At 42.3% G+C, this 68,877-nt stretch overlaps 5 protein-coding genes across 6 annotated transcripts; 2 read left to right on the top strand and 3 right to left on the bottom strand.

Moving 5' to 3' along the window:
* Positions 1-2,362: 2,362 nt before the first annotated feature.
* LOC111973763 (prostaglandin E2 receptor EP4 subtype-like) lies at positions 2,363-5,674 on the bottom strand. Its single transcript, XM_024001161.2, has 2 exons — positions 4,669-5,674; positions 2,363-4,133 (listed from the first exon to the last, which is right to left on the bottom strand). The coding sequence occupies exons 1-2, from the start codon at positions 5,446-5,448 to the stop codon at positions 3,564-3,566; spliced, it is 1,350 nt and encodes a 449-aa protein (XP_023856929.1). The 5' UTR covers positions 5,449-5,674; the 3' UTR covers positions 2,363-3,563.
* A 10,763-nt stretch (positions 5,675-16,437) lies between these two features.
* On the bottom strand, positions 16,438-22,328 carry LOC111974708 (small ribosomal subunit protein mS27). The gene is made up of 11 exons (XM_024002652.2): positions 22,230-22,328; positions 21,824-21,901; positions 21,337-21,407; positions 21,061-21,119; positions 20,570-20,684; positions 19,741-19,819; positions 19,470-19,585; positions 18,860-18,962; positions 18,471-18,613; positions 17,586-17,750; positions 16,438-17,007 (listed from the first exon to the last, which is right to left on the bottom strand). The coding sequence occupies exons 1-11, from the start codon at positions 22,303-22,305 to the stop codon at positions 16,759-16,761; spliced, it is 1,254 nt and encodes a 417-aa protein (XP_023858420.1). The 5' UTR covers positions 22,306-22,328; the 3' UTR covers positions 16,438-16,758.
* A 6,656-nt stretch (positions 22,329-28,984) lies between these two features.
* Positions 28,985-39,277, bottom strand: LOC111973736 (zinc finger protein 366-like). Its single transcript, XM_024001120.3, has 7 exons — positions 39,109-39,277; positions 36,099-37,142; positions 35,512-35,679; positions 34,580-34,730; positions 33,528-33,719; positions 31,484-31,658; positions 28,985-31,348 (listed from the first exon to the last, which is right to left on the bottom strand). The coding sequence occupies exons 2-7, from the start codon at positions 37,136-37,138 to the stop codon at positions 30,477-30,479; spliced, it is 2,598 nt and encodes an 865-aa protein (XP_023856888.1). The 5' UTR covers positions 37,139-37,142; positions 39,109-39,277; the 3' UTR covers positions 28,985-30,476.
* A 3,367-nt stretch (positions 39,278-42,644) lies between these two features.
* Positions 42,645-44,165, top strand: LOC111974767 (isotocin-neurophysin IT 2). Of its 2 annotated transcripts, none has more exons than XM_024002753.2 (4): positions 42,645-42,709; positions 42,927-43,051; positions 43,304-43,508; positions 43,649-44,165. In XM_024002753.2, the coding sequence occupies exons 2-4, from the start codon at positions 42,932-42,934 to the stop codon at positions 43,792-43,794; spliced, it is 471 nt and encodes a 156-aa protein (XP_023858521.1). In that variant the 5' UTR covers positions 42,645-42,709; positions 42,927-42,931; the 3' UTR covers positions 43,795-44,165. The 2 variants fall into 2 exon arrangements, with proteins under 2 accessions (XP_023858521.1, XP_023858522.1); XM_024002754.2 differs by having other exon boundaries at positions 42,647-42,709; positions 42,930-43,051.
* A 3,304-nt stretch (positions 44,166-47,469) lies between these two features.
* On the top strand, positions 47,470-50,209 carry LOC111974992 (fatty acid-binding protein, liver-type-like). The gene is made up of 4 exons (XM_024003119.2): positions 47,470-47,584; positions 48,787-48,959; positions 49,320-49,412; positions 50,113-50,209. The coding sequence occupies exons 1-4, from the start codon at positions 47,518-47,520 to the stop codon at positions 50,161-50,163; spliced, it is 384 nt and encodes a 127-aa protein (XP_023858887.1). The 5' UTR covers positions 47,470-47,517; the 3' UTR covers positions 50,164-50,209.
* Positions 50,210-68,877: the final 18,668 nt, after the last annotated feature.

Below are 68,877 nucleotides of genomic sequence, written 5' to 3' on the forward strand. Positions count from 1 at the left end.
TGGTGTGTGTGGTGTGTGTGTGTGTGTGTGGTGTGTGTGTGTGTGTGTGTGTGTGTGTGTGTGTGTGTGTGTGTGTGTGTGTGTGTGTGTGTGTGTGTGTGTGTGTGTGTGTGTATTAAACTACATGTCATCTAAGAACAAGCGGAAATCATTTATGTAAGCACAGGAGGGTTTTCACACTCAAATTTGTGACAGAGTTCAGAGGTCATATTATGACACCTATAAGCACACAGATGCTACTGAAAGGTACAGGCCACTACTTTCCAAGTTTACACAAGCGTCATTGGGTAAACAAACCCTAACGAACTTGGGTCCAAGGCTGTTAACGATGAGTTCAGGTTCAAACACGCAAAATAATCCCAGATCTTCTTTTGGTAACAGTATGTGTGTGTGCGCACAGACACACACGCGCACGTAACTGCACACGCGCACGCATACACACACACACATATATTGTGATGAGCATAAAGTAGACTTCCCAGGAATAATTCTAGCTGAGCCAGCTTCAATCATAAAACGACCAATATACATGGTCCTATTTGACGCTATTAAGATTGAACAAGCAATTCAGTGGCTAAAGCAAATACACAGAGAATGGGATATCAACACAGAGAGTGTGAGAGCAACCAACCTCAACATGAGAAACCTCAACAGCGGGGTGGAGAAAGAAGATAATCTGTGAAACTGTAATTTATCAAAACACGTTGCATGGAGAACTTCCAAAATATTATGGCCTTGTTCACTGTACTAATTGTCTTGCATTTGACCCATGTCTGATTGCACTTTTACCAAACATGTTTAAGCATCTTCCTTTCATAAGATAAATAGCCACTAGATGCTTAATGGACAAAAATAGGCATATAAGTTGACGAGCAAGTTCATAAACTATTAGGTTTCGGGGTTAGGTTTGAGCTAGTGGCCCACTTCCATCCATTCTACTGTATCATGGCCAGTAACGTCCCAAAGACGCAGTTCTGTGCTGTTACAGTAACATTACAGTAACATTACAGTAACACATAGAAATGTGAAACTGCTTTAAGTCAACACAACTCATGTCAACATGAATTCTCTGTCCTGTGTCTCTGGGGGCTGACACTGGCTGTTCAACATTAGGGCACTGTTCACCTACAGATGAACAGGACAACAGACCACGTAATGATTATTATAGCAATATACATGGCAGAGATCAGAAACTATGGGATGGTAGAGAATATAAGCCTTTAGTGACGTGCAGAAGGCCTCTTTTGCAGGTGGTGGGTAGAAAAAACAAAAACAAATGTACTGTCGAGAGATGAAGACCAGGCAATGGTTGAAACCTTGTCAATATGACACATTTGTCTAGGGTAGGCTACAATGGCATTATTGATTGTAGGCATATGAATTCTGTAAATATTGAGTATTTCACTAATTTAGGCCCTTGTTCAGTGCTACAGCCACAGCTATAAAGTGTTCGCAGACCAGGGAAGGAGAAGAAGATTTGAGCAGCTGCAGTCTAGGAATTAGTCAACCTTCAGTTAAGCCTCACACAAACATCGGATTCAGAATACAAGCTTAATTAATGGGGTTCAGAACAGTATTAAAAGCAGCACCTTCCCATGAAACACTTTGACCCTCGTTGTTATGTAAAAGAAACCACAGTAAATAGAAAAGTCTTAGCCGCTCAAAATGATCTGCATAGAATCTGAAAATGAAGCAGATCAGATATGATTAAAACAAAAGGGGTGGCAGGTAGCCTAGTGGTTAGAGCGTTGGACTTATAACCGAAAGGTTGCAAGATCGAATTCCCGAGCTGACAAGGTAAAAATCTGCCTTTCTTCCCCTGAACAAGGCAGTGTTCCTAGGCCGCCATTGAAAATAAGAATTTGTTCTTAACTGACTTGCCTAGTAAAATAAAATAAAACTATGTACTAAATATTTGGCCTTACAAGATGGGAATGCACTTAGCTCCATACAAGAACAATATTAAGCAGTAGAGATGCACCCAAGGGAAGAGAGTGAACGTACAGTAGTACCATTGAATGGAATACACACATTGAGGCCAACAGTGAGAATAAACAAATTAGACATGGCACTTACCTTCAATGTCATTTGTTTTGGCATCGCCTTACATTATGGTAAACACCTCACATTGTTAACCCAAGAAACCAAAGGGCCCAAATGGACGTCGTCTGTTAAGAATTCAAGAAAACAAAGGAATGGACACACACACACACACACACACACACACACACACACACACACACACACACACACACACACTGACCTAAGTGCATGTTGTTTTGCACATGCACACATTCACGGTCTCATTGGTGGTCCAAAGGAAATGGAGTCATGCACTTATCTTTGAAGCCAAAATGTGGGTCTCAATAACTGTTAATCCATTTTATTCCTTTTCAGAACGTATTGCTTACATGAATATTCTATAGGGTGGATATAACGCAAGCACAGTGAATTTATAATGAAAAACCTCTGTAATTTTAAGCCTTTTACAGATATACCGGAACATCATATTTTAGAACTGATATTCCATATTTATGTTACACTGATGTAACATTTCATGACATGATTAAATAACTTGCATCTTCTCACAGAGAAGAAATTGCATAGGTCACAAAATTATGACAATGACAATATTGCGGTGGGTCACTGAGAATCTGTGTTTGGCTAACTATCCTGCATGTTGGCACAACTCATTCCATGACAAAGGCGTTCTAAAAAACATTCTAATTGGATAATTTGTCATACTTCTCACCTGAAGGACAAACACATGGATAATGTTTTTTACACACATATCACTGCCCTATAAACTGTCTAAATCTATTCTGTGATGCAAAACAGTCTAAATGTATCTCTCTAAACAGCAAAGCTTCTAAAGACAAAGGTATTTGTGAGAACGGATTTTTCCTTGGTCCTGGCAATCACGGCACGTTATTTCAGGCCCCATGCTACATTCAATCTAAATAACGCTTCTGTACATTGGAATATTTTTGGTTTACTGACAACCTGGGCTCTAAATACAAAGTTTACTCAATGATTGAAAGAAGCTAGTGATTAAACTCTTGAGCTACAGTGTACAGTCATGGGCCTTTAGGCCATGGAGACAACCTTGCTCCCTGACCAGTGCAAGAAGACTGGAAAAGAAACAAACATTTGATGTTTCTGGTCAAGGTAGCTTGACATCAAAGCAGAGCCGACACCCTCTCTCTCTCTCTCAGTTGTGTCTCTATTGTTTTGACTTCTCCCTCCCTCTACCTAGCTTCCCAAAAGCGTCTCAACGTTGTTTAAATGTGCAATACCTCATCTTGAGAGAATGTCAAATGAGTCGGCCTGGGTCCCAGTTTATTTCTGCTTTTACTAACACATCCACCAACCAAATAAGTCCCTTAGGAGAGCAGAAGCTGTCTACCTCAGAGAAGGCATCTTGGACAGTCTGAAGACAGTCCCTTCAATGTAAGTGTGGCATCCCTCTGACTCACAGAAACCTCACAATAATATGAGGACTGAGGAGTACTAGAGTATCTGTTGAGAAAGTAACTGCTTCTGGGAATCCAAATAAACAAGACTTATATGCATTTCTCCTGTACTGTCTCATTGCTTAGCGACACATGAAGAGCCTGGTCTTTCACACATGACTGAGTGGTCTTTCCTGCCACACCAGAAAGGTCCCTGGTTAGATGTGTCGCTTCTCTGCTCCCGTCCTCTGTATTGCTCTGCCCTGATGAATAAGAACTTCGGGGGTCTTGGACAGAGGAAGTGCGGAACCCAAACTGCTCTCCTGTGTGATGACAGCTTCCTGTGTACGTCTCACTTCCTTCGGGCAGGTAGAGAACGGTCTGAGAGGTGCTGGACACCTCCCTCAGCTCGCGGGACACCAGTGAGGGTGACTCTCGAGAGGAGATGATGGAGGGGCGCTGGTGGCAGTTCTGTCTCTGCTGCCGCCGTGCTCCTATCTGACAGAACAGACACTTGATCTGCTCAATGAGCTTGAGGAGCATGGCCTTGCGGAGGAGGATGTAGATCCAGGGGTCCAGGATGGGGTTGAAAGAAGCGAAGCGGATCGCCCGCAGATCTGGGTTCTTTTCCAGTCTCAGCTCCACCGGAGTCTTATACAGCTGGTTCAGAAACACCTGCACCTGCAAGGGAGAGGTAATTAATGGAATTGAATCACTTTATTATGCCCAGCTGAATTGAATTGACCTTGATATTTATGTTTTATACAGCTTGCTGACACCTGCAAGATAAATGTAATTGAATCTAATTGAAGTGTGTTGTGTGTGTGTGTGTGTGTGTGTGTGTGTGTGTGTGTGTGTGTGTGTGTGTGTGTGTGTGTGCGTGCGTGCGTGCGTGCGTGCGTGCGCGTGATGTATTGCCAAATTGCTCAACAAATCATGGCTAACCATTTTATGGATCTAGCTGTCTGAAGGCACACCTGTCCTTATGGAGACTGATGTGAGCAGTATACAAAGCAGAATATGCAATATAGGCCTACACTACTATGCAAATCAGCTATGAGTAAACTATTATAATGTTAGAATTAGACTTACAGGCAGTGTGCATAAAATATCAAATCGTGTGTACATGTGTATCTTGTGCGTAAATAATTAAAATAGTCTTTGTGCGATTGGGAAAATGTGTAAAATGGTTCACAAAGTGAGAAGAGAAACTTACAACTAGTGGAATGGAGCATACGAGCACCACAGCTGAGGTGCATATGAGTACAATCACCATCTGGATCTCCGCGCCGGCCAGATTCCCGAAGTTGCGTCTCCTTCTTGGGTCTGTGTTTCGCCCTGGGTCTGTCCCCAACGACATCCTCCGAACGAACTGCCGGTGCATCCGGATCAAAGCCCCGCACACCAGAACGTTACAGATCACCGTGGCCAGAATTAGAATCGAACTGGATCCCGCGTACATGTACGAAAAGGTGGCATCAGTACTCACGTTGCTCCGCCACTCTATGAAGCACCAGGTTTGTGGGTACTGCTTTTTGACTTGTCCCAGACCCATACTAGGCAGAGCGCAGAAAAGCGCATTGGAGACGTAGATAGCCAGAAGAGTCAACCCCGCCAGTCTCTGATCCACATAGTCGTTGTAGAAATACGCATGGTTTATCGCCAAGTATCTCTCTACGGACATTGCGCATATGATGCTGAGACCCGCTAAAGAGAAGAAGAGGAGGATGAATCCGAAATACTGGCAGAGTGGGTCCCCGCCTGGCCAAGATCCTTTCACATAAGTGGCGATGGTGACTGGACTGGCCAGGAGGGTCCCCAAAAGGTCCGTAACCGCCAGACCACAAACCAGCGTGTAGAACGTGGTCTCCTTCTGCTCTTTCCTGGACTTGCAGAGCACCACGATGGCGATGACATTTCCCACCACTCCGAAAATAAACATGATGGAAGGTATTGTCGGGACCATGGTCCTCCCGGTCACAGTATTGTTACTCATTGTAGTATGTCCAGATTATATATATATTTAAAAAAAATACTTCATTCACATTATAAGCTATCCTTCATTTTTTACAAGTAAAGACTACTGTAGATGCTTTAGGCATATTATCTACATAAATTAAACTTATCAAACATGATTGAAATATTCATGCTGAATGTGAGCTGAACCGATCTACTCACAACAGAAGTTAGAACGCCTTTAAAACGGTTGTTTAAGAGTTCAGTTGATTTTGCTGAAGTATCTGTAAGGGACAGTTCGAAAATTACTGGGGGGGTTGGGGGGTGTCCAAACTAGAGGAGGGTTGTCTTAACTTTATTTTTGCTTTGGGGAGGGCTGTGTAGTTTGTTGGGGGGCACATGGGAGGGTTGTACGTTTTTTTTCCTGGTTTACATTCACTATTTTTCAGGTTTTACTATATAATTTCTTCCATCCAAGCCAAATATCTTCATCTGCTTGCATGCGCCTCCCCTGTCAAGGTGTTTTGGAACTTCCCTTATGCACTATGCTTTTCCACTTGCTAACTATACCACAGGTCAATATAGTCTACCAGTCTAACTGTCTATCCTGCCCTCTATCCACCATTCATAGTAACAATAGTGGTAGGGGGATCGTTTGTCCAGATCTGCAATAGGGTTACTAGCAATCATACCACACATAAAATCATTCAAAGCTGCACCAATTTTCTATATAAATCAACAATAACAAGGAGTAATAGCTGATAGGCAGTGAAGAGGCCAGGTGAGTACAAAAAGCTCCCCTATTGATCTTGTTTAGGGACAATACAATTATCTAGACTAGCCTAGATAATAATTGCATTTTGGTTTTTAAGTGAGTACAAAATTATATGTTAGGCTGTAAACTGCAGTGAACGTTGTATTTTAATAACTGTGCAAAAAAATTGCAGAATGTAAAGTACAACATAGAACAAATTGCAGTGAACGTTTTAAAGAGAGAGAAAGCACAGTGCAATGCTGTGGCGAACTTTGACGGATGATAATGAATCAATATGTTCTTGCACTGATGCATTGCGAACACAGGACAGGCAGAGTGATGAGCACATTGAAAAATACCATCCTAACATTAAGAGTCCTGCCCCCCAGCCCGGCCCCCTTCTTTTGCGCTCGGTCGGGACCACCGTTTGGACTGGTCTAAATTGCTAGTTAGGGCATGGGGTGGGGACATTCCAATTAGTTGGTTGTGGGGCTGTTGGAAACGAATCTGATGGTTGTCTATTGTATTTAATTTGAGCTTTAGAAGTAGTTTTAACCTCTACTGGATCGGTGTCCCCCCAAGGGACGGTTGAGCTAACAGTGCGCTAATGGGATTAGCATGTCGTTTTAAGTAACAAGAACATTTCCCAGGACATATACATATCTGATATGGGCGTAAAGCTTAAATTCTTGTTAATTTCACATTTCCACAAACTTCAAAGTGTTTACATTCAAATGGTGCCAAAAAAATGCATATCCTTGCTTCAGGTCCTGAGCTACGTGCAGTTAGATTTGGGTATGTCATTTTAGGCGAAAATTGAAAAAAAGGGTCAGATCCTTAGTGGTGATAATACATCAAATGAATCGGAATAATAGTTTGTTGCATTTCACCAATTGCCTACTTTTAAATGCGCTCACCTCGGCAAATAACTTTTGATTCGATTTGTTGAATTAGATTTTATATTTATTTCAATGTTTATTTAATTTATTATTAATAGCAGTGCTTGACTTAGACTGCGATAGGTTCCGGTACTCATTTTGGGTGTCCTACTATTTATATTTAGGTGCAGCAACTCCACAATACTTTTGAGCTAATATTGTATAAGAGAAACAGGAGCTCAAGCAGTAGAACATTTGAGGTGCTGGTAGTCAGCTCCGGTAAGCTCCTGCCCGTGTCAAGCACTGATTAATAGCCTTAATCCAGCATGTAGCTTACCTACATTTCAGACTTTAGGTTACAGAATATTCAGAAACAAATAAGAAGCTTGGTAGTTTGCAGTTACAGAATAGTCAGAAACAAATAAGAAGCTTGGTAGTTTGCAGTTACAGAATAGTCAGAAACAAATAAGAAGCTTGGTATTTGCAGTTGTCAAGATGTCAAGTGTTCTAAGCCCAGACTCTAGGAGTGAATCATTTCTGTAGAAAGGGGAATAATGGTCTCTGAATGGAGGTGAACCAGACTTCTGACAATGCTTTTCCCTAAGAAAGTCAGAGATAAACAATCTACACAGTGGAGACCTCCGGGGTACATATTGTATCAGAATTACCTGTATAAATTGCTTCAAAAAGGAAACCCTGATACATTGTAATCTTTGTTTGACAAGTGGTTCTGAAAGGTCATGAAATTACCTTTCAAATGCTATGTAATTTAACCAACTTTGAAAGCAGCAGTTACAACTATTGTTTGACATTAGAATGCTGGAAGCTTAGCTATAGAATTCCTGAGACACCTTTGTTTTTGCATTGTAACTTTGTTGATAGTGGTACCACATTTCACACATACAGCTAGAACAGGCTTTTAAAAAGATTTGTAGATACAGGGCCATCACAGGATTCACGTATTAACTGCACAGAAGCCTTTTCCCAATATGGCCGCCAAACAACTCAATGGGGTCTTATTGGATCAATTTTGCATGACCATATCTTATATTAAATATTATTGTAGTATGCCTAATAATATCTTTAAATGTTGATAGTGATGTAGAATACACAACCAAATGAGCAAGGTGTGCCAGATATGTAACGATGACAAATTATTCACAGAATTGTGGTAAGAATGTGCACAAAAAGCTTGATATACAGTGCATTCGGAGTGTTTTCAGACCCCTTAACTTTTTCCACATTTTGTTACGTTACAGCCTTATTCTCAAATTAATTAAATCGTTTTTTCCCCTCAACAATCTACACACAATACCCAATAATGACAAAGCAAAAACAGGTTGTAATTTCTTTGTGAAAATTGATGAAAAATTCAAAACTGAAATATAACATTTAACATAAGTATTCAGACCCTTTACTCAGCACTTTGTTAAAGCACCTTTGGCAGCGTTGCCTAGATCCTTTAGGTGGCTTATGACAAACTCCAAGCGGGCTGTTATGTGCCTTTTACTAAGGAGTGACTTCCGTCTGGCCACTCTACCATAAAGGCCTGATTGGTGGAGGGCTGCAGAGATGGTTGTCCTTCTGGGAGGTCCCCCCTTCTCCACATAGGAACTCTGGGGCACTGTCAGAGTGACCATCAGGTTGTTGGTCACCTCCCTGACCAAGGCCCTTCTCCCCCGATTGCTTAGTTTGGCCGGGCTACCAGCTCTAGGAAGAGTCTTGGTGGTTCCAAACTTCTTCCAATTTAAGAATGATGGAGGCCACTGTGTTCTTGGGGACCTTCAATGCTGCTTACATTTTTTGGTACCCTTCCCCAGATTTGTTCCTCTACACAATTCTGTCTTGGAATTCTACAGATAATTACTTTGACCTCATGGCTTGGTTTTTGTTCTGGCATGCACTGTCAACCATGCTTTGCCATTATGGGGTATTGTGTGTAGATTGATGAGTAAAATAATTTATTTAGCAAAATTCCGAATGCACTAGAGACAGACAGACAGACAGACAGACAGACAGACAGACAGACAGACAGACAGACAGACAGACAGACAGACAGACAGACAGACAGACAGACAGACAGACAGACAACCAGTTACATTACAACCATAAGTTACATTGTGATATAGTCAAGTTTTTTTAATGAAGATTTTTTAAAAAGATGAGAAAAAATTTATAATTTCACAGTGTGTTATAGTTCAACAGTATAACCATGAAAAATGTAAAAGGTCCAGCAATACTGTAAGTTACTGTAAGGAGACTTGAAAATGGTTAATCTTCACCAGGATTTGTTTGTCGAAAGTCAGATAACCTCCAGTATGGAAATGTCTAACATTATTAAGTCTACTGCAGTGTTTGATTGATGACGGTTAAAAGCAGGGCTAACAAATGACAGAGTAATACCCCCAAATGTATTCTCAGATAATTATTCCCCAAGGACAGTTTACATCGACTTGACCTTGACTTTAAGGACGAGTAGGATAATTAGAGCGGGAAAAAAACATGTGGCATGCACTGTGCACACCACCAGCTTCAGCTTAGCTCAGGGTGACGTTCATCCCTCACAACACCGCGCATGTCAATACCTTTACAGCTACCTACAGTAGAGAACCAGAATACAATGATTCCTTTCTCTGTATGAGTAGGTACATGCAGATTTGTTTGGGAGAGAAGCGCGCGAGAGAGACAACATTTGTTATCTCCATTCTAGACTAAATACTGTTGGATGCTCTCTAGGACTATTTACCAAATAAACTAAACGTTTTAGGTGAGCATAAAATCCATGTCTAAGGGTTAAAAATTATGGTATTAGGCAACAGACTGCACTGTGCCGCATAAACGCCTCAGGGCTATTATGTGAAGGTAGTTAAGTTTATATAGTAAAGGCATGAGGCTTGGTTCAGTGTATTGATGTATAATCGTTCTATGGGAATCCCCAGCCATCTTTGTCTACACAGCCCAAACTCCAGACAGACAGACACGGAGATGAGGTGGAGGGTGTTGTCCTGGGTTGTACTCTCTACAACGGCTTTGTTTTCAATCCTAGTTGAGGAAGGCTTTGTGTATGTCTGTTCTACAGTTTGGTAAACTTGTAGATAACATCCGTAGAAGGTTTTGTGCGATGGCTCACGCAACATAACAAAGCTGGACACAGGGAGAATGAGAAGTAAACTGTTTGGGTTGGCACCACTGGGAGTTTGATAAATTATGCCAATGAGAAAGCAAAGGCCTCTGTTATCCCACCCACCAGACTGTTTACCTTTGTAAAACTATAGGTTACATCCACACGTCTGTCACATGCAATCTCATTCCATGATAGTGGCATAATAATGCCTCGTCCAGAGCTCTGCGCGTCAAGTTCCTTTTATTGAAGGGATGTTGCAGCCATTTCACTATTCACCTGGGTCTAAATTCTACCTTGAGATATTCCCAGGCAACAGGTAAATCATGCACTGACGTCAATGGGAGATTTACATAATCATTGAGTTTCACATGGGGATCACAACCTCTCCCTCAATGTGAGCAAGACAAATGAGCTGATCGTGCACTACAGGAAAAGGAGGGGCGAGCACGCCCCCATTGACATCGATGGGGCTGTAGTGGAGCGGGTCGGGAGCTTCAAGTTCCTTGGTGTCCACATCAATAAGGACCTAGTGGTCCAAACACACCAAGACAGTCATGAAGAGGGCACGACAATGCCTATTCCCTTCAGGAGGCTGAAAAGAGTTATACAGCTGCACCATCGAGAACATCCTAACGGGTTGCATCAAATCAAATCAAACTTTATTTGTCACATGCACCGAATACAACAAGTGTAGACCTTACCGTGAAAGGCTTACTTACAAGCCCTTAACCAACAGTGCAGTTCAAGAAGAGTTAAGAAAATATTGACCAAATAAACTAAAGTAAAAAATAAATAAAGTAACACAATAACGAGCCTATATACAGGGGGTACTGGTACCGAGTCAGTGTGCAGTGGTACAGGTTAGTTGAGGTCATTTGTACATGTATGAAGTGACTATGCATAGATAATAAACAGCGAGTTGCAGCAGTGTACAAAACAAATGGAGGGGGGGGGGTCAATGTAAATAGTCCATTTGATTAATATTCAGCGGTCCAATGGCTTGGGGGTAGAAGCTGTTAAGGAGCCTTTTGGTCCTAGACTTGGCGCTCCGGTACCGCTTGCAGTGCGTTAGCAGAGAAAACAGTCTATGACTTGGGTGACTGGAGTCTCTGACAATTTTATGGGCTTCCCTCTGACACCGCCTATTATATAGGTCCTGGATGTCAGGAAGCTTGGCACCAGTGATGTACTGGGCCGTACGCACTACCCTCTGTAGCGCCTTACGGTCAGATGCCGAGCAGTTGCCATCCCCGCTTGGTATGGTAACTGCTCGGCATCTGACCGCAAGGCGCTACAGAAGGTAGTGCCATCCAGGACCTCTATTCCATCACACTCTTTACATATGCTGGTGCTTTTCTCTGTTTAATATCTATGCATAGTCACTAACCCTACCTACATGTACATATTATCTCAATTACCTCAACTAACCCATACCCTCGCACGTTGACTTGGTACCGGTACCCCCCTGTATATAGCCTCATTATTGTTATTTTATGTTACTAGTTTTCCTTTGCAAATTTTTCTTACTTTTTAATATTCTGCATTGTTGGTTAAGGGCTCGTAAGTAAGCATTTCACGGTAAGCTCTACACCTGTGATGTATCTGGCGTATGTGACAAATACCATTTGATTTGAAGCTAGGATTCGGCCCCCTAGTTTATATTGTGCGGACTGAGTGTTCCTTCTGAGGATCATTAAACGTGTAAACAAGTGCATGTGGCGTTAGCAATTTTTAACATGGATAGTGCCTCAGGACAGCCTTCTGGAACATTTAGGTCTCACTTTAACATGTTGAGATGTTCCAGAACACTCACTGGAACAGGGTGGAAATAGGTGCTTATGGTATCAACCTGAGGATGACCATTAAGTTTGTGGTTGGGTGTTTTAGGAAACAATGTACAAAATCCAGAATTTTGTCTGTAAAGTGCTTTGTTCAATATGTTTTAGTTTAAAACTGACAATACTGTGAGATGGGCTAATTGTTGGGGTTTCATATTGTGAATAAACATTTTTGTACTTGGTACAGTGTATATAACATGGTCCTCCAAGTGATACTGCTGAGTAATCCAGGCAGGCCATTGCCTGTACCATGAGTCATAATGCGATTGTTAGGTTGAAAAGATACAGAACGCATGTATATTGTCAAACATACAGTACCAGTCAAAAGTTTGGACACACCTACTCATTCCAGGGTTTTTCTTTATTTGTACTATTTTCTACATTGTAGAATAACAGTGAAGACATCAAAACTATTAAATAACACATATGGAATCATGTAGTAACCAAAAAACAAATCAAAATATATCTTATATTTGAGATTCTTCAAAGCACCCAGGCTTTGCCTTGATGACAGCTTTGTACACTCTTGGCATTCTCTCAACCAGCTTCATAAGGTAGTCACCTGGAATGCATTTCAATTAACAGGTGAGCCTTGTTAAAAGTTAATTTGTGGAATTTCTTTCCTTCTGAATGCGTTTGAGCCAATCTGTTGTGTTGTGACAAGGTAAGGGTGGTATACAGAAGATAGCCCTATTTGGTAAAAGACCAAGTCCATATTGGTCTGATGAGTTCAAATTTTAGGTTTTTGGTTTCAACCGCCATGTCTTTGTGAGACACAGAGTAGGTGAACGGACGCTTAATGGGACTATCATTTGTTTTCCAACATCACAATGACCCAAAACACACCTCCAAGCTGTGTAAGGGCTATTTGACCAAGGAGAGTGATGGAGTGCTGCATCAGATGACCTGGCCTCCAAAATCACCCAACCTCAACTCAGTTGAGATGGTTTGGGATGAGTTGGACTGCAGAGTGAAAGAAAAGCACCTCTTTCAAGACTGTTGGAAAAACATTCCTCATGAAGCTGGTTGAGAGAATGCCAAGAGTGTGCAAAGCGGTCATCAAGGCAAAGGCTGGCTACATTTGAAGAATCTAAAACATAAACATATTTTGATTTGTTTAACACTTTTTTGGTTACTACGTGATTCCATATGTGTTATTTCATAGTTTTGATGTCCTCACTATAATCTCCAATGTAGAAAATAGTAAAAAATAAAAGAAAACCCATTGAATTAGTAGGTGTGTCCAAACTTTTAACTGGTACTGTAACATAAAACCATTTCCTCTAGTTTAATAGACCCATTAATCAAGTTAAGTATGCCTTTTCAGTATGGTCCCTTCACTACACCCAGCTCTTCCCTTTCAAGACCATATCTCACTGCTCATTATGTCCAATTTGTCTATAATACATTTTTATTATTTTAATTCATCTTAACTATATTTGTTCATTCCACTCTTTGTCAGGTTGAGTGCTTTGATTGCACTGTACTTCCTCAATTGTAAAAAGGTTCATTTGTTCACATACTGCTACCGTATGCCTACCTCACTCCAAATGTTGCAGTGGGATCTGGTGACAGCTATTTCACTCCTACCGGCTTGCCAAGACCAGAAGTACGTCATTACCACATCAGGAGGGCAGTAGGATCACTGTGTCATGTTAAGTCTCATTCCCCAGAGAGTCTGAGGGCAGCGGGGTGCTACCTAGTAACCCATACTTACTGTAGGGTCACTCAGACAGTATCTGCAGCAAAGCTCTCTCTCTTCACAGCATTGTTTGTGTATCCAGTCGTTAAAGCTGAAACTACACAGGTTTAGCAGCAGTAGGCTATTCAGTTTGATTTGAATGGACTTCACAGGTATGTGTTATGTTCAAGTCATGTCTGGAGGCTAAAGGAACTTCTGTCAGGTCCTACTTAACCCACACAGAACAAGTCAGAAGATACTGTAGGTCTTCCACCATCATCTGAACATTGCCTCAGTGTTCTCTCCATGTCAGCGTTTTGTTCAGAGATGGTGTTTTAGGTGGCTGGGCTCTCAGGAAGAGAACTCCTCACAGGTAGACGGGAGATTCTTGTCCTGGACAGTGCTTCTCTCTAAAATGACCTCAATTGTGACTGAGCATTGCACTCACACCTTCTTCTTTCCCTGGTCTGAAATAAAATATGCAACAACAGCAAGTTGTCCTTTGGGTTTGCATGTTTCTCACCTAAAACTATTGGCAAAGAGCAAAATGTTATTTTCACACACAGCACTTGTTGCAAGGGGCATGTAGACTACTGTTTTTGGAAGAAGGGGAATAGGGAGAGAAAGGAGAGCAATGAGAGTAATCTCATTTGTAAATGCAGAGTTCGTGTGTACTACTGAGTGCAATATTCTGTAAAAACACACCGCAATACGCACATCCTCAAGCCCTCATGACAAATCAGTTTGATCTTATTTGCCTTCATTAATCTCTTAGCAGGCTTTAAAATGTTAAATATGCAGCATTTTCTTTGATGAATGACGGAAGATTAATAAACCCAGTATCCCGAGACACCAGTGCTGCCAGTTGCCGAGCCAACAAAAACACACCCTAGCAGCATCTTATCCTATAATCTGTTTTAAAGAACTTAGACACAGCAACATACTGGGAAAAGTTGTCATGTCACCAGCTGCAGAAAATGTTCCCTTTCCCATTACATCTGTATATCACATCTATAAATCGAGAGAGACAGAGAAGAGTTCCCAAAGCTTAAACTTGTAATCCCAGAAAAGAAGCAGCAGCACAGGGGAGGAATAGAATAACATGAGTATTTGTTGATCAAGCATTTATGAGGACACAACGGTCGTTTCACAGGGGTGATGGAACACTCTTCTTAAAGGCCCAGTGCAGTTAAAAATGTGATTTCCTGTGTTTAATATACATCTACACACAATGAGGTTGGAATAATACTATGAAATTGTGAACATAATGATAATGCCCTTTTAGTGTAAGAGCTGTTTAAAAAGACTGTTTTGGTGGGATGGAGCTTTGGCTTGCCTGGTGACAACACCAGGCGGTAAATTAGTAGACAAATAAGAGAGTTCCAAACCTCTCTGCCAATAACAGCCAGTTTTCAGTTTTAAGGTACTTTATTCTTGCTTAAGCAAGAAGCTATTTTTGTTTCTTTTTGACCATTTTCATTCAAAATAAAGTAAGGTAGGTAAGGTACACAGTAAGGTACTTTATTGTTACCCAGAAATGATTTGATTACCCAGAAATGACTTGGAGATAAAAATGGCCGCATTGGACCTTAAAGTCAGAGACTTTCTCACACTTTTTAAGTAGCCAACAATCTTTGATGTCATAATCGGAAAATGTGTTTCAATCAGATGACATACAGTTACTGCTTGTCTGATGGAATGTTGTATGTTTTATAACATAAAAACAGATCCGATCCATGGGAATTTGCAATTGGCAGATCTAGTAGGATATAACTATTTTTAGCAAATAAAAGGTTCTGACTAACTCTTAGGGAGTCAATATGGAGCCTCCACACAACAATGGCTCTTGTTTGTGACTTAAAAGTATTTGTGCTGTCTATTCAGCTTAGTCTACATAACAGGCAGTTTCCCAAGCCCATGCCATGAATGCTCAATAGTTGTAGCATTATGTGGAATGAACACATTATGTGAGCCACAACAGTTATTTTTCCCCATTGATGACTTATCTCCCCCCAAATGAAAAAAAACAACAGGGATAACTTAGCCAGAAATGTTTTCGCCTGTGGTACTTGAGTAGGCTATGTTGCAGTTTACTAAAGTCTCAATACATAATTCATACTTTACCGTTATGCCACTGTTTTGATACACAATACAATTTTCCAGACGTCACAGAAAGACCTCTCAACGTCTAAAACAGGGCCAAGCAATACACCTACGATCTGGATCTATGATAGTGTGCTTTTCTTTGTGGTTGTGGCCTACAGATAAGGCTAAGAAATGCAACTGTATTCATGCCTGCGTAAAGGACACATTTTGTTTTCCCTAGATCATTCATCAGTTCCCCTAGGATTGTATAACATGGGTATTCATTCCCCTGGGAGAAAACCCATGCACGCGCACACACCAGCGCACACAGCCTGCATGTACGCTCACAAACACCTCATTCTGATAGACGAGAGGAAAAGGAGTGGGAGGATTTCCCCCGCATTTCTTATTTTCGGCTTACATGAGGTCATAGTGACCATCAGGCTTAACAATCACTAGACTGGAGCTAGACCAATAACATCATGTTGATGTCCACAACAGGAAATACAATATACTTTCAAGAAAAGTAAAAAAAAAATCTAAAGAAAACAAAGCTAAGGACAAAACAGAGGTTATGAGTATTACGTGTAAAACCACTTAAAAGTTATAACTACAAACTAAGTCTTTGCTTTGTTTATATTTGTGTATAAATAATCAAGTAAAGAATCATTATTTGAAGATCACAGTAATTTAATAGACAAACTTCCATTATGGGGAGTTTTGATCTTGTTTACAGTATATTGCTAATCTGCGAATGGCATTTGTCCAGCAGACAAATACTTGATTTTTTGCTTTTCACGTACATATGATATTATTTCAGATATGACCCACGCTTCTTGTGTATGTTTCACTGAAGACGTTGTACGGACCCAACAGTTTATGAAAAAGCACCAGTACTATGTATTGATGCTTTGTGGTGGTAGAAACTGCAGGGGACGCACCCTCGTTGTAGAGTGAGCCCCAGTGGAAGGGGTCAATCCAGCTGTTTGATCAGCCCTGCTTTGCAGCTGCCTTGGCTGCCTGATGGGCCCGTCTATCCTCCTCAGCCCTCTCCCTCATCTCTTTCTCCCTTCTGATGAGCTGCTGCCTCTCTGCTTCCCACTCCCCCACCTTTCTCTGGTACTGCTCCATGTCAGGGCCCTCTGCGGAGGCTAGGCTCTGCTGGACCAGGCTGGAGACCAGCACCTGCAGGGGACTAGGGTCCACCTTTCCCCTGGACTGGAGCTGCCCGCTCAGATCCTACACATGGCCAGAGGAGATGAGGTGGTGAGTGATGGGGTGTATGGAAAAAGAGGCATTAAGGCCTAGATTCAATCAGATCAAGTGTTAAACGGCGATAGCCGACACCCGCATAGCTGATGTTTAGCCTGGTGTCAGACGGTGTAATTGCTATCAAACCGGTGAGCAGCTGCTCTTGTGATTGTCACGATGAGGATTTATTTTAGCCTAATCAAGGTGTAGGCCTAGATTACATCACACATTCCAGTATTTGAACTGGTAAACATGGCTGCATGGGATTCCTACTAATGAGACTCCGTGCAGCCAAAGGCATTGTCCGCGATAGTTATGCCGGAAGCCGCTGGTGGATTTAACAGCTCTAACGCGGTTCCACCTCTGACACCGTCAAAAGACATGCTATGCGGGTGTCGGCTGGCGCCAATCTAATTGAATCGAGCCCTAAGTGTAACTGTCGTTGTAGATGAGTGCTTAATAGCAATTTATTCAACTGATCAAAACAAGAAATCTGTAACACAACATACATGCAGTCCATAAACAGGCTCTTCCTTTGTTTGATTGATCTTCCCTTTGCCCAGTACCTTAAACCTGCTGGCATAGAGGGGTAGCTTATCTCTCTCTGCCTGGTCGTCCTCATCCACCTCCTCCTCTTTCTTCCCCTCCTCTCCTCCTGACTCGTCGTCCTCTCCAGAGGAGGAGTCTGAGGCAGAGGATAGGTCCTGCAACAGACCCGCCAGGTAATCCACCTAGGAGAAACACACACACAGCACAGGTTTAAGGAAACACACAGACGCAACTGGGACAGGCGGACATGCACTGACAGACCGACACGATAACTTTGGAGCAATGAGCATCCCCTCATTGTCCATCACCTCATTTGTCCATCAGGACAAAAGACGGAAGCGAAAACAAACACACGCAGACAATGGCACACACAATTAATATTTCCTGATCTACACAGAGCCATCAGTTCTGACACTGTCCTGCTTTCTGGCAAACCTGGTTTGGTTCCCAAAGTCTCACAAATTCCCCCTGGTCTCCAGACTCCACTAAATCACATTACTCTGCTCAGAGTTGAACTACTGAACTAGATAGGGCTAAAGGAGCACTGCACCAGGGTGAGTTAATGTGCGTCTGGATATAAATAACCCAGATAGAACAGTCTCAACACTAAGCCCTGGAGATAAACCCTCAGACCGTCTCATACCCTGTACCTGGATAGTAACAGCTCTCTACTGCCACCAGGTTGGTGTCATATGCTCATTGTGTTATTTGCAGCATTTGATGAGTAAAATGAGATTGTAAACAATCAGCTAAACTGTACAGGCTTCTTATTCATGATAATGCTTTATAATGAGTTCGTCTTATACGTGTATAATGTGTTACTAATGATCTTGTTCGTGTTAGATACTGATTTAGTAATTGTAAAAAGTACAGGACTAAGACAGGTATTGGTGAGTACATACAGCATCCTTTGATAGTTTGCCATCTCCGGGAGCGGCAGCTACTCTCTCCATGACGGCCAGGGCCCGGCCCAGATACCCTGGGGTCCACATCAGAGGCATGCCCCTGAACACAGCATGGATCCCTGCCGCCATCTCCACCTTACCTAGGAGACAGACAGAGAGAACGAGAGAGGAGCAGGAAGTGGAAACTATCAGAGATGTGATCAGCACAACATGACAACCAGACCATGCGGTTTGGAGAGGTTGATTTAAATGTTTGACAAGAGGATAAAGCAGGGTTTCCTGAGAAATCCTCATCCTTCTGCTATCAACAAATGGTTAGGAATATGAGGAAAGGCTATGGCTTGTTTTAGGACCAGGAGTATGGTCTGACTGGGGGAATTACATACCTAGTAAAGCACAGCCCAGCAGTTGAGCGCTGAGGCCTATAGAGCCGTCCTGCTTCAGACCAGATATCAGCAGCGATGCTCCCAGAGCCCTCTCCTCTGACATCTGCACAGTCAACCAACACAAACATACACTTATGCTTCAGACAACATTTGAAAATAGCATAATGACTGACTTCCACAGAAATACAGTAACTGTGGCTGCTAAATTTAAACGCATACATTTTGCACTCGCCTTTTCCTACTAGCACTGACTGGTGATAAATACTTTGTTGAGGGAAAATCTACTTGCTGCGATTGTGATAAGTTGTCTCACCTAGCTATCTTAAGATGAATGCACTAATATTAGTCGCTCTGGATAAGAGCATCTGCTAAGTGACTCAAATATTAAAAATATGTAAAATATATATATGTAAATATCCATATTTATCAAGGGGGATGGTGTTGTGCTGGGATCATAGTGACCTTCTCTACACACATACGCCCTCCTTACGTTACCAACAACCACTACTTTCTACAGAATCCAGACACTCCAAATGTTCTTTGACACGATAACTTCTCCGGACATGTTGGTACACATGAAGTACAGAGCAGTGAATGCTACTTTACTTACGCTGAGCTCTGGTTTGGTTGCAAGGTAATTGCTAAGTGCATACAGGGACAGGATCTGTGTTGTGGGCAGATCAAAAGACTCCTGAAGCATCACCTCTTCCACGACAGAACAGGCACCTGCAGAAGAGGAACAACTTTGTGAGGTTTTAAGCTACATGTCATATGTGTGTACATTGGCTTAGTTTTGTTTAACTGAGTTTTTCCCAAAGGGGTTCTGGGATAACTTTACAGTTTGACAGATATTACAGTTTCAGAAGTCAGAGACTCTTTACCTTTGAAGTCTTCATCTTTTATGAAGGAATCTATCAGAATGTTGAACGTGAAAACATCTGGGAACATTCCATATTGCACCTAAATACAGAAACAGAGAACGGTTAAAAACTTTCCATAAGCACAATATCATAGTCAACCTCAGACATTGAGGTCAAACTCTTTAGAATGTGGATTTTCAAAAGGCACTATGTATTGGACAATTACCATTCTAGGTAGAACATTAATGAGAATGTTATGGTCATGGAACATTGGGTGCCAACATGGAGGACAGTTTGTGACACTGTGTTTCTATACTCAGAGTTGATATTCACGTCATAAAAGGAATTCCTCTTGACCATCCCCTCAAATTAGGTAAAACATTGATACCCATTGTAAAAAAAAAAAAAAAGCCAACTTCGTCGTCAGTTTTTGTTATACAGAAACAAAGAAAACATGCTGCTGTATTGTTCAATGTACAAGTAACAAGATCAAAAAATCACGACCTTTGGTAGCTTAATGTTCCAGTCGGTAGCTAGCTAGCACTCACTAACTCGCATAAAAGCTAGCACCGTCATGAAAAGGGCATGAGCGAAGCCCTACAATATTAGGTGTTTTAGTATTGAGAACGCACAGGAGCAGGTAATGTTGAAAAGTAATCTTTTGACATGTTGTACTTTTCTTAAATGTAGTTGAATTTGCAATTGACAAAAACAAGCAGACAACAAGAAAATGTCAAGTTTTTGAAGTGAGCCAACGGGGTAACCTAGCTAACCACAAGTTGTTTTCACCATTTTCATTCTATCTAATACCGAGTGGACTATGGCTCTGCTTAGCATAATGTAGTCCTACCTTGTTCTTGACTGTGTGCAGGGCCTTGTCTCTGGCCCCGTATCTGAGACACTGTCTGACCCAGCTGTGGACAGTCCAGTCTCTGAGGTACCAACAGTTTGGGCTGTGGCGAAATCTACAGGAGCGAGAAGAGAGATGTTCAGACATAAAAAACAAGAACAAACAAGTCATGAATGTTTATGACTTCTGTTATGTCATTTTTCTGACGCTTTTATGCAGCATAGGTCAAGACAAGCGTAACCGCTTAACCCATAGGCTTGCAACGCAATATTCTTGTTAATCTTGTAATCACATAAGAAACAGATTCCAGAGGAGGGGAGAACAGGGAAGCTCTTAGACAGCATCGAAGCACAGAACAAACATGCATGTGACTGAACATAAACACACCATAAAAAAAACTTTGGAAGAAAACAGAGGTCAGAAGACAGTGGCCAGGAAGTGAACACCCTAACAAAGAAAATAACATAACAGGGCATGCAAATTAGGCTTACTTATACAGATAGTACTCTGCTTGCTCAACCTCTTCTCTTGACGATATGTTGTCAACAAACTGAAAAAGAAAACACACAGAGATATGGTTATTATTTCATCCCGTTGACTACAGTTTGATCAGAACCTAAATCATATTAGTCGTATTATTTATATCTTACCCAACATGTCATTGGTGTACCAGATATGACAATGAAGTAGTTTGCTACAGCAGAAACTGGTTGACATACATACAAGCTACAAGGATGAAATCTCTCGGTACTCTAACATGCTCTTACACGTGATATTGACAGGGAGCTGACAGGGAAGTTTCGGTCGTACGTCCTATCCATCAAGGCGGCCAACAACGCTGTAGGATGACATGTTCATATACAGCTTTACTTTCACATTTCACAAGAGCTAGACTTGCTGAAACTTTCTGCCGTTTAAATATATGACTTAAATCTTCAAAAGACTTTACATTACTAATAACACAGTACAGTATCTGTCCATATGTAGCTAACACTGCCCCCCTGTGTTAATTTAGTGCAGACATTCACAGACATTGTCACTGACTTGACAGTTACATCTTCAGTACTACTTATGCACAGAATAACGAATATTTTCACACGTCACTGTGTCTCCCAAAATGAAAATGCAACTGATGTCCTGTCCACTTAACAGCTAACATGTGACAGATATGGTTGAGGCCCACCTTTCATTTGTTGTACTGGGTAGGGACAAAGAGAATTGTTAGCAATGAGTTTCTCTGGATAGCTGTCTTACCCAGATTTTGATGATCTTTCTCTCTTGCGTCCCATAATTTGGTGTCTGTGTATGGTGTGGAAAGTAGACATCTTCTGGCTGTAGGACATAAACAATAATGACCACACGTTACATAGAGTAGACAATGGACTCTGAAGGTAACATGCACAATGCGATTACAGTACAAGCAAATACTAAGTTAAACTTTGAACAAACGGGATAAGATGCATCTTATTTAGTTTAGCTTGTTAGGAGTTAGGCTAGGTCAGAATGGGTTCATTATACGTAGCTAGCTAGGTAGCCACCTGGCTAGCCTGCTAGCTACTTGCCTGGCAAAACACAAATAGTTCGGACAAACAGTGAATCAATCAATGATAGAAAACGTTACTGATTTAAATACCTATTTTTTAGTATTAAAAAACTGTACCTATAAAACTGTGATTTCCACACTTCTGGATAACTTTGACAGCTCCTAAACAACGCTTCAAAGTGTAGGCTGCCATCTTGGGACGATACCAATATATGACGGAGGGGAGCAACAATGTTGCGTGAGAGAGAGCCTTGCTCAAATACATGTTTAATGCGAACCGTAACACCATGAAAAACAGTATATATAATACTGAAATTGAAACGGAGTTATTTTTTCTAAATACTATAATTATGTATGTTTAATAAAAAATATCAAACTTAACATTAGAATGAAACCCTTTATATATATTGGTACGGCCTCAAGTGCCTGTTATGGTGAATGCCAATTGTCCCAGTGGCAAATTCATTGGTAATAGGTAGGCCTGTCTGATCAAACCCATCAATGATTTTATTTATTTGATTATATCAAAAAGTCGTATCAAAGGTCTAGATATTATGTGCAGACTGCATAGTCATTCAGACTGATGATGGCTCCGCTCCAGTTAATTTATGGCTCTTCCAGTTCTTCCAGGAATGGGCAACATTGATCCATAAAACCAATAGAGATAGATAGAAAACGAATCTTTATATCTGTGCTATTATAGCGTCTGTGACAGCATGGGCAGCGCCATTGAGGCTACAACCCATAGGAATCCCACCCAGGTGACTACTTTAAAATGACTCAGGCATGGCGGAGTCCCTGAATGGCGCTACCCATGCTAAAACGGCCTTTTGGCCACTACAGGCCTCAATCATTCTCTATGATAAAACCACAGTTTATAAACCATATTTGATAAAACCCTACTGAATCGAAGGGAATGGGAAACACTGTAAACTTTGATTTAAAAAAATACACACTATTGTAATGTTAGGATGGGCGACTATGGGAGTCTTATTCATTAGGCACCAATAGGTACAGTACGCCTTAGAGTTCCACACATTTTTGGGCTCCACAGTTTTTGGGCTGTGGAATGGTGCAGCGGTCTAAGGCATTGCATTTCAGTGCTAGAGGCGTCACTACAGGCCGTGGTTCGATCCCGGGCTGTATCACAACCGTCCGTGATCGGGAGTCCCATAGGGCGGCACACAATTGCCCCAGCATCTTCCGGGTTAGGGGAGGGTTTGGCCGGGGTAGGCCGTCATTGTAAAATAAGAGTTTGTTCTTAACTGATTTGCTGGTTAAATAAATTATTATTTTCCGATTCAAAACAGTTATTTTTTTTATGTTGTGCCTTAATGAATACGACCCTGATGTCATAACCTTCCCTCTGTCACCTGTTCAGGTACTGTGGGTGCGGATGAGCTGAAGAAACAGTAGACTATCCTCCCACAGAACTCAGCTGCCCTGGCAAGACTCTTTTGCTTCCCCTGCAAAAAAGGAGCCAAAAAGTAGTTGTGCAGTTATCAATACCAACTTATTTCAGTGCACCTTCCACCGCTCCTCAAACCCAGAGCAAACAGAAGAGGGAGACAAACACATCCTCTTCTTGATTTTTATCAGGCCCACTAGGCTACAAATTCTGAAGTGCATTTTGCTGTGTGTAGTGCATCATTATTTTGACTAATCACTGTGCCAGTCGTACAGCCAGTGTAGGATATACTGCCCTAACTGTATTGCAATTGACACAATAAGAGTTACTGTAACTAATTACAAAAAAATGCATCCCACCCTGACTCCACCACTCAAATATAAGCTACTTCAAATGTAAGAGATAACGCCCCCTTTAATGGCTTAATTGTTATGCTGGTGAATGAGGACCCAAAAGCGACTTAAAGAAACAGAGTCTTTATTCCAGGCTTAAACAAACAATGATTCTCCTGGAAATTATCATAGGTAAATCCAAAACAGGAAACTGAAATCCTCTCGTCAGTAGAGAGGAACGACTGGAGACGCGACCACAGACTGCAGGTYGCTTCAGGARGGCACAGGCCGTAGCTGACATAGACACCTGCTCACACGCAGCATCTGAAGAAGGCAAAAACACGACAGGGCGRAACAAGGACACAGRACAGCAAACATCAAACAAGAATCCGACAAGGACAGAAGCGGAAAACAGAGGGAGAAATAGGGACTCTAATCAGAGGGCAAAATAGGGGACAGGTGTGAAAGAGTAAATGAGGTCGTTAGGAGAATGAGAAACAGCTGGGAGCAGGAACGGAACGATAGAGAGAGAGAGCGAGAGAGGGAGAGAGGAAGGGGGATAGAAAGAGGGAAAGAACCTAATAAGACCAGCAGAGGGAAGCACAGGGACAAGACATGATGATCAAAGACAAAACATGACATTAATCTTCTCTGAATCCTTTAAATGACTTAATTTACCAATACAAAGGTAATGCATAGGCCAGGCCTTTCTAACCAAAGACCATATGGCTGCTAAAGTAGCTTCTAATGTATTTGTGTCAGATCATAGTCCTTCACCTTGAACCATTGTTTTTATATTCAAAACATAGTGTAATCTATTTGTTTACTACGGGACGCTCCTTGACCGTGATTATGTGAACTTCTTGGCCCAAGGTCTAGGCAGGTGACAGGTCATGTCCTGGGTGGGTCTCTTTTATTAAACAAAAGCGGGAAGAATTTCTGCACCCTTTAGTACACTGACCACCAAAACAGGAAGTCCCTACCTGAGAACCGTGCCAAAGAGACCACACAGGAAGTGAAGCGTTTTAGCAACACAGTTGCTGCAGACATAACTCTGTCCCTCATCCCGAGACATTATGGCCTCTGTGCAACTTTACAGGGAGAGCTTTGAGTTCCAGCTGTGTGTTCCTGGAAATAGTGAATGAAGAGAGGCAGAGAGGCCACACACCCCACTTAATCTTACAACATTTACATAAAGACCCTACAACACCATCTCTACACATTATGCACTGATTCAGGTAGACACGATACGATTTATCCTTGCAGTTTGATATTCTACCAGGTTATGAGAATTTACCCACCACGTCTAAAAATGTTTTATCTCAGTGACTGTGAGGTGGAGATAAAGAATCCAGAAGTAGTATTTTTCAGTACCAAACTGTCTTTCATCCCTTAAACCGGTTCCTCTTTATTTTAAGATAGATTTAGCCTGATTTGTGTGTACACTGTACTGTAAGAAGTATGAAAATGTATGCACTCGCTACTGTAAGTCACTCTGGATAAGAGCGTCTGCTAAATGTACCACTGCTGAATTTGTACAGTTCAACTGAGCCATTCATGGTGATTACTGATTAATACATTATTGCTATATTTTAGTAGATGCTCTGGATGACATACATGAGCAATTTGGGTTAAGTGTGTTGCACACTGACATACACTCAGGATATGAGGCAGGTCCTCACCAGACATCACCGACAACAACGTCGCCTGTGGGCACAAACCCACCGTCGCTGGACCAGACAGAACTGGCAAAAAGTGCTCTTCACCGATGAGTCGCGGTTTTGTCTCACCAGGGGTGATGGTCGGATTCGCGTTTATCGTCGAAGGAATGAGCATTACACCGAGGCCTGTACTCTGGAGCGGGATCGATTTGGAGGTGGAGGGTCCATCATGGTCTGGGGCGGAGTGTCACAGCATCATCGGACTGAGCTTGTTGTCATTGCAGGCAATCCCAACGCTGTCTGTTACAGGGAAGACATCCTCCTCCCTTATGTGGTACCCTTCCTGCAGGCTCATCCTGACATGACTCTCCAGCATGACAATGCCACCAGCCATACTGCTCGTTCTGTGCGTGATTTCTTGCGAGACAGGAATGTCAGTGTTCTGCCATGGTCAGCGAAGATCCCGGATCTCAATCCCATTGAGCACGTCTGGGATCTGTTGGATCGGAGGGTGAGGGTTAGGGCCATTCCCCCCAGAAATGTCCGGGAACTTGCAGGTGCCTTGGTGAAAGAGTGGGGTAACATCTCACAGCAAGAACTGGCAAATCTGGTGCAGTCCATGAGGAGGAGATGCACTGCAGTACTTAATGCAGCTGGTGGCCACACCAGATACTGACTGTTACTTTTGATTTTGACCCCCCCTTTGTTCAGGGACACATTATTCCATTTCTGTTAGTCACATGTCTGTGGAACTTGTTCAGTTTATGTCTCCATTGTTGAATCTTGATATGTTCATATACATATTTACACATGTTAAGTTTGGTGAAAGTAAACGCAGTTGACAGTGAGAGGACGTTTCTTTTTTTTGCTGAGTTTAGTTTAGAGCCTGCTGGACTACAACCCAGTTTGGGACTCTGATGACAGTTAAAACTGTGGTGCAAGGACACAAACATCCCCATTAGAACAGACAAACTGTACAGGGCTGTACTCTGCTGTGCTCTAATGTAGTGCACTGTACTCTACTCTACTGTACTGAACTATAGTTTACTTTTCTTTACTGTACTGTACTCTGCTGTGCTCTACTGTGCTGTACTGTGCTGTTAAAACTTGTGAAACATCGATGTCTGTGATTGGTTCAACAATATAAAGACTACAAAACCCAATTTAGAGTCTGCAACATTACAACCCAGTTTGGGGCTCTAATGACAGTTAAAACCCGAGGTGCAAGGACAGTAACATCCCCATGAGAACAGACAGACCTGACCAGGGGAGAAGAAAGGAACTGTATAATTTACAAGAGGAAGAGTATATTTTTGAAAAGAGAAGAGGTTGTATCAACCATTTTAGAGAACATCCTAACCATAACACATTAGGTAGAGGGACACAAAATGGTGCTCTGTAGTAACTGCCTGCAGCTCTAGCTGTTATTGTTCAATACATTTACCAACATATATCTGGCTTTGAAATTGAATACAGCTTTGTTATGGTGATTGATCCTGGTTCATCATTAGATTAACACCATACTGCCTGATTTGTAAAAGCACAACCTTTTCAGACCAATCACTAACGGCCACACCAAAGTTTTTTCAGCCACAGGACACATTTTCCCATCAGAGTGAATGACTAATTTACCAGAGTCCCTTATTCCTGACTCCCCCCAACGGTTTCACTTCAGCAGAACCTGTGTGAGAGTGAACACCACTACCTCATTGAGAGGTCTTCTCTCTGTGCTCTATCTGGAGCAAGTAGATGTTGCCCTTAACTGCTGATCTATAGTCAGTTTTGAATTTTCCCTCTCACGACTAAGGTTCGGATAGGGGAAAGTTGAGCTGATCTGTGCCTAGTAGGGGTAATTTCTTCCCTTCTCTGTGCTTCCTTTCCGTGCCATTTAGCCGACGGTTTGGGTTGAAACATTTAGGTGAGGAGAGAAGAGAAGAAGAGGAGGATGTGAGAAGTTCCTCTTGACGTTTGCAGTTTCATACCTGGGATTTGGTGGTCTCTCTTGATAGAATAGGGAAGCATTGCTACATTGTATTCTCATTTTAAAAGTAATGTCTACCACTTTACCTGCGATGACATAAATGGTGGGTTGGCTGATGCAAATGTCAAATTATCAACATGTCAGTGACCTTCAAGTCAAATAGCACAGTGGATGACAAATTGCTCTTTAATCACAAAAATAACACTTTAGATCAAACCTACAAGGACAATGCACACACTCCTCCTTTCCTACAATCAACAATAAAATGCATTATTCTGAATCACGTGAGTGTTCAGGAGGCGTGTTGTCTGGGACACCCACAGAGTCTCGTGAACGACCGTTTGATCGGGACGTAAAAGAGGTATGGGGAGAGACGTTTTCTCTTCCGCTTCCTCTCCTTTATGAGAGAAGCGAGAGATCTCTGTTCTCCAAGAAGAAAGTCAACTCGTTCGCAAGTCATTGTGATCATCTCTGGTGCTGTACTGTGCGGTTTTAGAGAGGAGGAAACGTGGCAGTTGAATGAGTCCCTGGGGGAACAGGAGATCTGAGTCTTGCACTCTCATACGTTGTAATTCGTCTCTTAAGTAGACCTCCTAGTATGGGCGTCTCACTGGTTCTGCAGTCGACAATGGTACATCATTGCCTGGCCAATAAAGACAACTGTAAATTGGCTAAAGCTGAGACAGACTAGCACCCAATGCGAGACCTAAAATTCACTTTTCATTATTCTAGTGTTAAGTCATGTTTCTCTCTTATCATCAGGCATGCAGTAGTTGCTATAGAAGGCACATTTGGATGTATACAGTAGATCAAAGGCAATCATCATCAGGCCATTCAGCCCTATACACAATGCTTTAGCAGAGTCATACAGAGAGATGGAGTTGACAAGACTGGAAAGGACTACGGTCAGACTACTATACTCAACTCATTAGGCGTCATACCCTCCCAGTAAGCAAAATAAAGTATTTTCCAGGCGTTGAAAATACATATTCTCCGGACGTTGAAATCAGATTCGTTTTCGGTTCTGAATGACAGTTGGAAAGACATCACTAACAGACATTGAAAATATGTTTTTTTTTTGTCATTGATAATGTGGTTACATTTTCTACTGCACGTACATTCCTAATGAAGTAAGCATTGTATAATAATCATATTTGTTATCCATTTAATATAGGAAAGAGGAGCACACTGAAGATTGCAAAATATACTATTTATTATTGTCCTCATCTGTTACATGCACTTATGATAGCTTTCTCAAAAGCTTTAAAACCAGCAACTATGATTTTCTAAGTAATACAATTTACAGAATAAACCAACAGACCATTTCAACTACAATAACTTTCTCAGCAATGGTTACAGAAATATTTGTTGTTGTTGCTATGACTGTGATATGTTATTGTTAATCTACCTTAATTGAGTGCACTGACTGTAAATTGCTCTGGATAAGAGGGTCTGCTGAATGACCAAAATGTAAATGTAAAAACAAACACTTCAAATCAAATCAAATTTTATTGGTCACATACAAATGGTTAGCAGATGTTATTGCGGGTATAGCTAAATGCTTGTGTTTCTAGCTCCAACAGTGCAGTAATATCTAACAAGTAATATCTAGCAATTTCACAACAATACACACATTACACACAATCTTGCAGAGCATGCTGGGTATTATTATCATGAGCTCCGCCCCCAAACAAGTAAAAATCTGAATGAATCAAGGCTGGTCGAAATCTGAACGAATCATAGCCATTTAGACTATGTTTCACAAGTTTGAACAGCACAGTACAGTACGGCACAGTTCAGTACAGTAGAGCATGATTGGTTCAGTACCGGACCTAATCTGAACCAATCATAGATGTCTATGTTTGAGACAAATTAAGGTTGGTCCGGACCAGATCAAATCTGAACCAAGCATGGACGTCTATAATTGGTTCAGATTTGGTCTGGTACAGACCAAAAATCTACGTCTGTGGATGTTGAAATCAAGGCCAGTCCGGACCGCACCAAAAAAGGCGGCCAGCCCAGACACGACCAAAAAAAGACGTCCATAAGACGTCTCCGTTGGTCAGTGCTTAGTGGGCTGTGGTGTGCCTTCTCATTACTTTCCTCTACACAAATCTCCCCCCAAAAAATTCTTAATTCTTACAGCACTTTTATTCATTTCAAAGTCTCTCATTAGATGAGATTACTTTTGTTCGTTCATTATATCACACAACAAACAACATAATTTACAGACCTATTAAAGCTTCCAGTAGAAGAGCATTTGAAACTAGCATTAAAAAAAGAGAAATAACTGTTATCACATTGTAATCCCATGCTAATTAATTATAGATTGACAAGTACTAGTTCAAAAGTAACAATTTAGAAAAAATATATTTTCAAAACAATTGAATTTTATTTACAGCACAATTTCACCCTGATTTCAACTAAGCTTTTCTTTAAGACACATCTTTTCACATGCATATGTATTGTCCGTTCTACCAGCCTGAAATACAATACACTTCACAGCTTATTAGTTAATCGCATGCTATTTTACACATTTTGCCAATTGGGCTGTGAGAAAACGTTGCTATTTTACATCTTGAAAGATGTAAAATGCAACTAACTGGGTTCAACTCCGTCAGACACCATAAAATACCTTTTATTTTTACAATTATTGTCCAGCAAGTGTTTAAAAGCCTTCATTGTTGAATTCTAACATTTGATTATTCAAATATGTCATACAAATTCCAAACTTATTTTTGTTTTGTTTTATAGCAATATGAAATGCTACAGGGCTAATTTTGTTAGCAATTTGGCATGTTTTTCTAGATTTAAAACAACACTTATAAAGCAAACATTATCTCTGAGGTCTTGCGGGAGCGTGTGCTACGCCAGTGGCTTATTCGAGTTACTACTCAATTCTTTCCCCACCCTTTTACAATAGCTCTCAACCCTCTTCTCTTCAGCACAGTAGCCTATTCACTACTCTTACTCCTCTTGTCACTACTCTGTAGAAGAGGAACTCTTACTATCGTTATAACTCCTTACACGTCTGTATTCTTCCCTGCTAAGATAACGTCTAAACTGCTTTCTCTGTTCTTCCTCTACCCTGCTCCCAGCTCTCACCAAATCCTCCTCTTCCTCCTCATCAGTCCCTATGGTTTTTGTTAAGACACCAGGGTCTGAGTGGTAGTCTTTTTCACATGGTTCAGGTGTGTCCATCATCTCCTCGCCTGGATCAGAATGGTACACCTGGTCACCTATCTCTAGCTGGTCTGGGTCAGGCTGATACGACTGGCAACCTACCTCGGAATCTGAGTGGTACGTATGTTCACCTGTATTACCTGACTGTGGGTAACACAGCTTGCCACCTATGTGGTGTTCACCTGCCTCTGACTCCGTTTCATACATCTGGTCACCTAATTCTAGGTTAGGTTGGTACAGCTGGTCACCTAGCTCTGAGTCAGAGTCAAACACCTGTCTACCTGTCACACATTGGTACAACTGCTTATCTGCATCACCTGGCTCTGAAACAGGCTGATAAACCTCACCATCTGCCCCAGGCGGGTACACCTGTCCACTAGTCTCCATGTCCTGTCTATACATCTGTTTAGTTGTCTCAGACCTGTACGCCTGTCCCCCAGTGTGGTGTTGGTAGACCTCAGGGCTGTACTGGCTCCTCCTGTACAGGCTCTCCTCCTCATCCTCGTCCTGACAGGAGCTCCCCGGGACGCTCTCCCCGTCCGACTGGGAGAGGCGCAGGCAGGGCCGCGGCCGCCTGGGCTTCTGGGAGAGGTCAAAGGGCTCTTCCTGGCTGTAACGGGTCAGGAGGCCCAGAGGGGCCGACAGGCAGAAGCGCCCCTGCCGCCTGGACACTGAGGGACAGAGACTCATGTTACAAACTGACTGGCTGATTCTGATTTAGCTTCAGGGTAGGAATGTTGTAGGAAGTCTCAATGCAGGAAGGGAGTAACCATATAATGAATTCCTCCATAGCCTTTAGTAATTACCTCTTGCATCCAGGCCCCTATCCATGATCCCATGTTTGACTTTCATGTGGCGGGTGAGATTTCCCTTCAGAGTGAACTTGCTGGGGCAGTAGAGGCACTTAAAGGGCCTACTGTCAGAGTGCAGGTGCATATGGCCCATAAGGTTATGCATTCTGTTGAACTCCTTCCCACACAGCTGAAAACAAGTACAAACCAATAAGTATTAAAGAACAAACCGATTATGGAACAGATTTATTTTCGGCCTAAAAAGACTTCATCAGGGTCCTAGGAAAGAATTATACGTGCTTGACAGCAACAGACAGATAAGTTGATAAACCAAAACCAAGATGTGCTGTAATTTTTCCTCAAATAAATAATTAAATAGCAACTATTGAAATAATTTGTGTACACGTTCCTTGATTACAATTTGTGAATTCCGTTATTCCCCGAACCACATCCGTGGCAATTCATGGTGTAGTAAACACCAATCAAGGGCAAAACTGCACGCCATGTAGTCTAAAACTGTGCCCATTGATCAAACTTTCATTTTTATCAAACAACTAATGTGTTAGATGACTAATCCTCTCTGCACTCAGAGCTGTAACCGGAGCTGGACGTACTCATGAATGAAAGTGTGCGTGTGCGCTCACACACACACACACACACACACACACACACACACACACACACACACACACACACACACACACACAAACCACACACACACACACACACACACCCACACACACACACACACACACACACACACACACACACACACACACACACACACACACACACACACACACACACACACACACACACACACACACACACACACACACACACACACACACACACACACACACACACACACACAGGGCAACTCCTGCGCTGTCCTTCCTCTGCATTCTTTTTTATTAGGGTGGTCCTTTCCTTTGGAGGAGAGAGGGACTGTAAACTGTCCAAGAGGACCGTGAGAAAACAGGAAGCGTTCCCTCCAGCAACAGAGAAAGCGAGATGAAATCTATTTGTGTGGCCCATTCTCCCGGGAGGCTGGGGGCCATTGTTAGAGAGGCAGTTTGTGCAGCGATATCCTTCCTATGGACGAGGATGGACCTCACTGCCAAATCCCCTGTCTATCTGCTATTTGCTAGTGTGGAGTTGCTTCAGAGTGTCAGTTGGCTTCATTAGTTCAGAGACTTTACATTATAGTTACAACCCTACTATACCCTTATTCGGGTATTATATATATTTTTAAAGGAACTCAGTCCGGCTTTAAACCTACTCTTGCAATTACGAAATTGGGTGGTGCATCATCAGTTCCTCTTGTCATGTCAGTCATTGCATACCAGTTTACAATTGGCTCATTCATCCCCCTCCTCTCCCCTGTAACTATTCCCCAGGTCGTTGCTGCAAATGAGAACGTGTTCTCAGTCAACTTACCTGGTAAAATAACGGTAAAATAAAAATAAAAATATTTAAAAAAAGAATTGCATACCATAGAGAGATATTTATAACCTGTCAGAAATGTCCAGATCAACTAGCCCATGTCAGCTAACGCTTTTTTATTTAGGTTTTTTAGCCCATAGATATTGTTGTAATTTTTTGGTCAAATATCACATGAATACACATTAGACATGGCAAAATGTATAGAATTGCAAGAAAATTAGCTTTAAAACTTCTAAATGTTCTTTACACCCCATGACAAAGTGTGTAGTTTTGCATTAAATAAGTTTTATACCTGCTAAATTCTCTCCAACAACAAGAGGGGTGTGAACAGTTTTTTTTTGGGGGGGGGGGGGTCCCTAATCCTGGAAGGGGGGCCCCAAGTGAAAACGTTTGGGAACCCCTGCCAAAACACATGTTCAACCATCTGTGTTCAAGTAACCAAGCAGGTTAAATTGGTCAGAGATGTTAAAAGGCATGCAAGGCAGATAGCCAATTGTGATACTATTGACATGTATCTACAAGATGTATTATCTTCAGATACCCTGGCTTTAAAAGGAGTTGTTGCATGTGGCAATTCAAATATCATAAGAACATTCCCCATCAGAACACTCACCTTGCATTTGTAGGGTTTGATGTCAGAGTGGACGATCATGTGGGCCTTGAGGGTCTGTTTCTGGACAAAGCTCTTGAAGCAGAGGTGGCACTGGTAGGCTCGGATGTTAGTATGGATCAGGATGTGACGCTTCATGTTGGCCAGAAGGGTGAACTCACGACCACAGATACGACACTTGTGCTCCTTCACCCCCTGATATATAGAGAGAGAGAAAGAGAGAGAAAGTGAGACAGAGAAATAACCATCATCGTGGAACATTTTCTTATGTAACGGATGTGAAATGGCTAGCTAGTTAGCGGGTAGCGTTTCAATCAGTTACGTCACTTGCTCTGAGACTTAAGTAGGGTTGCCCCTTGCTCTGCAAGGGCCGTGGCCTTTGTGGAGCGATGGGTAANCTCTGCAAGGGCCGTGGCCTTTGTGGAGCGATGGGTAACGATGCTTCGTGGGCGACCGTTGTTGATGTGTGCAGAAGGTCCCTGGTTCGCGCCCGGGTATGGGCGAGGGGACGGTTTAAAGTTATACTGTTACATTGATGCTGTCACTTACGTCTTGGCAAGCAAGTCCGTCAGGGACAAGCAAGACATCGCAGCAAGATGTTAGCATGACACCAAGAGAGTGGATGCCTTGTATCATTAAAACAATGCCTAAACATGCAGCTACTGTTACTGTAACCAGCACTCACATTTCTCTCTTAAGCCTCATTTGTCTGTTTTTGAGGATAGCTGCTCTTTGTCATGGCTTCACCATGTAGTACTAAAATACTGTTTGAAGCAGAAACAATGATGTGCAATGATGCCCAGTAGTGTAAAAGCCATCATACTGTCATGAATATCCTACAGCAAATGAAAAACAATAACAACCAAAACCATTTCAAGTCACCAAATGGAAAGGCTCCTGATGTAGGCAAAGTGTCCTGTCACCAACAGGTATAGTCTACCTTAACACCCACTGATCCACAACCTAGCCCTGTAAAGACATTTTCCTCCGAACACACATGTTGACATTAGTGGACATTAGTACTTGGACAGTATGAAGACCCCACCCAGCCTTACTTTATGTGTGAGTGTGTGCTGTTTGAGGTGATGGGACTGTATGAACTCCATGCCACACTCGCTGCAGATGTATGGCCGGATGTCTTTGTGCTTCATCATGTGGTTCTGCAGTTGACTGGGGTACTGGAAGCTCTTCTGGCACTCACTACACCTATACAGAAAACAGACATTCAGTACACCTATACAGAAAACAGACATTCAGTACACCTATACAGAAAACAGACACTACACCTAGACACAAAACACAAACTCACTACACCTGGACAGAAAACAGACACTACACCTAGACACAAAACACAAACTCACTACACCTGGACAGAAAACAGACACTCTGAAGTGGCCTGGATTTATCCAAAAAAGCTAAATCCTTCCACTACCTTGGGAGTCAACAGAAAGTTGCATGCATTAAATAACATGTTTAAATTCAAGTTCAAGTTCAAACTGAAAGTGAAAGAGATATTCAGCCACTTGATGAACATGTAGGTCCAGTCATAACTGTACTTCTTATTTATTAAAAGCTTACACATTTCGGCATTGGAGCCTTCATCGGAGCGTTTGCTAATACCAGAGACTGTATAACTGTATAATCATACTGTATTAGATGTATACAGTAGTAGACGTGTAGCCTTCGGTTTATAAGGACTTTTATTTTAGTGTTAGGTACTGTAAGTCTTTTGAGTCTTTTGGGACTTTTATTTTGAAAGCGACAATAAATGTCCCTGGCTCCTTGGTTGTCTTGGTCTGGAGACAACAAGTAATAGTTTCCTGTTATAATCCGCATTTAATTTTTTGCTGCCGTACCCACAACCAGAAATAAGGGTAACAGAAGTATGAGGTAATGTGTTTAAACCACTTTTCTTTTTTTCTTTTTTTCTTTTTTTTTCTTTCATTTTCTGGTTTAAACCCCAGCTGGTGTTTCTGGGTATATGTACCTGTAGAGGGTGGGTCCTCTGTGGGCCGTCAGGTGTCTCTTGAGCTGGGCCAGAGTGGGGAAGTCTAGACCACACTCTACACATATGTTCTCCTGGCCCTTCTCATGCTTCAGCTCATGGGCCCGCAGCTCACTAGGATAGGCAAAGCCCCTCCCACACACCCCACAACTGGAGAGGAGAGATGAATAGCAATTGATTATTTGTCTAGCAGAAAGTAGACACTAACTAATCAAGAGTCATGAATAGTCATATTTATAACTATTCCTGAACTTTAGTTTATCTTCTTAAAGGGAAATTCCACCCAAAAGCTATATTCTGGTATTTGTTTCGTTAGTCCATTGTTGATACAGTCCCAACATGTTTTGCATGTCTGCAATCACATTTTCATAAATACTGCTGGCATGATGCATTTTGCATCATAAGGGTGGAGTTTTCCTGTAAGTTTGAGTCAAAGACGGAAGGCATGTAATGTAAGGTCCTTGTTAATTCAATCATTTTCTTAGTTATCAACTCGACTAATAAAACAGTATCTCCTGGATGTGTGAAACAGAACAGACAGTCTAGACAAAGCTCATCCCAGTACTGACCTGTATGGCTTCACATCACTATGCTGCATCATGTGTCTCTTCAGGTGGCTGGTCTGGGTGAAGGCTTTGTGGCACACCTGGCACTTGTGTGGCCTTGTGCCCTGGTGGGTAAGAAGGTGGGTGTGCAGGTGGCTTAGCTGCTTGAACAGCTTGCCACACAGGTGGCAGCCGTGAGGCTTGAGCCCGCTGTGGCCCAGGATGTGTGTGACCAGGTTATACTTGGAGGTGTATGACTTCTCACACATACGGCATTTCCAACGCTTCTGGTCTCCCCCTACGTCTACGTAGTAGCTGTCGTCAATGTGGATGTTGAGACCTAGCTTCTCAGCGCTGGTCATCCCACCTCGAGGGCCTCTGTCTGGGCCACACCGACTAGGTCTGAGGGCCTCTCTGGGGTAGAAGGCTCCAGGAGAGAGGTGCATGACAGGCCCAGGCATGAAAAAGGGGAAGGGGAGGAGGCTGGGGTGGAGAGAGGGAAAGAATGGGGGAGGAGGGTGGTGCAGGAGGAGAGGAGAGGGAGGCCACAGAGGTGAGGGGCTGATTGGTTCCTGTTTCACCTGCACTGCGAGGCCCATAGGTGGATCATACCTGGACCGAGCCCTGCTGTGCAGCTGGAGCCGGGTCAGGTCGATCATACCTGGGATGGGCATGGGAGAGGGAGAGAGACGCGGATGAGAAGGGAGGGAGAACGGACGGTGGGAGAGATCAACAGTCCTGGTGTTGCCTCGACGCTCCACCTCCTCCATGTCTCCAGGAGTGGGGGATTCGGAACCCTCCATTTTGAGTGGAGTTCTTTTGCGTTTTTGGGAGCCTTCGCTCTGGGTGTAATGAATACCCTCAAGGCCCATAGGGAGATGGTGAGTCAGAGGGCTGAAGGTGGTGCTGTAGGCCTCTCTGGTCAGGGAGAGGGAGCGTTTGGGGGGGTTCAGGTAGAGTGGAGATTGGCTCAGGTAAAGACTGGGGTGAGAGACAGGTCTCAGGTCTTCCCTAAGAGGACTCCTCCTGTCTGGTCTGAAACCTAGGACATCTGTGTCCATCATTTACCTGCATGGGGAAATACAGAGAGGAAACCAGTTATTTATTTAAACTATTACAATATATTTATCATAAGAATGCTTCTTCGAGACCTGAAGAATAGGAAACAGCACTTAATTGAGAGTTATAGTGACACGCCTACAGCACAGGTAGTAGTGACAAACCAAAATGCTGTCACTTCTCTCAACCACCCATTTTTATTTTATTTAACCAGGCAAGTCAGTTAAGAACAAATTCTTATTTACAATGACAGGCTAGGAACAGTGGGTTAACTGCCTTGTTCAGGGGTAGAACGATTTTTACCTTGGCAGCTCTGGGATTTGTTCTAGCAACCTTCCGGTAACTGGCCCAACACTCTAACCACTAGGCTACCTGCTGCCCCTCTGAAATCAGGAACTAACTTTTACCTCTCCCTCCTGCACACTTTACACTTCTCCCTCTCTATCTGCTCTGTTCATTTTTTTGCACGGATGGGTGGAAGGTTACTTCTCCTTTTGTCCTCCGCTAGCGCTCGATATATGATATCTTACTGTGCTTTAGAGATCCACATGTTCCAAACACATGGACAACTTGTAGGTCTGCATACCCTGTATTCTCTCTGAAGAACCAATCAACTACATACACTAAAGAGTAGCCTGTGTATGATCAGGCTAATGTTGGAGTTCTTGTGGTTATGAATGGAAGACAGACAAATGAGATTAGCTGTGATAGAGTGAATCAGACAATGTGACGGGGAACTGTTCAACTTCTGCAGATGAGCTAAAAGAGGATGAGACAATACTGTTCATAATAAGGCTATTTATGTAAATACAGTGTGAGGGATGTTTCTGTGAACTGTTATCATCCTACAGCAGTGGGGGGTTGCTGAGAGGAGGACGGCTCGTAATAATGGATGGAACGGAGCGAATGGAATGGCATCTAACACATGATACAGTGGTGGAAAAAGTACCCGGATTGTCATACTTGAGTAAAAGTCAAGTCACCCAGTAAAATACAACATGAGTAAAAGTCTAAAAGTATTTGGTTTTAAATTTACTTAAAGCATCAAAAGTAAATGTACTTGCTAAAATATGCTTAAGTATCAAAAGCAAAAGTTAAAGTAGAAATACTTTTTTATTCCTTATATTAAGCAAACCAGACGGCACCATTTTCATGTTTTTATTTTATTTACGGATAGCCAGGGGCACACTCCAACACTCAGATATAATTTACAAACGAAGCACGTGTTTGGTGAGTCCGCTAGATCAGAGCCAGTAGGGATAACCAAGGATGTTATCTGGACAAGTGTGTGAATTAGACCATATTCCTGTCCTGCTAAGCACTCAAAATATACTTTTGGTTGTCATGGAAAATGTATTGAGTAAAAAGTACATTATTTTCTTTAGGAATGTAGTAAGTAAAAGTAAAAGTTGTCAAAAATATAAATAGTAAAGTAAAATACAGATACCCCAAAAAATGACTTAAGAAGTATTTTAAAGTATTTTTACTTAAGTACTTTACACCACTAATTTGATTCCATTCCACCTATTCCGCTCCAGCCTTTACCACGAGCTAGTCCTCCCCAATTAAGGTTTCACCAACCGCCTGTGTTCTACAGAGAAAGACCAGTGAGATCTTCCAATGTTGATAGGGATAGGGAACGGGATGGTGATGGTCATCATAAAGGATAAAGATTAGATCACAAATCAATTCTTGTTCATAGAAAGACACAACAAATAGTCTACTCTAAGCTTCAATTTGTTATTGCATTCAAAGTGTGAAAAGAATATCATGATGTGAAGTATACAACATTACAATACTATACACAGAACATGGTACAGCATGGAAAGACCCCTCTGTCGCTCTCTGTCTGTCTGCCATGCTAGTTTGCATCCTCAGTGAATACAACACAACTCACACATTAAAACAAAAGCCCCTCCTCATCCCCCTGCCATACCCTACCCTGTTAGTCCTCTGTTGGATCTGAGGGACTCACCAGCTCAGTGTAGCTCAGCCTGTCTGTCCTCTCCTCTGTACTGTTGCAGTAGTGCAGTAGCTGTGTATTAGGCTGAGGTACCAGCTCCTGTACCTATCTCTCTGGCTACTCTGCTCCGCTCTCGCCCTGCTGCTGTCCTGACAATGAGCTACCCGTCCACGGACAGCATTTGAAGTGACTTAAGAAAGTGAACAGGAACAATCACTTTGTTCTCATTTTTCAGATGAGTACCTTCGGAGAGAAGGAAGGAAGGGAGGGGAGAGGAAGTCAACAAGCCTAGTGCCTTCCTGCAGAAAAATAAGGAAACCCTAGATAGACATCTTCATTTCTCTACAAAATAAGGATTTACACTGCTTTGGGGGTGACTGCATGAGGCTTGTTTTTAACAATTCAATAGTAGTACAACGTTGTTTAAATATTGTGCATTCATTAAAAGGCATGCAAGTCTGGGAGAGGAGTTTTAGACTGTCAACACCAACAGTTCTGGGAGTCACTTTCACATGTCTGCTTTTCCCATCCTGCAGGGTTGAACATAATACCACTGTACGTAGCTATGAAGTTAGTGCAATAATGGCTTCAGGAAATGTGCAAAAAAAAATGATGCTGGAAAGACAATTTATGCATATATGATTTAATTGAATTAGGAATCATATTTCGTTTTGTGAAGCTGATGAATGCTCTTGGTTAGGTTTTCATTTCTATTTAGAAAGTTTAAGTGCCATGATGACATGACTTCAGGATTTCAAGTTGTATAGACACAAAACTAAATCAAAGTGAAGCTCTGTCTGTTTTAACATATTGTATATTAGGGTATCAATGTAATGACTGGGAATATTAGAGTATTTCAAGGTATTCCTTTGTTCACCTGGTCTGCTTTACCCACTTGGGTGATGGGGAGATGTTCTGCAGCATAAACAGAAGGATTGAGTTGAATCGTATTAGGACAGTGTAACATGTAGTGAGTCAATACAGCCACATGGCATTGGAGAACCTCACTGAAACATGGGAGAAGAGCTCAGTTGTTGAGCAATATGTCTGACTGGTAGTCTACCAGGTATTATACAACGGGTAGGTCTAATCGTGAAGCCTGATTGGTTAAAAGCGCATTCCAGCCAGTGTCTATTCCACAAGTTACCAACGGCTAAATCTATGACGTTCAAATTCCTATTTACTCTGTTCCATCTGATTGTGCAATCCACTGTCTCATCAAGCCAGGCATTGCAGTTACAAACTGTAAAAAGCAACTAGACATTCTCACATTTATTTTAGACTAACATTTAGTTTTAGATTTATATGAACCTTGCTGTCTGTCTCTCCGACATTTGCAACATTGTTTCAATATTAAAATTCGATCTCCAACTGTTCCATAGTAATGAATGTGTCGGCGTCGGGAGTCGGGACGAGAGAGAGTGGCAGGCAGCGTTTCTCAATCAGTCTAAGTCATGAATCAGCTGGCATCACTTTTATGGGTATATACAAAGAAATGTAAATTGGAAAAAGGTCAAATGAAACAAAGTGTTGTTAGTTTGCAGTCTTTCCAGCTTCAGTTTGACGTTATTGTGTTTCAATATTGAATTGCGATCTCCAAATCAAATCAAAGTTTATTTGTCACGTGCGCCGAATACAACAGTGAAGTGCTTACTTACAGGCTCTAACCAATAGTGCAAAAAAGTTATTAGGTGAGCAATAGGTAGGTAAAGAAATAAAACAACAGTAAAAAGACAGGCTATATACAGTAGCGAGGCTACATACAGACACCGGTTAGTCAGGCTGATTGAGGTAGTATGTACATGTAAATATGGTTAAAGTGACTATGTACTGTATATTTGATGAACAGAGAGTAGCAGTAGCGTAAAAGAGGGGTTGGCGGGTGGTGGATGGGACACAATGCAGATAGCCCGGTTAGTCAATGTGCGGGAGCACTGGTTGGTTGGCCCAATTGAGGTAGTATGTACATGAATGTATAGTTAAAGTGACTATGCATATATGATAAACAGAGAGTAGCAGCAGTGTAAAAAGAGGGGTGGGGGGTGGGGGGTTGGAGGGGGCACACAATGCAAGTAGTCCGGGTAGCCATTTGATTACCTGTTCAGGAGTCTTATGGCTTATGGCTTGTTGAGAAGCCTTTTTGTCCTAGACGTCCCATATAATATCAATGTGTCCGAAGGAGACAGACAGCAAATTGAGCTGGTTGTCATAGCAACATACACCACTTTTTTCAGTTGACTGGCTAAATAAACACCGTGCCAATATATCCTCCAAACGCCAGCTTCTCTGCATCATCACTTAAAATGAGCCTCTTCAAGTCAACTTTAAAAGTGAGGAAGGATGCATATAAAAAATATTTGAACTGGGCCATCATCAGTCTCTCAGTCAGGCCTAAACACAAGCATATAGACAGGTTTCTGGCAGCAACACCTAGCCTGTTCTTGTCTTACCTCACAGTGACTCATCATACAAGAGGAGTGTTTACTGTCTCTGAAAGGTTGAAAACTATGATGTCATCTTATGACACGTGTATGTACCAATTGTCTGACGTGAACTACATTTGCATAAATCTTGACCCTGCCTTTCTCCATCAATAACCGGATTACTAATCCGGAAGGCACTAATGGAGCTCATCTCATTGGAAGAGTGAAAAGCCTTTAATAGGAAGCTGATTAGCATTGTCTTTGTTAATGGGCTCAATTTAATCAATTAACCTAAGACCTCGACAATGTGTACTAAATCATTTTAGGTATTAGCAAGTTTATTAAAGGTGACATATCAGGTATATCAGGAGTGTGTGTGTGCGTGCATGTGTGTGTGTTTGTGTGTGCGTGCGTGTGTCTGTACACATTTGACAAAGATTGTGTAATCATATTTATGTAATTGTGGACTACGCTAGCTGCATATTGTTGCTTTTTAATTAGCAAACCAAACAAAGATGAATTTGATTTAGAAGATGATGTGATGCTTCTTGTAGTCCTTAGCCAATAAGATCATGAAGTGCATTGATAAGAGAACCCCTAGTGGAGAATCTCAGTAAGGGGTACAAATATGTCCAGATAGGTCTTAGCCAACCACTTTATGATACTGCTTCCCAGTCCTTGATCTGGAACACATATAGGATGTGGTCTGCCAGTCTGTCAGATAGTCAGCTAACACTGAAAACTGCTCACTGGAAAACATTGCTCACTGCTCTCATCTTTCTAATAATAGGCCATAGGTCTAGGTTCAACACTCCTCCCCATCTCCATCTACATACTAAACACCTTTGCTCTGTCTCATTCTTAACCCCTCTCCTCTCTCACATGCATGGTCACGGACACAGGCCCTCCACTAATGACTGTCTCTATGGCTTGGACCACTCCAGGCCACTGTATGGCTGTACCACTGGCCAGGCCTCTGCCCAGCCCAGCACTATCAGGGGGAAGGGGGAGTAAGACAGGCTCATTAATACACACCTTAAGTGGTTGTCAGGGGTCCGTGTCACTCCCGGAGAGGGTGTATAAAGAGGTCTGGGTGCCACTGAAGATACAGAACTTCAACATTCACCTGGGAGTCCCTCCGGAACGAGCAAACGCATTCGCCTTGTTTCTGTACACCGGGAGATCAGCAAGTGAGCTTGTCTCTGTGGATGTGTGTATAGATGTTGTCTGTCTCTGGTTGTATGCCTTGTTGAGTTTGTTTGGATTTCAGTGTTTCAGATTTGTATGATGTTTTCAGTTGACAGCGTAATGGGAATGTTAGACGTACTATTCGGACTCCTCTCCGTCCATGTCTGCAGCCCTCTTATCCCTTTCGCTCTCTCTATTCCTCATCTATCATTCTCTCAGTAGAGATGACTGGAGCCGCCGTGTCCGTGTGTCTACTTTACGTCCTGTCTGTCTGTTCAGCCTGCTACATCTCCAACTGTCCCATCGGGGGCAAGAGGTCCATAATGGACGCTCCACAGCGCAAGGTGAGCTGCAACAGAATCCATCTATATCTAAACTATTTAAATATAATGTGTAGATAACAGGTATGATTTGTCTTAGAGGTGCATCAAGATGAGTAGGAGCCAAGTGAGGCTCTGTAAAAGGACTGAATTGGGAGAATTGACAATGAACCGTTGTCTTCCTCCTGTAAAAGGGAGCAAGAATGTCGATAAGAATCTCTTTTTTGGAATGATGGAACAACCTCATGCCCGACTGTCCCTTCTCTCCCCTTGCAGTGCATGTCTTGTGGACCAGGGGACCAGGGCCGCTGCTTTGGCCCCAGTATCTGCTGTGGGGAGGATGTGGGCTGCTGGATGGGCTCTCCGGAGACGGCACATTGCATGGAGGAGAACTACCTGCCCACCCCCTGCCAGGCGGGAGGGAGACCCTGTGGATCTGATACAGCACGCTGCGCCGCACCGGGTGTCTGCTGTGACTCAGGTGAGGGCACATCAATCCTATATTTCTGTGATGATCATTGTGGTTATATACACCACTGAAATTGTTCTAATAGAGTGGCGGATACAATTATGTGCTTTCTGACTTGTGTGTCCTCCTTCATTCTTTATTTTGTATCTCAGAGGGCTGCAGTGCGGACCAATCTTGTCTCGCTGAGGAGGAAGGCGACAATCAAATCGGCCAATCAGAGGGCAGCGACTCTGCAGACGTCATCCTCAGGCTCCTGCACTTGGCTGACCACACGCCTCCTCATAGAGTCCACCAATGAGCTGCAAGTGAGACCAGGGTTCCATGGGGGTCACTTGAGAGATTGGTTGATAGGATTTGTAGTTCAAAGTTACCTAGATGTAGTTCATAGTTCACCCACCTATTTACTGACCTCCTTCTTCAGTATATTGGCAACCTCACTAGATGGGATCTAGCTAAGAATTTATCTCTGTGTTTGACATGTAATGTATATCAAAACACAGCAGTTAAATTCTTAGCTAGGACCCTGAGCACTCCTCTGTAGATTGCCTTTATATTGCATACTTAAATATTGTAGCTATATACTGTATGTACAGAAATAGCTGTAATAATTATTACACGTGTAAAGAGTCCAAATGTGTATGTTAATAAAGCTTGTGCGAGTATGCGTGGTGTATGTATGTTTCTCTCTCAGCTGACTCAAACAATGACCACTTGTCCAGTGCACAACAACATCCACATCTGAAACATGAGTGCTGTGCGTCGTATAGTTCTCATATTTTCTGTTTTGGCCCGTGCTTTTAAAAGCAGTGTGTCTGTTCTAATAGTTCTAATTCAGTGGACTTTACTCTCCCTTACTGGCTTTCATTATTTTGGTCTCAAATCACACAAACCTTTGAGCGAATCTCCAGTAGGCAATTTAGAGTTTTTAATGTCCAATGATGAACCAACCACAAACATAAAATGTAAATGCTGATTGTGATTTGATATCCAAAATAGGTTGTATCTATAGGCATCGGTTGCGTTCGTAAATTGCCTCCAGTGTGTCAGGGTGCGTTCTTGGTCGTTTGTAAATTCAGAGCGTTGTCAGATTGTCTGTCCATAAATTCAGAGCGTTTCGCTCTCGGGGGTCGTTTAGAGCGCCACGTGGACGCTCTGGCCGAGGAGTAGGGTTGATCAGGGCGTTCTGACCTCACAACTGCAGTCAAGCACCCAAGCTAACTGGCTAAAGTTGGCTAGCTTGCTAGCTACTTCCAGACACAAATGAGAGAACACCTCTCTTACCATTTTACTTGCCCTAGCAGAGCTGGTTAGGCTGTTTTCATGTTATCCATAGCATTAGTGACTGCAAATGTGCTGCTGGCAACAATTTATTTAATTTTTTCCCCAGACGTTTACTGGCATCGGTCATGTTCAGCGAGTGTTTAAATTAATTCTGCAGTCAGACGAGAGTGCTCTGAAATCGGAGTAGATAGCCAGAGTGAATTTACGAATGCACCCATCATGCTACATAGCAACCGTAAACATGTTACATAGACATCATGTTGCACAGTAACCATAGACATCATGTTACGTAGTAACCATAGACATCACGTTTCATAATTAGTAATTATGTAATTCTATAGCGAGGTATAGAGTATAACATCTAATCAGGGAAAATATTCAAATGTTCCACCCAAAAAATTGAAAAAGGAGTATAATTTAGATGCAATGATATACTGATATGCTTTAATGTTTTGTGAATCAGCTTTTAATATTATTTGTTTGTTCTTTTGAGGTTTTCTTTACATTCTGCACTACATCCTGCAAATGTTTTAAAGTGTCCTTAAGTCTGGTCCACCAGCTGAATGTCTACTATGGAGTAGCAGTTAGCCTTGGAGAGTGACGTTTAGTTTTAGATAAAACCTTTTTATGATTACTACTACCTTTTATCATTACTACATTGGTGTAGATATATAATATTTATGTAATCCTGATGTAACTTGGTCCGAATCATAGAAATATAATTTATAGAACATATGTTTACAAATTTACATTTAAGTAATTTAGCAAATGCTCTTATCTAGAGCGACTTACAATTAGTGTGTCAAAATATTCATGTAACGTATACCAGCCAAAAAACCAAAGGGACATGACACATAAACGCCAAAATACATCATAAATATACCTACAGACTTCAGAATTAATATATTCTGTCTACTCGTGGCTTAATGTTAATTATTCCATGCAGTAGTCAATTCTCTCTGAATAACCTCAAGAAGGTTCAACCATGTCCATTCTGCTTTATGTTTTTCATAGAGAGGCAGTGTCCATGTTCTCATGACTACAGGAGCTCTTATTGGTTCAGTCTCAGCACACAGATCAAAATGAGATACTGCAGATCAGAGAACACACAGAGACATCTACCCTATTTAATTGATAATGCCCGAGAAGCCGGTGTTTGGAGGATATATTGGCACGGGGGTTGTTAGGCCCGAGACGAAGTCGAGGGAGAGCAAACCGTGCCAATATATCCTCCAAACACCAACTTCAAGGGCAGGAGCAATTTTATACAACGGGTTACCAACAAATTCATATAATGACTGACAAATTCTCATTAAAAACTTTATTTTTATGGGACATGACACATGACCTTTTTTCAATTTACATTTCTTTGTATATATACATAAAATGAAGCCAGCTGATTCATAATTTCGACTGGATGAGAAAAGTTGACTGTCTTTCTGTCTCGTCCCGACTCCCAACACGTTCATTACTATGGAACAGCTTGAGATCGAATTTGAATATTGAAACAATGTTGCAAATGTCGCAGAGACAAACAGCAAAGTTTATACACATCTCCGCTGTTGAAAACTAAACTTTAGACTATAAGAAATGTAAGATAATGTGTAGATGCTTTTTACGGTGGAGATCAAGTTCATAAATTGCCTGGCTGAGCTGATGAGACTGTAGACTGTGCAGTCAGATGAAACAGTAAATAAGTATTATAACATCATAGTATAAACATCATGTATAAAAACTTGTTGAGTCAAATTACAATTTCATGTTTGTTTTTGGAAGTCAACACTGTATGTTGGTTCAGGTATATTCCCAGATGTGGAGCAAACTCACAACCCTATTGCAGCTGGTTGCCTTACAATTGTATGTTGTGAATAGTTTTTTTAAGACCTGTGTTTTTGCATATACATTGATTGGTTGATTAATCTTATGCTACACCAACATAAGTAACATACATTTTTCTAAAGTAATCCAATCGGTTATTAGTTGGACTTTTTGCATCTGTTACTGAGATGGCTGTTCCAGTTATTCTTGTGACTACATAAATCAAATAGAAGTATTTCCTGGCAGTCATTTTCAGTGCAGGTTGGGGGTGATTAACGTTCTCTGGCTGGATTCCAATTTTTCAAGTTGAATTGTATGTTCACTCTATGTAAAATGAAAAGTTGAGTGAACATTATGTTGGTTCAGCTATATGCCAAACATTTTTGAAAACTCACAATCATATTGCAGTCTGCTGCCTTACAATTGTACATTGATTCAACTTTTTTATAGTGCAGGGAGACAAAATACACCTCTCAAATCAATCAACTCAAAGTGCAATGTAGCCTAGTTTAATTTCAATACAGGTGTATAGCGAGATAAAGTCAAGTTGAATTTGAAATGTGTTGATTGATCCATACACTTGTATTACAATGACGAGACTGCTTATCATTTTTCTAAGGAGTCGAGGAGGCCTTGCTTATCAAAACAGATCAATGATCACTCACACCGCCAAAGTAGAAGAAGAGAGGATGAGAAGGGKAGYACAATAAAGTTGACCATTGCTATGTAGATTAGTTGCCCTTGGCTGGGAAGCTGATCCTAGATCTGTGCCTACAKGCAAGTAGCAGGGAAGATAYGAGGGGGAGGGGTTCTCAATTGTAGACACCTTTAGTTAGTTAATGAGTRCAGGGCTGGATAGATGAGGGTATAAAGACAAGCAGGGAGCTGTGGTTGTCTCTACTGTCACTGCCTTATAGTCACCATGTCTTTCTCAGGGATATACCAGATGGAGACACATGAGAACTTTGAGTCTTTCATGGAGGCTATTGGTAAGTTTTGCTGTTGGGTTGTACGTTTGATTAGACTTTGGGTGTTAATTTCAGAAGTCGTAGTCCTTTCAGTAATGATGTTCAATGGTGATTGCGAATGCAATGGTTACTTCTGMGGCGCAAACCCAGGTAGCACACTAGTTTCCTTGGATGTTCTGAGAATGGAAATTAGATATAGGAATGTTTTTTAATTTGATTTTTTATAGGTTCCAGGGAGGTTCTGAGAACATCTTACTATGTTCTCCAGGAGGTGTTAGTTCTTTTAACAACAAATTATAGGTTATTTTCTGTGTTTTGATAACTTTCACTGAATGTTTAATTTAAGACTAAAAAACACTAGTTTGTTTGGGCTAAMTATTTTGAGCTTCCAGCACAGATGGGTTTGTTTGAAAATGATTTGTTTAGGCTTTAATTATTTATTGTGTCAGTGAGATTAAACCTATGCTCTTCTGTCCTCTATCCATTGAATTAATCCACTGCTTCCAGGATGGAGTTGTCATGCATTAGTTTTGTAACTCAATGAAAGTGGATAAAAGTAGTCTATTCAAACACTATTTCAACAGGAACGAACACTCATTAAGATCAGGTGTGGCAAACTACTGTGGTCAACACACTTAACAGATGATGGTGATTGTTGAAGCTGAAAACGGAATGTGTGTTTCAGTAATTCATTTTTTGTTTTCATATGGCAAGTTTTTAGTGTTCTGAGGACATGACTTTAACTGGAACTGAGAACCTAAAGAACATTATGCTGAAGTACTGAAATTCCCACAGGAGAACATTTAGTCAGCTGAACAACTTGAGAACATTCCCAATGTAAAATTACTAATGTTCCTAGAACTTTACCTTCAATTAAATGTTTGAACTTTCAGGAAATATTCTGATCAAATAATGAAATGCCAAGAAARTAACATTTTGTTGAATTCCTTAATGAGAATGTTCCAAAGCCAARCAACTGTCCTGCACCATTGCCAGAATGTGGTATGCAAAATAACCAAGCCCTAAAACGTATGGTCCTCAGAACGTTATGTGCTAGCTGGGAATGCATTCAATGTTTGCATTCAGTTCATTGTTGCCATATTATAGTGCATCAGAGCTTTACTTCAGCTGTAATAATTCAGTGTTCATGTCCCACTTCATTAACTTTTTGTAGTACTAAAAAGCGCAGTGTATATGACTCTCTCGCTGCCGCAAACATGTAGGTCTCCCTGATGAGCTTATCCAGGAGGGGAAAGACATCAAGAGCATCTCTGAGATTGAGGAGACTGGAGACCACTTCAAGATGACTGTCACCACGGGGACAAAGATCCTCACCAACTCCTTCACCATTGGCCAGGAGACGGAGCTCGAGTCGCCGACCGGGGAGAAAGTCACTGTGGGTGGMGCATGTCACAACCCAACCATGAGTTTCATACATGTAGCCTGGATTTATCCATCTCCCTACATATACAGCCAGTATCTAACTAAACTATAAGTTCAGCTGATGTGGGGTCACTATGGTTAGKTCAGGTCCCAGTGATGTTGTGGGAGGACTGACTTTCTTTGTCAGAGAATCTCCTCTGCTCTCCAGGGACTGGGCTCACAGTTGCAAAATTATAGCAGTTTACATCTCATAACCAACTKTYTYYTTYTYCATATATGGCCATCCAACTTGGGCCTGTTAAATTGGTGCTAGTTGACTGTAGTTGGTGACCACTGSTTTCAGATCTAACCATTGACCTCTCCTGTGTTTCAGTCTGTGGTGATGAGGGAAGGTAACAAGCTGACGTCCTTAATTAATGGGATAGAATACGTCATAGAACTTATAGACCCAAACATCCTCGTCAACGTGAGTCTGGGGRATATGGYTGGGGGTTCACGRAGMGACACTATTTCAGGGTTAATTTATACCATTAACAAAATGGGTGGTCTTTAACAGTGTCGTGAATGCAATTCAACAGTTTGCTGCCACCAATGTTCTAATTACATGCTGACCCCACCGCTCGGGGTCGCAAAATAAATGTACACCCACACTGCTCGCGCACCTCAGCAAGCGTCTGCGTGGCCAGGTGCTAAAATAGAAATTGGTTTTATTTGTGATGCTCAACGTGCTGCAAGTCTGGCCTCTCCCATCTCCTCATTGGTTTCTAGGAGCATATACCCATGTGTGTGATTGAAAGATTGACTTTGAGGTCCACACTGGTCAGTTGTGGTAAAGTTGGTTGTCAACCGCCATATAAAGAAGGAAGGAGGCGAGATGACGAATAACAAATTCGGTTCACTGTTTTCTGTGGATTAATTGTCAGAGTATACCTTGTGCATTTCAGGTAAAATAACAACCCAATGTTTGTATACCAGGACAAATTAGCTAGCTAAATGCTTTTTGCCCCCAAATGAATGTAACTGTTTTGATATTTCAACCTGCGTGTCCTGATCACTTGTGTGGGTGAACAAAATCAATGTGCGAATGAGCGCGTCCGGTTTGGTCAGCATAGTGTACTGGCATGGATTTATTGAGTGTAATGATTAATGATGCTTTCTCTTTTCAGACCATGACTCTGGCTGGCATCTCATACAAGAGGACCAGCAAACGAATATGAAGATCTACTGCACTCTTTGGATTAATAAAATGTGAACGGCATGGAATGGTCTGGTCTCAGCATTTCATATCAATGGGTAGAACTTCAGGGAAAATTGAGGTTTGTAATAATGAGGCAAGGTKTGAGTTGGATGAGTGACGACCTCAGTGGGATTCAGTAGAAAGACGTAGTTCCGTAAACAGTACACAATGGCCAAGATGGATTTTCTACGTTTGCTATAAAGTAGTCACATTAAAATGTGAACCCAGCATTGTAGAAATGAAGGCTTTGGTTGTTCCATGTAGTCTGTTGCAATATGGGTCAGAATCCTACCACCATTGGGTGTGTCAGTTTTAAAAGCAGATTCCTCAATTTCCAGTTACTTTTGAAAATCAAGTTTCAGGAATTCTAGTGGCTGTGCTTTTGGACATTGCTTTCACTAGTTCCACCCCAGTGTAGCTGACAAAGGGCTAAAGGTGCACCATTTGAGGGTGACTGGTTTCCCAGCTACAGTGTGGTTGGAAAAGCTAAGGACCCGGGGACTAAACACATCCCTCTGCAACTGGATCCTGCACTTCCTGACTGGCTGCCCACAGGTGGTAAGGTTAGGCAACAACACATCTGCCACACTGATCCTCAACACTGGGGCCCCTCAGGGGTCTCTACTTAGTCCCCTCATGTACTCCCTGTTCACCCACGATGGTGTGGCCACAACTGCGTGGTAAAACACAACTCCAACACCAAGTTTGAGGTGCACCACAACACCAGTGGTAGGCCTGATCACCGACAATGATGTGACCGTCTATAAAGAGGTCAGACCTGGCAGTGTGGTGCAAGAACAACCTCAATGTTAGCAAGACAAAGGAGCTGATCGTGGACTACAGGAAAAGGCGAGCTAAACAAGTCCCCATTAACATCGACAGAGCAGATCGCGAGTTTCAAGTTCCTTGGTGTCCACATTACCAACGAACTATCATGGTCCAAACAAACCAAGACAGTTGTGAAGAGGGCACAACGTCTTTCCTCCACCCCCTCTGTGTTGTACACTGCTGCTATTCGATGCTTATCTATGCATAGTCACTTCACATATGTACAAATTACCTCAACTAACCTGTACCCCTGCACATTGACTCGGTACCGATAGCCTTGTCATTGCTTTTTCAATTTTACTTTAAATATATTTATCTTCTTGAACTGCACTTTTGGGTAAGGGCTTGTAAGTAAGCATTTCACGGTAAGGTCTACACTTGTTGTATTTGGCGCTTGTGACAAAGTTTGATTTGTCGTGTCATGGACGTAGGAATWGAAGGGTTGATTTGTCTGACATATTTGTATAATAATGTGAGGTCACTACTACTGCTGGCTGTTGGTTTCTTGACACCTGCTGCCATAGGTTTGTTAATGTGTATTGGCTAGTCCTTCAGGGCCCCCTTGTGTGTGTGTAGAAAATGATACTCATTCTAATTAAACATCCTTTACTCCAACTGTCTTCAGATCCTAGGTGGGGTCATAAAGATGCATTTTAATCTTGCAGATCATCCTGTGTGGTTCAGGTCTTACCGCAAGGTCTTTGTGTGGGTTCTCTGCAGGATGGCGTAGGCCTTACACATCATGCAGTGTCCCACCTATCTTCCCTGCCTGCACTGGGGCACCCCTGCCTTCATTGTTACCATCCCCAGAGCAGTGTTAGAATGGTATAGTTTACTGTCAAAGTAATACTGAGCCATTTATACTGCACAAATGTAAACGCATTGTGTCTAGTCTTTTCATGTGCTGAAAAAAAGGATCCCAGAAATGTTCTCAAAGTGCACAAATTTGTTTACATCCTTGTTAGTGAGCATTTCTCATTTTAATAAGATAATCCATTCACCTGACGTGTGGCATATAAGGACAATAAAAGGCCACTAAAATGTGCAGTTTTGTCACAATGCCACATATCTCAAGTTGAGGGAGTGTGCAATTAGCATGCTGACTGCAGGACTGTCCACCAGAGCTGTTGCCAGAGAATGAAAATCTMATTTCTCTACCATAAGTCGCATCCAACGTCATTTTAGAGAATTTGGCAGTACGTCCAACCGGCCTCACAACCGCAGACCACGTGTAACCACACCAGCCTAGGACCTCGACATCCGGCTTCTTCACCTGCAGGATGGTCTGAGACCAGCCACCTGGACAGCTGATTAAACTGTATTTATGTCTGTAATAAAGCCCTTTTGTGGGGATTGACTCATTCTGATTGGCTGGGCCTTGCTCCCGAGTGGGTAGTACTGGCTCCCAAGTGGGTGGGCCTATGCCCTACCAGGCCCACCCTTGGCTGCGCCCCAGCCCAGTCATGTTAAATCCATAGATTAGGGCCTAATTAATTGACTGAATTCTTTATATGAACTGTAACTTTGTTAAATTGTTGAAATTGTCGCGTGTTAATTTTATATTTTTCTTTAGTATAGTTATTTGCCTCTTTATCGCTATTGACCACTCCTATGAACCAAAATCTGCTATCTAGTCTATAATGACTAAAGAGTAGACTCATTCCCCACATCAGGGCTTTTTAGGATTTATGCTGGGGGGCTTCGGGAATGCAAACGTGGTATGTAAGGGACAGGTGGAGTATTATGCACTCGTGGTTAGAAAAGTGAAAGTGCAWTTCAGGGAGGGAGTTGACTTGTGTGTCCTGCTCCATCCTTTATTTTGTATCTCAGAGGGCTRCAGTGTGGACCAATCTTGGAAGGCCGAGGTGGAAGGTGACAATCAAATCAGCCAATCAGAGGGCAGCAACTCTGGTGACATCATCCTCAGGCTCCTGGACTTAGCTGACCACAGCMTTCCTTATCRAGTCCACCAATGAGCTGCAAGTGATGCTAGGGTTCCATGGGGGTCACTTGAGAAATTGGTTGATAGGATTTGTAGTTCCTAAAAGTTACATATTTGTAGTTCCTTGTACAGCCCACTTATTTCACCCACCCATTTACTGACCTCCTTCTTCAGTATATAGGCAACATCACTGGAAGGGAACTAGCTCAGAATTTCACTCTTTGACATTTCATGTATGTCAAATATTGGAGTTAAATTCTTAGCTAGATGGGACCCTGAGCACTCAAATCAATCAAATGAGAGAGTCAAAAACAGCAGGTGCGGGACAAGGTGGCCGGTGTCCGGTGAACAGGTCAGGGTTCCATAGCCGCAGGCAGAACAGTTGAAACTGGAGCTGCAGTACGACAGTTGGACTGGGGACAGTCGGGATCATCAGGCGAGGTAGTCCTGAAACATGGTCCAGGGCTCAGGTCCTCCGGGAGGGGAGGGAGAGAGTATTAGAGGAGCATACTTAAATCCACACAGGACACCAGATAAGACAGGAGAATTACACCAGTAAGCCAGTGACTCAGCCCCCGTAATAGGGTCAGAGGCAGACAATCCCAGTGAAGAGAGGGGAGCCGGCCAGCCAGAGATAGCAAAGGCGTTTTGATGCTCCAGTGTCTTGCCGTTCACTTCGCACCCCTGGGCCAGACTACACTCAATCATAGGACCTACTGAAGAGATGAGTCTAAAGTAAAGACTTAAAGGTCGAGGCCGAGTCTGCGTCTCTCACATGGATATGCAGACCATTCCATAACAATGGAGGTCTATTGGAGAACGCCCTGCCTCCAGCTGTTTGCTTAGAAATTCTAGGGACATAAGGAGACCTGCGTCTTGCGATCATAGCGTACGTGTGGTACGGCAGGACCAAATCGGAGAGATAGGTAGGAGCAAGCCTATGTATTGCTTTGTAGGTTAGCAGTAAAACCTTGATATCAGCCCTAGCCTTAACAGGAAGCCAGTATAGAGAGGCTAGCACTGGAGTAATTTGATACAATTTTGGGGTTCTAGTCAAGATTCTAGCAGCCGTGTTTAGCACTAACTGAAGTTTATTTAGTGCTTTATCCAGGTAGCTGGAGAGTAGAGCATTTCAGTAGTCTAATCTAGAAGTAACAAAAGCTCGAATTAGCTTTCCTACATCATTTTTGGACAAAAGATTACTGATTTTTGCAATGTTACAAAGATGGAAAAGTTGTCCTTGAAATATTCTTGATATGTTTGTCAAAAGAGAGATCAGGGTCCAGAGTAATGCCGAGGTCCTTCACATTTTATTTGAGACGACTGTAACACCATCAAGATTAATTGTCAGATCCAACAGAAGATCTCTTTGTTTCTTGGGACCTAGAACTAGCATCTCTGTTTTGTCCGAGTTTAAAAGTAAAACATTTGCCGCCATCCACTTCCTTATGTCTGAAACACAGGCTTCCAGGGTAGACATTTGGGGCTTCACCATGTTTCATCGAAATGTACGCTGTGTGTCGTCCGCATAGCAGTGAAAGAGGTAGAATATATAGTGAAAACAATAGTGGTCCTAAAACGAACCTTGAGGCACACCAAAATTACAATTGATTTGTCAGAGGACAAACCTTCCACAGAGATGAACTGATATCTTCCGACAGATAAGATCTAAACCAGGCAAGAACTTGTCCGTGTAGACCAATTAGGGATTCCTATTTCTCCCAAAAATTGTGGTGATCGGTGGTGTCAAATCCGGTCTGGGAGCACGAGAACAGATGCAGAGCCTTGGTCTGACGCCATTAAAAGGTCATTTACCACCTTCATGAGTGCAGTCTCAGTGCTATGATGGGGTCTTAAACCAGACTGAAGCATTTCATTACATTTTTTGTCTTCAGGAAGGCAAGAGAGATGCTGGGCAATAGTATTATTATTTTGTTGTTGTTCGAGGAATAGGATATTCAAAATCGGCCGGTCAATGTTTGTTTTTTCAAAGAAGGCTTTATTACTGCCACCTTTAGAGAGTTTGGTACATATACGGAGGATAGGGAGCGATCCATTATGTTCAACATTTGAGGGCCAAGCACAGGAAGTAGCTCTTTAAACCACCGAGTTGGAATAGGGCCAGTATGCACCTTGAAGGTTTAGAGGCCATGACTATTTGCATGTGTCAAGAGATACAGGATTAAAAAACGTGAGTGTCTCCATTGATCCTAATCCTGGCAGTTCTGTGCAGACTCAGGACAACTGAGCTTTGGAGAAATACGCAGATTCAAAGAGGAGTCCGTAATTTGCTTTCTAATGATCATGATCTTTTCGTCGTAGAAGTTCAGGAATTCATCACTGCTGATGTGAAATACATCCTCTCTTGGGGAATGCTGCTTTTTAGTTAGCTTTGCGACAGTATCAAAAATACATTTAGGATTGTTCTTATTCTCCTCAATTAGGTTGGAAAAATACAGTGGTGTGCCGTGGGCCTGGGGCCTGGGCCTTCAGTGAGGTCCTACACAGTCCCACCCGAATTAATCCACCTTTATTACCATCATTATGATGCCATGGCTCTAGACACTATACATTTTGGGTAAACAGTGTTTACCCAAAAACATGACACAATCAATGAGTCTTTTCAATATTTCCCTATTTTTCTTCACCTTTTCATTGTGCAGCTCCGTTGCCCTGCGCGCTTGTTCGTTGAGCTGTAGATCCACTCGGGTGTCCCCAAAAGTTTTCAAAAGCACCATTGCTTGTAAGTGCCCAGCCGTACTTTGGTGTCTCGTTGCTGCCTTGGTTAGACAACTCAAGTTTGCAAAGCCAGTGTGGCTCCAAACACCAAATCGATCACTTGCAAATAATAGGCATTCCCAGCAGTACAGTTTGCAGTGCTTCTCGGAGCCTGCGAGCCATTGATAGCGCTCGTAGTTGGAACTTTGAAAGTGGCGAACGAACCCCTTTCCCGCCTGTGACAGGCTTTGTAGCGTCGGCGTCGGGCGACCTCTCCTTACAATGTCAAACTTTTCTTGAAAAGTTCGTCTTGAGAATGGCGTTATAATTATATCCTCGACCAAATCGATATCTTCTCCTCTTTCCGCCATTGTGGGTTGAAAAAACAGCTTAGTAGTACGCAAATTAATTTGTTTATCAAATTCAGTTTCCTAGTTCTGAGGTTCTGCATAGACCTGCCCATAGGACCTGCCTCTCAATATTGGTAATCCAATCAAAAGACGTGCACGCACTACGCCTGCTAGCTGGCTCCTGTGTAACACTGGAGCCAGCCAGCAGCGTACAATAGCCAACTCTAAAGCTGATTGGTTGACACAAAATTTTTTCATTTCCATTCACTTTAAGCTACAAGCGCCCGCACTGTTGATTCTGAAGGCCTGAGGGCAGATTTTAGACCCCTGGCAACACATGATGGCTGAATATGATTGGATAAAAGATCTAACATAAAGACCAGCCCTCCAAATCTCAACCTGGGGCTGGAAGCAGTGCAACCAAGAGGAAAGCTATGAAATGAAGAGTATAACTCTTACTCTGGGGAATAATTTAATACATATTTGTGGGAAAATATATTTAAAAAAAAAATTAGATTCTGATGATGTTTAGGCCAGCAGAGAAGGCCTTGCTGGCCCTGACGGCCCACCACTGGAAAAATAGGATGATCGCGCAGCAGTGAGGGTAATTCGATATTGCACAGTACTGTCTTTTCCAAGACTTCCAGTTCGGTGGAGCGCCATTTCCGTTAACATTTTCTGGAAGCTTGCTTCAGGGCTCTGATATTTTCTGTATACAAGGGAGCTAATTTCTTGTGACAAGTGTCTTTTGTTTTTTTGGGGTGCGACTGCATCTAGGGTATTATGCTAGGTTAAATTTAGATCCTCAGTTAGGTGGTTAACCGATTTTTGTACTCCGACATCCTTGGGTAGGTGGAGAGAGTCTGGAAGGGCATCTAGGAATTGTTGGGTTGTCCGAGAATTTATAGCATGGCTTTTGATGATCCCTGGTTGGGGTCTGAGCAGATTTCTTGTTATTTGTAACCTGGAGGAGAGGCCTCATTTAACACAGTAAATCCATCAGGCTTGAACCATGTTTCAGTCAGGCCAATCACATCAACATTATGATCAGTGTTTAGTTCATTGACTGCCTTGCAAGTGAGGGACCTAACATTAAGTAGCCCTATTTTGCGATGTGAGATATCACAATCTCTTTCAATAATGACAACAATGGAGGAAGTCTTTACTCCAGTGAGATTACTAAGGCGAACACTGCCATGTTTAGTTTTGCCCAACCTAGAATGAGGCACAGACACGATGTCAATGGGGATAGCTGAGCTGACTACACTGACAGTGCTAGTGGCAGACTCCACTAAGCTGGCAGGCTGGCTAACAGCCTGCTGCCTGGCCTGCCCTCTATCTCATTGTTTAGCTAGAGGAGTTAGAGCCCTGTCTATGTTTATAGATTAGATGAGAGCACCCCTCCAGCTAGGATGGAGTCCATCAATCCTTAGCTGGCCAGGCTTGGTCCTGTTTGTGGGTGAGTCCCAGAAAGAGGGCCAATTATCTACAAAGTATCTTTTTTGGGATGCAGTAAACAGTTTTCAACCAGCGATCTATCTAAGAGACGGCTGCCGTTTTACGATCCCCTAACCAATTGTGCTATTGTGTTTGTTTTTTCCGCTTTATTTGTAACTCATATTGTACATTATGTTTCTGCCATCCTCTCGTATGACCACAAAGAGCTTCTAGATATCAGGACAGCGATTACTCACCCCGTACTGGAAGAAGATTTTTTTCTTTCTTCTTTAACGAGTCGGACGCAAAGGCACCCGACAAGGCCTCACCCCAGTCATTCACAGGAGAAAGAGATGGAGATATCGAGGACGTAGGTCTGGGTGCCTTGTAAGGTGGGTAATGTGGGTAATCTGCCTTTACCATCGGTCCTATTAGCTAAAGTACAATCATTGGATAATAAAATAGACGAGCAACGAGGCCCGTATAGTATATCCTACCAACGGGACTTTAAAAACGGTAATATCTTATGTTTCACTGAGTCGTGGCTGAACGACAACATGAATAACATACAGCTGGCAGGTTTTACGCTTTTCGGCAGGATAGAACAGGCGCCTCTGGTAAGACAAGGGGTGGCGGTCTATGTATATTTGTACAAACAGCTGATGCACGAAATCTAAGGAAGTCTCAAGTTTTTCTCGCCTGAGGTTGAGTTTCTCATGATAAGCTGTAGACCACACTATTTACCAAGAGAGTTTTCGTCTATATTCTTCGTAGCTTGTCAATTTACCACCACAAACCAATGCTGGCACTAAGATCGCACTCAATGAGCTGTATACGACTCCTAGTGGCCGGGGACTTTAAATGCAGGGAAATTTAAGTCCGTTTTACGTCATTCCCACAAACATGTAAAATGTGCAACCAGAGGGGAAAAAAACTCTATACCACCTTTACTTCACACACAGAGACAAGTACAAAGCTCTCCTCCGCCCTCCATTTGGCAAATCTGACCATAATTCTATTCCTCCTGAGTCCTGCTTACAAGTGAAAACTAAAGCAGAAAACACCAGTGACTCGGTCAATAAAAAGTGGTGAGATGAAGCAGATGCTAAGCTACAGGACTGTTTTGCTAACACAGACTGGAATACGGCTGGCCATGCCTTCCTCCTGGCTACTCCAACCTTGGCCAACAGCTCCCCCCCCCCCCGCTGCTACTCGCCCAAGCCTCCCCAGCTTCTCCTTTACCCAAATCCAGATAGCAGATGTTCTGAAAGAGCTGCAAAACCTGGACCCATACAAATCAGCTGGGCTTGACAATCTGGACCCTCTATTTCTGAAACTGTCCGCCGCCATTGTCGCACCCCCTATTACCAGCCTGTTCAACCTCTCCTTCGTATATCTGAGATCCCCAAGGATTGGAAAGCTGCCGCGGTCATCCCCTATTCAAGTGGGAGACACCCTGGACCCAAACTGTTACAGACCTATATCCATCCTGCCCTGCCTATCTAAGGTCTTCGAAAGCCAAGTTAATAAACAGATCACTGACCATCTCGAATTCCACCGTACCTTCTCCGCTGTGCAATCCGGTTTCCGAGCCGGTCACGGGTGCACCTCAGCCACGCTCAAGGTACTAAACGATATCATAACCGCCATCGATAAAAGACAGTACTGTGCAGCCGTCTTCATCGACCTGGCCAAGGCTTTCGACTCTGTCAATCACCATATTCTTATCGGCAGACTCAGTAGCCTCGGTTTTTCTAATGACTGCCTCGCCTGGTTCACCAACTACTTCGCAGACAGAGTTCAGTGTGTCAAATCGGAGGGCATGTTGTCCGGTCCTCTGGCAGTCTCTATGGGGTACCACAGGGTTCAATTCTCGGGCCGACTCTTTTCTCTGTATATTCAAGGATGTTGCTCTTGCTGCGGGCGATTCCCTGATCCACCTCTACACAGACGACACATTCTGTATACTTCTGGCCCTTCCTTGGACACTGTGCTATCTAACCTCCAAACGAGCTTCAATGCCATACAACACTCCTTCCGTGGCCTCCAACTGCTCTTAAACGCTAGTAAAACCAAATGCATGCTTTTCAACCGGTCGCTGCCTGCACCCGCACGCCCGACTAGCATCACCACCCTGGATGGTTCCGACCTAGAAATATGTGGACATCTATAAGTACCTAGGTGTCTGGCTAGACTGCAAACTCTCCTTCCAGACTCATATAAACATCTCCAATCAAAAATCAAATCGAGAGTCGGCTTTCTATTTCGCAACAAAGCTCCTTCACTCACGCCCAACCGAACTTACCCTAGTAAAACTGACTATCCTACCGATCCTCGACTTCGGCGATGTCATCTACAAAATAGCTTCCAATACTCTACTCAGCAAACTGGATGCAGTTTATCACAGTGCCTCCGTTTTGTTACTAAAGCACCTTATACCACCCACCACTGCGACCTGTATGCTCTAGTCGGCTGGCCCTCGCTGCATGTTCGTCGTCAGACCACTGGCTCCAGGTCATCTACAAGCTATGCTAGGTAAAGCGCCGCCTTATCTCAGTTCACTGGTCACGATGGCAAACACCCATCCGTAGCAGCGCGCTCCAGCAGGTGTATCTCACTGATCATCCCTAAAGCCAAAACCTCATTTGGCCGCCTTTCCTTCCAGTTCTCTGCTGCCTGCGACTGGAACGAATTGCAAAAATCTCTGAAGTTGGAGACTTTTATCTCCCTCAACAACTTTAAACATCTGCTATCTGAGCAGCTAACCGAGCGCTGCAGCTGTACATAGTCCATCGGTATATAGCCCACCCAATTTACCTACCTCATCCCCATACTGTTTTTATTTATTTACTTTTCTGCTCTTTTGCACACCAGTATCTCTATTGCACATGATCATCTGATGATTTTCACCCCAGTGTTAATCTGCTATTGTAATTATTCGCTCCTATGGCCTATTTATTGCCACTCCTCATGCCTTTGCAACACTGTATATAGATTCTCTTTCTTTTGGTCTTTTTTCCCGCTACTTATGTTATTGAAATTGTTTATTGTTTACTCCATGTGTAACTCGGTGTTGTTGTCTTTTTCCACACCTGCTATGCTTTATCTTGGCAGGTCGCAGTTGCCAAATGAAGTAACTTGTTTCTCAACTACCTACCTGGTTAAATAAAGGTTGACAATAAAATAAATAAATGTCCTGGATTCTTCGATGGCATTGAGGAAGTACACCACATCAGTCACGTGGCTTCATCAATAAGTGCCATCGACGACGTCGTTCCCACAGTTGACTGTTTACGTATCCCCAACCAGAAGCCATGGATTACAGGCAACATCCGCACTTGAGCTAAAGCGTAGAGCTGCCGCTTCAAGGAACGGAGACTTCTAACCCGGAAGCTTACAAAGAACGATCTCGGGCTATGCCCTCTGACGAAACAATCAAAACAGGCAAAACGTCCAATACAGGACTAAGATCGAAATCGAACTACACCGGCTCTGACGCTGCGTCGGATGTGGCAGGGCTGCAAAACTATTATACAGACAACAAAGGGAAGTACAGCCAAGAGCTGCCACGTGACACGAACCTAACCAGACGAGCTAAATTTACTTTCTATGCCTCGTTTCGAGGCGAGTAACACTGAAAACATTGCATTGAGAGCATCAGCTGTTCCGGACGAGTGTGTGATCACGCTCTCCGTAGATACCCGGATGTGCGTAAGACCTTTAAACAGTGTCAACATTCAAGGCCGCAGGACGAGAAGGATTACCAGGACGTGGTATCCGAGGCAATGCGCCTGAAACACACTGGTCAAGCGAATGTTATGTTTCACTTTTCCAACCACATATTTGATTAATAATCAGTTATTCTCTGAGTTTGTTGGACTTCACGATATGGAAAATAATGGTAGCTAATGGTGTGAACGTTTTTAACACTCAACACAACTTGTGCTCACAGTGAGCTTGATGTATAATAACTTGTTGAGTCTAAATTACAATTTCATGTATTGTTTTGGAAGTCCAACACTGTATGTTCGGTTCTAGGTATATTCCCAGATGGTGAGCAAACTCTACAACAACCATTTGCAGCTGGTTGCCCTACAATTGTACGTTGAATAGTTTTTTTTAAGAACCTCTGCTTTTGACATTAACATTGATTGGTTATTACTTGGCTAGCCCAGTGGGTTCCGCTTAAGCGGAACAACCGCACGACATTTCCGCTAGCGGAACACACCCAAACATTCGCTGGAAAAAGGCTAGCGCTTTGGTCCAAATTCAAAAGTATTTTGAAATATGTAACTTTCTACATTACAAGTCCAATACAGCAAATGAAAGATAAACATCTTGTTAATTCTAATCCCCATCGTGTCCAATTTTTAAAAATGTTTTTACAGCGAAAACACACATATCATTTATGTAGATCACCACCCAAATCCAAAAAACACACAGCCATTTCCCCCAGCAAAGATAGTCAACAAAAGCAGAAATAGAGATAAAATTAGATCACTAACCTTTTGATAATCTTATCATAATGAACACTCATAAGGACATCATGTTTACCCAATACATTTAATGTTTTTGTTCGATCCAGAAGGTGCAATTCTCAATCATGCAACAAATATCGGTTTTACATTGGACACGATGATTCAGAAGTGGCGGGCTCCAAAATAATCACGAGTAATTACAGAGAGCACGGGGTTCAATAGCTCACACTTTAAGAAATGAACTCAGTCATAAGAACCTTATGAAGATGAAATGTTGACATGATAACTGTAGTGATCTACTATGGTCTTAGGAATAGCAACCGTCGTGCTTCGAGTCTGAGGTGTCTGCAGATTTTTTCTGTAAAAACATTATTAAGAAAAAAGCATCCTCGCAATAGATCTGAGAACGGGCGCTCAGAAATACACCAACATTTCTCCGCCATGTTGAGTCACAGAAATACGAAATTACGTCATAAATTATTCCCGTTACTTCCTCCTTCGATATGATCTGTTCCATCTGGGTAGAATGCAGTTTGTCCAGACCGCACTGGATAGTGATCCAGCAATAAAGGTCGTTTTGTTTTGTTTCGTAATGATCTACAATAAGTCTAGATGCTCCAAGTAGCAGCTTCTTCGCTAGCACTTTTAGTTCACAAGATGTCACAAGGGTCGCCGGGGTGGGCGCAGGCAGCCAACTCGGAAACGAAAATCTAGTAAGAGGGTTATTTTCCGGTAGGACGACATGACTGGTTACAGGATCTCATATAGGAGACAATACTTTCAGGATGTTGTTATCCAGAGTTATATTTATTCCAATAACGTTCCAACCTGGAGCATTCTGTTTTTGTCTTACAGAGAATGGAAACATGTGTGGCATATCAGACTTTTCTAGCGCAGCGTGACTAGGACTAGCATAGTCTGGCAGGCGGAGACACTGACTGCAAAATAGCTGCCATCCGGCATTGACACATAACTAGAGGCTAGTCAATTCCTACGTTCTTACTGAGACGTTATTGGGACATTACTAGTGGAGGCGAGGAGTGACACGACGAGATATGCCATAATCTGTACTTAGGATCATGGTGAATTAGGCGATGACGTGATTGTGAACATCAACCACAGCCCAGAATTTTCCGACTTTCCTTGCTGTTGGAAGTTTGCCTGCCATCATGAGTTTTTATACTGCACAGACATGATTGAACCAGTTATTAGAAAACTTCAGAGTGTTTTGCTACGATCGCAAAGTAAGTAGTAATACTATGCATATATTTGCATCTGTGGAAGAGTAGGACGGCAGTAAAGTTCTACATGGGAACGGCGACCATCTATTGCAAATAAGTTGAAATATTGCTGCGGCGCACTATCGCCAAGGAATCAGGGATTTTATCTTATGCTAGAAAAAAAAAAAACAGCATACATAAGTTAATCAGTAAACATTGTTCTAACCCAGGAATCAGAGTCTGTATAGATGTATTGGGTTTTGTCAGATCGCTAGTTAGCTGAGATACGCGTGTTCTAGTGTTATATTATTGAGTACTAAACTAAATGCTAACACATAGAAGTATTAGATCCTGTCCAGTCCTATTGTCGTGAGTGCAAGGTATGGCCGGGTGAGGGTTAGTAGACGTGTAGCTCTTAGCTTTGCGAGTTGCCGATCTTTTTCAAGTTGAATTGTATGTTCACTCTATGTAAAATAATGAACGAGTGTTGTAGTGAACATTGATGTTGGCTTCAGCTATAATGCCAAAAACATTGGTTTTGAAAGACATGCACAACTGCATATTGCAGTCTGCTTGCTCTTACAATTGTACTTGGATTCCAAACTTTTTTTAAGTACGCGACGGGAGAACAAAACTTACACCTCTCAAACTCAATTCACTTCAAGTGCAATGTAGCCTAGTTTATATTTCAATACAGGTGTATAGGCAAGATTAAAGTCAAGTTTGAATTTTGAAATGTGTTGATTGATCATACACTTGTATTACAATGCGAGACTGGCTTATCATTTTTTCTACCGGAAGGTAGGAGGGGGATTAATAATCAGTGTTATTCTCTCAGTTTTGTTTGGACTTTGTTCACTCCAACTAAACTTTGCTCACAGTGAGCTGATTGTATAAAAACTTGGTTGAGATCTAATTAGCAAACTTTCCATATTATTTTTTTGGAAGTCAACAACTGTATGTTGGTTCAGGTATAGCTTCCCCAGATGTGGAGCAAACTCACAACTCTATTGCAGCTGGTTGCCCTTACAATTTGTACGTTGAATTGTTTTTTTTAAAAGACCTGTGGCATAGTTGGAGCCTTTTTGCATCTGTTACCTGAGATGACGCTGTTCCCAAGGTATTAATTCGGAGACTACTTAAATCAAACAAGAAAGTTTTCCTGGCAGTCATTGTCAGTGCAGTTGGGGTGAATTACGTTCACTTGGCAGGATTCCAATTTTCAAGTTGAATTGTCATGTTTCACTCTTTATGTAAAATGAAAAGTTTGAGTGAACATTATGTTGGTTCAGCTATAATGCCAAACATCTTTTGCCAACTCAAATCATATTTGCAGTCTGCTGCCTTACAATTGTACTTGATTTCCAACTTTTTTATAATGGCAGGGAGACAAATACACCTCTCAACTCAATCACTTCAAAGTGCAATGTAGCCTAGTTTAAATTTCAATACAGGTGTAATAGCGAGATAAGTCAAGTTGAATTTCAAATGTGTTTTTGATTGATCCATCACTTGTAATTACAATGACTCGAGACTGCTTAATCATTTTTCTAAGGAAGTTCGAGGAGGCCTTGCTTTTCAAAACAGATCAATGATACTGCACAGACACATTCTCGTTATTAGAGTCTACCGCCAAAGTAGAAGAAGAGAGATGAGAAGGGGGCACAATAAAGTTGACCCATTGCTATGTAGATTAGTTGGCCTTGGCTGGGAAGCTGATCCTAGTCTGTGCCTATCAGGCAAGTAGCAGGGAAGATTAGAGGGGGAGGGTTCTCAATTGTAGACACCTTTTAGTTAGTTAATGAGTACAGGGCTGGATAGATGAGGGTATAAAGACAAGCAGGAAGCTGTGGTTTGTCCTCTACTGTCACTTGCCTTATAGTCACCATGTCTTTCTCCAGGGATATAAACCAGATGGAGACACATGAAGAACTTTGAGTCCTTTTCCATGAGGTATTGGTAAGTTTTTGCTGTTGGGTTGTACGTTTGATTAGACTTTGGGTGTTAATTTCAAGAAGTCGTTAGTCCTTTCAGTAATGATGTTTCAATGGTGATTGCGAATGCATGGTTACCTTCTTGAGGCGCAAACCCAGGTAGCACACTAGTTTCCTGGATGTTCTGAGAATGGAAATTAGATATATGGAATGTTTTTTTAATTTGATTTTTATAGGGTTCCAGGGGGGTTCTGAGAACATCTTAACTATGTTCTCCCGGAGGTGTTAGTTCTTTTAACAACAAATTTGGTTAAATTTTTTCTGTGTTTTGATAACTTTCACCTGAATGTTTAATTTAAGACTAAAAAACACTAGTTTTGTTTGGGCTAAAATTTTGAGCTTCCAGCACAGATGGGTTTGTTTGAAAATGATTTGTTTTAGGCTTTAATTATTTATTGTGTCAGTGAGTTAAACCTATGCTCCTTCTGTCCTCTATCCATTGATTAATCCAAACTGCTTCCAGGATGGAGTTGTCCCCATGCATTAGTTGTAACTCAATGAAAAAGTTGGATAAAGTAGTCTATTCAACACTATTTCAACAGGAACGATACACTCAATTAAGATCAGTGTGGCAAACTACTGTGGGTCAACACACTTAACAGATGATGGTGATTGTTTGAAGCTAAAAACGAAATGTGTGTTTCAGTAAATTCATTTTTTGTTTCAATGGTCAAGTTTTTAGTGTTTGAGGACATGACTTTCTGAAACTGAGAACCTAAAGACATTATGCTGAAGTTACTGAAATTCCCACAGGAGAACTTTAGTCGCTGCAACTTGAGACATTCCCAATGTAAAATTAACTAATGTTCGCTAGAAACTTTACCTTCAATTAAATGTTTGAACTTTCAGGAAATATTCTGATCAAATAATGAAATGCCAAGAAAATAAGCATTTTGTTGAATTCCTTAATGAGAATGTTCCAAAGCCAAACAACTGTCCTGCACCATTGGCCAGAATGTGGTATGCAAAAAACCAAGCCCTAAAAAACGTATGGTCCTCAGAACGTTTATGTGCTAGCTGGGGGAATGCATTTCAATGTTTTGCATCAGTTCATTGTTGCCATCATTATAGTGCAGTCAGAGCTTTAATTCAAGTGTTTCATGTCCCAGCTTCATCAACTTTTTTGTAAGTACTANAATCCTTGGGGATCTCAGATGATACGAAGGAGAGGTTGAACAGGCTGGTAATAGGGGGTGCGACAATGGCGGCGGACAGTTTCAGAAATAGAGGGTCCAGATTGTCAAGCCCAGCTGATTTGTATGGGTCCAGGTTTTGCAGCTCTTTCAGAACATCTGCTATCTGGATTTGGGTAAAGGAGAAGCTGGGGAGGCTTGGGCGAGTAGCAGCGGGGGGGGGGGAGCTGTTGGCCAAGGTTGGAGTAGCCAGGAGGAAGGCATGGCCAGCCGTATTCCAGTCTGTGTTAGCAAAACAGTCCTGTAGCTTAGCATCTGCTTCATCTCACCACTTTTTTATTGACCGAGTCACTGGTGTTTTCTGCTTTAGTTTTCACTTGTAAGCAGGACTCAGGAGGATAGAATTATGGTCAGATTTGCCAAATGGAGGGCGAGGGAGAGCTTTGTACTTGTCTCTGTGTGTGAAGTAAAGGTGGTATAGAGTTTTTTTCCCCTCTGGTTGCACATTTAACATGTTTGTGGGAATGACGTAAAACGGACTTAAATTTCCCTGCATTAAAGTCCCYGGCCACTAGGAGTCGTATACAGCTCATTGAGTGCGATCTTAGTGCCAGCATTGGTTTGTGGTGGTAAATTGACAGCTACGAAGAATATAGACGAAAACTCTCTTGGTAAATAGTGTGGTCTACAGCTTATCATGAGAAACTCAACCTCAGGCGAGCAAAAACTTGAGACTTCCTTAGATTTCGTGCATCAGCTGTTGTTTACAAATATACATAGACCGCCACCCCTTGTCTTACCAGAGGCGCATGTTCTATCCTGCCAAAAAGCGTAAAACCTGCCAGCTGTATGTTATTCATGTBGTCGTTCAGCCACGACTCAGTGAAACATAAGATATTACCGTTTTTAAAGTCCCGTTGGTAGGATATACTATACGGGCTCGTTGCTCGTCTATTTTATTATCCAATGATTGTACTTTAGCTAATAGGACCGATGGTAAAGGCAGATTACCCACATTACCCACCTTACAAGGCACCCAGACCTACGTCCTCGATATCTCCATCTCTTTCTCCTGTGAATGACTGGGGTGAGGGCCTTGTCGGGTGTCTGGAGTAAATCCTTTGCGTCCGACTCGTTAAAGAAAAAAATATCTTCTTCCAGTACGGGGTGAGTAATCGCTGTCCTGATATCTAGAAGCTCTTTGTGGTCATACGAGAGGATGGCAGAAACATAATGTACAATATGAGTTACAAATAAATGGGCGGGGCTGGAAGCTATGTTTTGTCAGGCAAGAGAAAGTCTATGATAATGAAGATATAATCTTACTCTTGGGTAATTATATAATATTACATAATCATTATTAACATCTTGTGAGGTTAAGTATATTACTAATTTTTGGTAGAAAAATACACTATTACGTACCATTTGTCACTTGAATGATGTTTAAGGCCAGCAGAGAAGGCCTTGCTTGGCCTGACGGCCCACCAACTCGGAACAAATAGGTATGATCTACGCGTTTCAGCAGTGAGTATCTCTGGATAATTGACCGAGTACTGTTCTTATTCCAAAGATCTTACCAGTTCGGTGGAGCGGCCATTTCTCCGTTAACATTTTTCCTGGAAAGCTGTGCTTCAGGGCTACTGATTTATTCTCTTTCTGTATAACTTAAGGGACAGCTACATTTCCTTGTGCACAAGGTCTCTTCTGTGTTTTTTTGGGGTGCTGACTGGCTCTAGGAGTATTATGCTATGGTTGAAATTTAGGATCCCTCCAGTATAGGTGGTTACAAACCCCGATTTTTGTACTCCGACATCCTTGGGTAGGGGTGAGAGGTCTGGAAGGCGCATCTAGGAATTGTTGGGTTGTCGCGAGAATTTATATGCATAGGCTTTTGATGATCCTGGTTGGGGTCTGAGCATGATTTTGCTTGTTATTATGTAACTGGAGGAGAGGCTCATTAACACATAGCATGTGAAAATGTCAATCAGGCCTGGAACCATGTTTCAGTCAGGCCAATTACTCAGACTTTGATCAGTGTTTCAGTTATTGACTGCCTTGCAGTGAGGGACCTAACATTAAGTAGCCCTATTTTGCGATGTGAGATATCACAATCTCTTTCAATAATGACAACAATGGAGGAAGTCTTTACTCCAGTGAGATTGCTAAGGCGAACACTGCCATGTTTAGTTTTGCCAACCTAGAATGAGGCACAGACACGATGTACATGGGGATAGCTGAGCTGACTACACTGACAGTGCTAGTGGCAGACTCCACTAAGCTGGCAGGCTGGCTACAGCCTGCTGCCGGCCTGCCTCTCATCTCATTGTTTAGCTAGAGGAGTTAGAGCCCTGTCTATGTTTATAGATTAGATGAGAGCACCTCCAGCTAGGATGGAGTCCATCAATCCTTAGCTGGCCAGCTTGGTCCTGTTTGTGGGTGAGTCCAGAAGAGAGGCCAATTATCTACAAAGTATCTTTTTTTGGGATGCAGTAACAGTTTTCAACCAGCGATCTATCTAAGAGACGGCTGCCGTTTTACGATCCCCTAACCAAATTGTGCTATTGTGTTTGAGTTTTGCTTTTACCCTGCTTATA

Source organism: Salvelinus sp. IW2-2015, linkage group LG15 (assembly GCF_002910315.2).
Source record: "Salvelinus sp. IW2-2015 linkage group LG15, ASM291031v2, whole genome shotgun sequence".
In the NCBI taxonomy this organism is placed as follows: Eukaryota; Metazoa; Chordata; class Actinopteri; order Salmoniformes; family Salmonidae; genus Salvelinus; species Salvelinus sp. IW2-2015.

Excerpts from the sequence above, each read along its gene's own strand:
- LOC111974767 (XM_024002753.2), top strand. The coding sequence starts at position 42,932 with ATGACTGGAGCCGCCGTGTCCGTGTGTCTACTTTACGTCCTGTCTGTC. Across the intron at positions 43,052-43,303 it reads TGGACGCTCCACAGCGCAAG|TGCATGTCTTGTGGACCAGG; the intron begins GTGAGCTGCAAC and ends CTCCCCTTGCAG. Across the intron at positions 43,509-43,648 it reads GGGTGTCTGCTGTGACTCAG|AGGGCTGCAGTGCGGACCAA; the intron begins GTGAGGGCACAT and ends TTTGTATCTCAG.
- LOC111974992 (XM_024003119.2), top strand. The coding sequence starts at position 47,518 with ATGTCTTTCTCAGGGATATACCAGATGGAGACACATGAGAACTTTGAG. Across the intron at positions 47,585-48,786 it reads GTCTTTCATGGAGGCTATTG|GTCTCCCTGATGAGCTTATC; the intron begins GTAAGTTTTGCT and ends GCAAACATGTAG. Across the intron at positions 49,413-50,112 it reads ACCCAAACATCCTCGTCAAC|ACCATGACTCTGGCTGGCAT; the intron begins GTGAGTCTGGGG and ends TTCTCTTTTCAG.
- LOC111973736 (XM_024001120.3), bottom strand. The coding sequence starts at position 37,138 with ATGATGGACACAGATGTCCTAGGTTTCAGACCAGACAGGAGGAGTCCT. Across the intron at positions 35,680-36,098 it reads AGTGATGTGAAGCCATACAG|TTGTGGGGTGTGTGGGAGGG; the intron begins GTCAGTACTGGG and ends TCTCCTCTCCAG. Across the intron at positions 34,731-35,511 it reads AGAGGACCCACCCTCTACAG|GTGTAGTGAGTGCCAGAAGA; the intron begins GTACATATACCC and ends TTTTCTGTATAG.
- LOC111974708 (XM_024002652.2), bottom strand. The coding sequence starts at position 22,305 with ATGGCAGCCTACACTTTGAAGCGTTGTTTAGGAGCTGTCAAAGTTATC. Across the intron at positions 21,408-21,823 it reads GAAAGATCATCAAAATCTGG|CGTTGTTGGCCGCCTTGATG; the intron begins GTAAGACAGCTA and ends GTCATCCTACAG. Across the intron at positions 17,751-18,470 it reads GCAAACTATCAAAGGATGCT|GTGGATTACCTGGCGGGTCT; the intron begins GTATGTACTCAC and ends TGTTTCTCCTAG.
- LOC111973763 (XM_024001161.2), bottom strand. The coding sequence starts at position 5,448 with ATGAGTAACAATACTGTGACCGGGAGGACCATGGTCCCGACAATACCT. Across the intron at positions 4,134-4,668 it reads TATGCTCCATTCCACTAGTT|GTGCAGGTGTTTCTGAACCA; the intron begins GTAAGTTTCTCT and ends TCTCCCTTGCAG.